This window comes from Nelumbo nucifera, chromosome 6 (genome assembly GCF_055504915.1).
Source record: "Nelumbo nucifera cultivar China Antique chromosome 6, China Antique-T2T, whole genome shotgun sequence".
Classification (NCBI taxonomy): Eukaryota; Viridiplantae; Streptophyta; class Magnoliopsida; order Proteales; family Nelumbonaceae; genus Nelumbo; species Nelumbo nucifera.
Genome location: NC_142654.1, coordinates 58,221,393 through 58,293,481, shown reverse-complemented (window position 1 = coordinate 58,293,481; position 72,089 = coordinate 58,221,393). Strand labels below are relative to the sequence as shown.

The following is a 72,089-nucleotide window of genomic DNA, read 5'->3' as shown; positions in this document are numbered from 1 at the left end:
TTTACCGATTGGGCTTAGTTAGAAAATTTGCGTCTGACTTTAATGTGGGTTGGGCTTCGGTTGAGGCCTTAGGTAGTATATATGAGTCCAATTTGAGCCTGGTCCAATTCAATGGGGGACTATGATACTGGAAAGACATCACATCCAAAAAACTTTGTGACAAACAATCGGTATCATAAACGGGTTAATCGATAAAATTGGTCAAGTTCTTTTGGTACCATGTCTTTTCAGCATCATAGATTTTTCCATATAAAAATATATTTTTTATTCTAATTATATATGCATGTATATATATATATATAATATGTATGTATATATTTTTAAATGAAATTTAAATATAATTTCATCAATTCTATTCTTAAATTAGGCCATAAAACCTAATAAAAGATAACTATACAAAAATGCATCCATAAATTCTTTCAGACTTAACCAACCCAGGTCGGCATTCCAGGACCCCGCCCATGGGGAGAACAAACTATACACCTTTGAATGCTAAGCGAGGAGAGATCTTAATGGCTATTAAGGATTCCTCATTCGTCAAATGGCCTCCCAGGTTAAGGGGAGACCCAACAACAAGAAACCCGAATGTCTACTGCCATTTCCACCGAGGTCATGAACACAGCACGGAGAATTGCAAGAATCTCCACGATGAGATCGAGGAACTTATCTGTCGCGGGTACCGAAAGAATTACATACTACAAGAAGAGATGGGACAAGCAGACCGACAGGCAAATCGACAAGGGGACCAAAGGAGAAAAGACCCCGAGACCAACAGGCAGAATGAGCAGCCACCTCGAACGCTGCTAGAGGAAAGGCCAGTCCGTGGAGTGACCAATATGATCACCGGCGGGTCCATAATTGTCGGATGTACATCAGCAACTGGGAGGATCTTGGTACGCGAATTGGAGAACGAAGGCGACAACCCACCAAAGCAACCTTGGCTCAAAGAACCGATCTACTTCACAAAGGATGATGCGCACGGGATCCAGTACCTATACGATGATGCTTTAGTAGTGAAGCTAAGGATCGACGACTTCGAGGTGAAACGCATCTTAGTAGACTCAAGCAACTCAGCAGACATACTCTTCAAGGAGACCTTTGACAAATTACAGTTACAGCAAAGCGACTTGAAATCAACAGATACATCTTTGGTAGGGTTCAACGGCGAGGAGGTTAGGCCTTTTGGTCGAATCATAGTACCGTGGAATCCGGCACGTGGCCAAACATTGTGCAATTTGAGCACACGTTCTTGGTAGTCACGACTCCCTCCCCCTACAATGCGATTGTAGGTCGGCCTATCACGCACATTTTGCGTGTCATAGTGTCCACTTACTACTTAGCAATGAAGTTCCTAACTGACTACGAGGTGGGAGTCGTGTGAGGTGACCAGCTCAAATCCTGCAAGTGCTACGTGGCCACTTTGAAAGGAAAAGCAAAACTGGCAAAGGATGTCGGACTCAAGCAACCAGCGAAGTATACCGATGAGCGAACTGCCCCAAAAGAAGAAACGGTCCACATACCACTATTTGCCTCGATCAACGAACCACTTCGAACCCAGCTAATAAGTTTCTTACTTGAAAATTTAGATATTTTTTCTTGGTCTGCGGTAGAGATGCTTAGGATTGATCCAAAAATTATAACTCACAAGTTTAATGTCGATCCTTTAATCATGCCAGTAAGACAAAAGAAATGCAACATCGCCCCGGAACGTTGGAGGGTAGTTGATGACGAGGTTGGGAAGCTCGTCGTGGCAGACTTCATTAGGGAAGTCCATTACCCAAGTTGGGTGGCCAACCCAGTTCTGGTGAAGAAGGCCAATGGCAAGTGGAACATGTGCATCGACTACACCAACCTGAACAGAGTCTGATCGAAAGACTACTTCCTACTACCCAAGATCGACCGCCTAGTGGACGCGACCTTAGGTCATGAGTTGCTGAGTTTTTTGGACGCCTATTCCAGTTACAACCAAATTAGGATAGATCCCGCTGACGAAGACAAGACCGCTTTCATAACTGAGCTCAGGCTATATTGTTACAAGGTCATGACCTTTGGATTGAAAAATGCTAGGGCAGCATTCCAGCACCTTGTAAACAAAGTTTTTGAGCCGTTGATCGGCAATAAAGTAGAATGTTATGTTGATTACATGGTCGTGAAGACCCATCTTTCAAATTCTTTGTTGAATGATTTAAATGATGTTTTTCAAAATTTAAGAAGATATAACATGAAATTAAATCCAAATAAATGCGTCTTCGGAGTCACTTCGGGTAAATTCCTAGGCTATATAGTCAACCGATGTGGCATCGAGGCCAACCCAGAAAAAATAAAGGCGATCCTAGATATGAAACCACCCCGGAAAATAAAAAATAGTCCAGAGGCTGACTGGCCAGATGGCTGCCCTGAGCCGCTTCATGTCTAAATCGGCAGACCGATGCCTACCCTTTTTTAAAGATATAAAAAAAGAGCAAGAACTTCAAATGGATCGAAGAGTGTCAGCTCACTTTTGACAAGCTAAAAAGGTATTTAAGTACTGCTCCAGTTTTAACTCGGCCTGAAGAAGGGGACGTGTTAAAGCTATACCTCTCTGCAAGCAACAAAGTAGTTAGTTCGGTACTAATCAAAGAAGTAGATCAGGTTCAACGACCCATCTACTATGTTAGTGAAATTTTGCAGGATGCAGAGACTAGGTATCTGGAGATCGAGAAACTAGCGTATGCGCTGGTCATAGCAACCCAGAAACTTTGCCCATACTTCCAGGCCCATACTATCATTGTTCTCACCAACAAACCCCTGAGGTAGATTCTGCTTAAGCCTGGGGTGTATGGAAGATTAACGAAGTGGTCCATCAAATTGAGTGAATATGATATCCGGTATGAGCCACGACCAACAGTCAAAGCCTAGGTCTTGAAGAACTTCGTAGCAAAGTGCACGTTCGGCGCAGCGACCCCCGAATTGACCGAGCTCCCTCACACGACGGGAGCGTCAACCAGTGCGGCACCAGCCCAATCATAGTGGTACCGATCTGGGACGAGGAGCCCTGGATCCTCCATGTCGATGGCTCATCCAACCAGTAGGGAATTAGTGTAGGACCGAAACTATACGACCCAAGCAAGGTGAAGCTGGAGTATGCTCTCCGGTTCGAATTTGAGGCATCGAACAACGAGGTAAAGTACGAAGCGTTGATTGCCAGGCTGACCTTAGCAAGGGAAATGAAAACAAAGCACCTCATCGTATGCAGCGATTCACAACTAGTGGTCAACCAAGTCACTAGTGAGTACGAAGCCCGTGACCCAACTATGGAAGCTTACTTGGACGAAGTTAGAGAGATCCTATGTAGCTTCATCTTCTGCTTTATTAGGCAAATTTCGAGGTCCAAGAACGCTGAGGCCGATGCCTTGTCCCGTCTAGCGAGCACGAGCAACAACACTATGCGAACTGTGTACATAGAGGACTTACCTCGGCCCAGCATTCTCGGGGGCAGAAGAGGTCGCTCCCGTGTCGCAAGCGAAACCGAGCTGGATCAACCCGCTTGCTGGTTATCTGCTCCACGGGACCCTACCCGCAGAATGCAATGTGGCTCAGAGGGTAAAGCATCAGTCAGCCAAGTACGTCCTCATAGACGGAAAGCTGTACAGAAGATCCTTCACGCTCCCTTACCTGCACTGCCTGTGACCCTCACAAGCTGAGCACGTACTTCGTGACACCCATGAAGGCTTGTGCGGTGGACACTTGGGGGGTAGAGCCCTTGCATAGAAAGTATTAAGGCAAGGCTATTATTGGCCCACAATGAAGGCAGATGCACTCGAGCTTATCAAAAAGTGTGACAAATGTCAGAGGCATGCCAATATCCACAACCAACCTGCTGCTGATTTGAAATACCTCACCAGCCTGTGGGCCTTCGTGTAGTGGGGAATCGACATCCTTGGTCCTTTTCCGCCAGCAACAGGGTAGAGGAGGTTCTTGGTTGTAGCAGTAGATTATTTTACGAAGTGGGTGGAAGCCAAACCCCTGGTAACAATCACAACACATAACATACTAAATTTCTTCTGGAAAAGCATAGTATGTTGTTTCGGACTACCCCAGGTGCTGATATTCGACAATGCGAAGCAGTTCGAAGATGTTAAGTTTCAAAATTGGTGTGTCGAGATGAGGATTCATCAAAACTTCACCTCGGTGGAACACCCCCAAGAAAACGGACAAGCAGAAGTAACTAACAAGGTGATACTTCGCGGATTGAAAGCTCGCTTAGCTCGAGAAAAGGAGTTGTGGGTGGATGAACTGCCCATTGTCCTTTGGGCCTACCAAACTACTATCAAGACTGCGATGGGTGAAACCCCCTTCAACCTCATGTACGACACATAGGCAGTGATCCCAGCAAAAATTGAGGTACTCACATTGCGATTTGAGGCTTATAATGATGAAACAAACGATGACGGGCTCAGTACCAACCTGGACCTAGTAGAGGAGGTGTGAGACCTGGCTTACATTCGGACTACAGCCTACCAGTAGAAAGTAGCTCGGTACTATAACGCCCGGGTCAGGAAACGACAGTTTCGTGTCGGCAACCTGGTTCTCCGGAAAGTTATGGTACCTGAGCCCGGCGTAGGTAAGCTCGGACCAAACTAGAAAGGTCCATATCGTGTAAGGCGGGTGTTCGGGGAAGGCACATATGAGCTCGAGACATTGGAAGGGAAGCAGGTACCTTGAGCATGGAACATCGATAACCTAAAAGGGTACTACTAATGAGCCCATAACTCCAAGGTAAAATTCCTCTAAGTCTATGGGACCACCGAATTGGTCAAAAAAGATGATAACTGGTCAAAAAAGACAACAGACTGGAGAGAGGACTGTGAGTCACTCCCAGAAGCGTAAGGGCTACGGTGTCGAGTTGACAAAAGACCTCGGCACTACAATAAGTCCTAGTCGCCTCCTCGGCATAGGCGTAACGATTCCCAATCGCCTCTTCAGCTTGGGCAAGTAAGTAGCCCATTCATAGACAGGTCGGGTATATACCCTACAGTGTCTATCCACCTCGATGAACAACAACACAAGGTTATTCCTACCTGGAGTCCAACTCGCTAGCTAGGCACTGCGAGATAATCGACACTTAGAAAAATTTTTTACTTAGAAAGATTTTTGCACACATAAGACTTTTTGAATCATTATGCTTCATTAACAAAAAGTTCCGAGTACATGGCAACTATTACTATAACCGAGCTCAAAGGCCCGGGACATACACTATATAGGGGGGTCTAAGAAAAGAGGTATGTTCAAACATCAGATTTTCTAGAATCTCCTCCAACAGGTAGGTCGGTCTCCATGTGGTCCTCCATGGAGTCATTATGCTCTCCTTCGCTGAGGGAGGCTGAGGTTCAGGCACTGAAGTACCTTTGGGCTCGCAAGGCGGGGTCTCCTCATCCTGATCCTCTTCCAGGTCAACAACCGGAGGTTGGGGGCAAACCTCCTCCCCTGGGAACTCAACAGAAGATGGCTTTGGTGCTGCGACCTTGGGTTCGGCAGAAATTGAAGAGGTAGCCTCCTCTCAACAGGACCTTTTTGAGGCCTTTCTCTTCTTCTCCTTCTGAACGCTCTTTAATAGGTTAGCGGCGTCGACACCCATCATAGCTTCTACAAAAGAGAAGAAAAAGAGAATTTTTCCAATCAGCTACGAACTGAAGTAAGTGCAAAAAGAAAAAAGGGAGAAGTAATGTGTGTAACGAGGTAGAGGTCTAATAGGAGGACTCATCCCAGCTCGCACAAGCTTCTCCTCGGCAAAGAAATCTTCCATCTCAAGGCCAAGGTCCCTCTAAGAATGGATGACTGCCCTGGTCTCTACATCCAGCCTCACCCTAGGGTCCTTAATGGCCACTTGCCAGTGAGTTGGGAATGGCCATCCTTTAGGATTCCGAACAAAAAGGTACCTTCTCTTCCAGGCTGATACCTTGTTTGGGTTACCAAACAGGACCTTAAATCCGGGGCAAGGTGAGATATAGTAGCTCTGTCGGGTGTCGCCGAACTGGCAAGAAGAATTTTTCTTAATGGAACAAATTGTGCTAAAGATGTCTAGAGTGAGAGGTCGATTATACTCGTGGAAGAGCGAGATCAAAGCAACAATAGTACAGATGGAGTTCGGGTGTAGTTGATCGATAGTGACGTTAAAAAACTTAATAATTTCTATGATGAAGGGGTGGAGCAGGAAGCGCAGCCCAGCTACGAGCTACTCCTTGAAAACCACGACTTCGTAATGGTCGTGGACCAAGGGTACTGACCCGAAGGAATGCTGAAGACGAGAGTATCGGGGAGATGGTAACGAGCAATTAAGGACAGCAACCTGTCCGAGGTCATCGTGGAAGGGCCGAAGTTGTTCGGATCCTGACCTCGAATAGAAGACGAGACCCCCTCTCCGAAGGTCAGCCGCTCTACCTGAGGTTCGGGTCCCTCAAGCCGAGAAGGCCCGACATCAGATAAAGGCATTTCTCCTAAAAGGTTCAAAGAGGAGCTCTCTAGCAAAGAGCTAGCCTCCCCGGTGGGAGCTGAGGACCGCACCTCGGCACCCCCGGGCTCACTAGAATCACTAAGTAACCTATCTATGCTAGCACTAGACATATTGGACAGGAAAAGGAAAAGGGAACAACCAGTGAAAGAAGACAAACTCACCAAAGAAGGCGATAACGACCTCGGACACAAGGGGAGAGAATGGCGAGCTGAAGGACTTCGATGCGATCTCAAGAAAGCTCAGTTACACGATTTATGGCGAGGATAATGGACTCTTCGGCCCCTATTTATAATCCACCACATCCGACAATCGACGGTTGAGATCTGTGTGATCCAACAACTCCCATGAAAATCGGTTGCACGCTACCCAAGGATAAAATCGGTTGAGAGCGCCCTTTGATGTCCACGGAATTTATAAACAGTATGACGTCCGCGCATGACCGGGACATGATCTGGGTAATTTCATGGTTGAGCCAGATGATTGAACAGGTCCGACCAACAGCCCGCCCTCCAAGTCACCTAGACTTCGTGCCAAATCCACCTGGACTCGTCATGAACTCCCCGCACCGGGTCAAGACCCCTAGCATGAGAAGTGGGGGGCAATTGATGAAGGGTGATTTGGCATGACTTAGTAAGAAGGGGTCACATGGACGTGATCTACTCGAGGGGTGACAACTCAGCCAAAGGAACCCAGTCTGCAACAATCGGAGCTCAGGTATTTAGTCACCTTGGCCCAAAAACCACCTCAACGCAAAGACACATCGACCCCCAATCCAGTTCGGGGCTAAAGAACTGAGGTTCCAGTTCGGAGCTAAAGAGCCGAAATGCCACATAATCGACTTCAGAAGCCTCCCTAATGGACCCCGAATTTCTTGGGATCACGATGGGATTCATCCTCACTTCGCCTGAATCGGAGGAAAACGATAAACCTTATCAACGGACACATTGCTCTCCTTCAAAAGCGGAACAAATCTTATCTACGCAGCCCGGAGATCCCGGAGCTTTTTCGTATTGTCCACGACTACTCCACTATATAAGGACATCAAACCCCAAGGCAAAGGTACGCGCGATTATTTACTCACTAGCACTAAAGCATTCAAGTATTCAGCTTGCATCCATAATATTGTACTGACTTAAGCATTGGAGCGACCTCACTGGGTTAGCCACCTCGAGTTCTCTAATCTATTATTTTGCAGCTTGGTCCAGCTCGCCGTGCAACTGGTGTTCGGATCATCTTCCAACTAGGAGTATCCAGATCGCGCACCATCACCAACCCTACAAATTAACCCTACTATTTTTATTTTTTATTTTTACTATTTATACTTAGGTTAGATAAGATACCAAAAACTTTATAGAAGAAAAAAATAAATAATAATAATGATGGTTATTAGGGTCGTTTGGTTTATGGGAATAAGGGTCTGGAATTGGAATCGATCATTCTGCTTTCAACTGTTTTGTTGAGCAGAATTGGAATCTCATTTCCATTCCTGCTGGAATGGCATTCTCCTATTTGAGATGGTCATTCTCTCCCCTTCCTTTAAGAATCAAATCCCATTCCAATTTATTCTAATTCTAATTTTATAGGATTTTGATTTCAATTCCAATTGCAAACCAAACAACCCCTTAATTATGTTTGTTGTGTGAAGCCTGTGGTCCACACTACATGGTGCACTCAAACTCGAATTAGTTAACCTATTCGAAAGTTACAATGCCATTTTTTTCTGTTTTCATCCCAATCCAAAATACACCCTAATTCTCTTGTTAAATCATTCATAGGTCTTTCAATGGCTTGCATGTAATGCTGTCAATGAAGAGCTAGTTAGCTGTTGGTAGAGGTGTTCATCAAAAACCGAAATACGATAAATCAAACAAAAAATCTGATTAATTGAGTCGGTGGCTTCTGTTTTGGTTAATCAATATGTATCTATATATGTATGTATGTATTTGTTTATAACAAAGTTTTAAAAACCGACTCGGAAACAGAACCATTCTGGGCACCGTTTTTCAGTTCGGCGGTTCAACCATCCGAGTCGAACAGTTCGACCCATGACGTCATAAATAAATTAAAAAACAAAAAAATATATATATATATATATAATAAAAAATAACATAAAATTTAAATGAAATACAGAAAATACACAGAAAAATATAAGAAAAGAACAACATATGAAAAAAATAAAATATCTAAATATAAAAATAATAAAATATAAAAATACAAAAATACAAAAATACAAAAAAATACGAATGGCCAATGCCCAACAGAGTTCACGAATATCATGCAATCTCTTCCACTCAATCATCCTAGAAGCCCAGCACTTGGTTGTCCAGTCAATAGTCTTCTTTGACCAAAACCTTCCGATAGCATCCTTCTCCATTGAGCCAACTTGTTCACCATCCTTGTCAATGAACATCTATTTCTTGAGTGGTTCCATGAAAGCAGTTGCAGCTAGCAAATTCGATTGCAAATGAATAGGGGTTCTCTACGAAGCTTCATGAGAAACTATCAGAAGATCTACAACTAACACACACCCACCGACTAAGACACAACCTCAGATTCTACAGTGGCTCAACCTCAAAATTGAAAAACCGGGGATGCCTCAACCTTAGATTTTGTAGTGGCTTTCGACTCCAATGGAGTGATCACCAGTGCAAATGGTAATTCGGTTCCTTGAAAAATCATAATCATAGTATTGCAAAAAAAAAAAGAGTTAATATTAGCGTAGCTTTATCCTTCTTACTGTATGAGTCCTATCTGGTGTATGAATCTTAGTTGTTATCTTAGTTGTTCTTTGTTTTGGCTTTCATTGTTCATGTAGGAGTTTGTATCCTAATCGCAAGAGGGAGCTAACTCTACCTCTATATATATCTTGTAATGTTCGGTTGAAAGGATACACAGAGAAATAAAATCTTTCCCTTCAAACTCGAGTGTCTCAGTTTATCAGTTAATTAAAAATCATTAAAATGGCTAAATGAGAGATAAAAACTGAAATTTAAAGTTCTGAACTAAATAATGGTGGTTCTGAACTGAACAGTAGTTGCCGGGTCACTTAGTTACCTAAAAAATCATAGTGGTTGTCAGAGCCATTCCTTTCAAGATGTGCTTGAGAAAGAGTGAAAGACTCGAAAGTTGAATCTTTAGTCGCCAGCTACCGCTGCAACTTTGGTCGCCGACGGGTGCTTGCTCGGATTCTAGGAAGGGCGGTGCCGGTGTATCACCGCCGTCGTCTTTGGTGAATGCCTAAAGGCTTTTGGTTTTGGGTTTGGCAAAACAAAACCCTAAGAGGCTAAGACTTTCGAAGGTAAGAAGCTTAGATATTTAGGATATATTTGGTGTTTTATTTTTATTTTAAAATAAATAAAAAAAACAAAATTTATAAAATACTGAACCGCTAACTGTTGACTGGGTTGAATGGGTCGATAGTTCAACCGGCTGGGTCGACTGTTTTTTGACTTTTTCAATGTTTTTTCACTAAATGACAGTTCAAGGTAAACCCGAAACCATTCAAGTGACCGGTTTCCGGCCTGAATGGTCTGACCATCCGAGTCAACGTTGGTTCAAAAATGTTGATTTATAATATATCTTATAAGTTTACAATTAAGTTTCGATTTTTCATTTTCCAAGAACCAAAAGATCGGTTCGATTTAGAGAAAAGCTCAATTATTTGATTATCCGAACCATGAACACCCCTAGTTGTGGCTCACCTAGTTCCAAGTTTCCAAATGGTTGAGATTAAGTTCAACTTGGGGTCTCAAGGCCTACCAACCTGCCACCCAAGTTGGAGCCCAAACTGAGTCCATTTTGGCTTTCTCATACAAGCAAAAATTTTGCGGAGAACTACGGGTACACCCGATGCAGAACTCTGAATTCCAGCCCCCCCACCCTACTATTAGCCCTCTCCCCCCTATCAATCACATCCTGCCCGTGAATTTGGCATCAATTTACGGTCAAGATGCATTCCCCTGGTACTATAGGGCTATAAAATTCTGATCTGGGCTGATTGGTTATTCTCCAAAAATTTTGTTCACATAGCATTCAACTGTGAAGCGGCACATTAGGAATATATCCCATACATATATCTACAATTTATAGGGAGATATTCTCAATGTATGACTGGATGCCCTTGCTTTCAGAGTGTTTTATAGAGTTTTTGTTTGTAGGAGATCCATCGTACAACAATTAGGATTGATCTTTGTAGTTTTTCAGACTCCAACCTTCGTGGAGTAAAAGTTAAATCAAAGAAACTGATTTGAGCCAGACTCTAGCAAGCTAAAGAAAAAATAGAACCCAGTAGGCAGTAGGTTAGTATCAAGGTTCAAAGTATCGATACGATATAAATCCGATACACTGATTTTCAGGTATTTTCGAGAACCTTTACCAGTACACAGAAGTGTATCGATACACTGAACCATGCTGGGCCGGTACCTAATATGGGTCTGATACACCTATAGGATCAAGATTTAGATCTTTTATACATGCTTAATAAATCTCCGAAAATATTTAATTATCTATTAACGAAAGACTGAACACCTCATTCACATGGGGCTGAAGCTCTGTATATTCACTTGAGGATTTATGCTAGTAGGTAAACCTGGTGGAAAAACTTTTGCTCCTCAATCCTTCAAAACACCCCACTCCATTGATGGGCATATAACAAATATTGCATTTAAGGCTTGAAGATCTTTTCTTCCTTCATTTTTTGTCTGTCAGTTGTGTGTTTTGAAGGAGCTTGCATCCTTAATTTAAGAGCCAAAATAAACTCGATCAGAGTAGTGCCAATGACCACAGTTTAGGTGGTAGATTGTATAGGTGCAAATAGGGCTGCAACTTGGGTGGGCTTGGGCTGAAATAGACCCTGCCCAGGGGACCTGGGCTTGATATGAAGAGGTTCAACTAAATTGGGTTGGAAGAAGTAAATCCAATTCCAACCCTAATATATTGGGTTGGAAGAAAGGAATCTCTTCTCTCGAAAGAAATGGATTGAAAGGAATTCACATTTCCCTGATTATTACTAAATACTAAACTTCTCTTAATATTTAAATGTTTGTATATTGTAAATAATGCTTCACATCAAGGAGCTAGATGATAACTCAGTAATGCTTCACGTTCCAAATTCCAATATACAATATCATTGGGATGGGATGTGCTGTAACTGGTTACTTATTACACGCACTTACTCTGATTCTTGAATTGTCAGTTTTGTCACGACTCACGAATTCCAATATACAATATCCGATGCATTACCATTAAGCAAATGGAACAAATGTTAGCAAGCACGATTTCTTTGTCTTAATCGCTGACGTGGCAACTTTGTGTTATAGAATTGCCTTACACTACCACCGCCCAAATTATACAAAAGTATATACACATTCGATGTCAAATCAACTTATCAACCTACCCACCCTGACGTGGCAACTCTATATCAAAGATGACATGTATTCGTATTGACATTCTGACTCAGAAAAAAATACTTTGTTGGTCCTTTGGTCGACAAGAATAGACAGAGAGAACAAGGTAAAAAAAAACATGATAATAGAGTAAAAAATTAATGCTGAGGGGGTAGAATACTTTCCAAAGAAAACAACACTGGATAAAGTGGCATTTGCCATCTAAATACTTCAAAAAATCCAACCATACATTCCAGAAATCGGACAGAAAAAATGGAGCCATCCACGATTTCGACCTAAAAAAGACAAAAAACTAAGTGCGTATTACAGTTGCAGCGCAGTGCTTCTGAGTTCTGATTCCTCATTAGTCCATGAGCAGAGCACAGGCTGCACAGCCAATATCTTGTTTTATTTTGATTAATTGCATTGTATAGTTATTACCTTACACACTTTGGGCCAGCCCCAATTTATTACAAACGTGCCTTAATCGACGTTAGATACAAATAGTTTTGAGTTTTGAATAGGTAAGAGAAGTGTAATTTTGAAATTAATAATCAAAATAGCCTATTTAAATCCCTTTTCCTTGTGATTGGACATCATTGTTCACTTTATGACAGAAATAGTTCCTGCCATCCGGTTTCCGGAAAAGGGGGATTTAGAAACAGTCATTATAATCCTTTTCTTAGTTATTCAATTCATAACAAAGAGGGGTTTAGACTAATTTTTAAATTATATATATTGTCAAGTGATATAAATAACTAAAGAATTGATAATGATGCTACTAAATTGACAATTTTTCAAGAATTTAGAAACCATATATTTTAAAGTTTGGAGAACTCATCTTAACCCTAAACGGCAAAGAACAATATCTATCATCTTTGTAGAACACTTTTAATCCAAGATCAAGCCCTGGTGAACAACAAGATTGCGAGGCTTTCTAGTCGCAGTTATATCAGGGAGTATTTTGGGAACTAGTTTGCTTTCCTAGTGATTTTTTAGTTGGTAGTATTTGTTGTTTTCTTAGTGTACCGGTTTTAGTGAGATTTTAGTTTAACTTCTTGTTAGTCTAGTCGGGTATGCCCTGTCCATGTCTTTTCTAATCCAGTGATATGACCTTTATTTTTTGAAATCTGCTTTGGTTTGGGGTGTCGTCCGCCACCTATTTTGGACGGGAGTCTCAAAAAACTTACTAATTATTTAGAATTGAAGAAACTTTAAAATGTAAATCAGTTCTCTAAACTTAGAAAAATTAGAGAAAAAAGAGGAAGAGAAGAAGAGAATAACAGTACCAAAGAAAGATGATGGAGAAAAGAAGAGGAAGAATAAGAAGAGGAAGAGTTTCTCTTCCCTCCCTTCTCTAATCCTTTTACTAACTTCAATCTTAGCATACTTACAACTATACCCTTAAGTGGGTGGCTAGTTATGTAGTAACATAAAGAGAACCAACAAAGAAGAAATAACAGGCCCATTAAGATAGGCTCATTAGCCATTAACTAACAGATAAATAAAAAACATACTATAAGAAAAGATACTAGGGCCCATTCGGCCCAGTCTCTTTACACTCCCCTTCAAGCTGAGCATAGATGTCAATCATGCCCAGCTTGTTTATATAATGTGTTAGCTTCCCTTTCGGAACTCTCTTGGTCAAAATATCAACCAACTATTCTTCTGAGATGATGAATGGCAAACAAATTTCTCTTGAGGAAATTCTTTCCCGTATAAAATGTCTATCAACCTCAATGTGCTTAGTCCTATCATGTTCAACAGGATTATGTGCAATATTGATAGCTACTTGGTTGCTACAAAAAAAAACATCATTGGCTTCTCATAGTCAACCCCCAATTCTTCTAAAAGATATCATAGCCATAGTAATTCTGACACACCATGTGTCATTGCCTTGTATTCTGCTTCAGCAGAGGATCTCACAACTACAAACTGTTTCTTACTCCATGAAACAAAGTTCCTTGCCACCAAAGCACAATAACTCATGGTGGATCTCCTACCACCAAAGCCCAATCAGCACCAGTGTATGCTTCTAGCTGCATGTGTCCATGTTTGGCAAATAAAATACATTTCCCTAGAGTACCTTTCAAGTAACACAGAACTCTTTCTACAACAACTAAATGAGTATCTCTAGGAGAATGAATAAATTGACTAATAACATTCACGGCATAGGAAATGTCTGGCCGAATCATGCAAAGATATAACAACTTACCGAGCAGTCTCTAAAACACTCCCCTATCAGATAAAAGTTCACCATCTATAGCAGAAAGCTTATGATTGGGATCAATAGGAGTGGAGGCTGGTTTAGCACCAAGTTTAACAGTCTCAACAAGGAGGTCAAGGACATATTTACGCTGAGAAATGAAGATGTCTTCCTTAGATCTAGCAACTTCAATGCCCAAAAAATATCGGAGATCTCCTAAATCCTTGATCTCAAATTCAGAGTTAAGAAATCTTTTGATTTTATTGACCTCTTGGGTGTCATTACCCGTGACCACAATATCATCAACATAAACTATCAGAAATGTCACTAGAGAGCCACTTCTTTTCAAGAACAAGGTATGGTCAGATTGAGTTTGTGTGTAACCAAATGAAACAAGAGCAGTCTTGAACCTCTCAAACCAAGCCCGATGAGACTATTTAAGACCATAAATGAATTTCTGTAGTTTACACACATTCCCTTGCATTTCCTTTCCATACACCCCCGGAGGCAAAGACATATAGGCCTCTTCATATAGATCTCCATTCAAAAAAACATTTTTAACACCAAACTGGTAGAGGCCAATCAAAAGTAGTAGCTAGAGATAACAAAACCCGGACTGAGGTCATCTTAGCCACAAGAGCAAATGTCTCAAGATAGTCAATACCATACATCTAAGTGTAGCCTTTAGCAATCAGCCTGGCCTTAAACCTCTTAATAGAGCCATCAAAATGATATTTAATAGCAAATACCCATTTACAACCCACTGGTTCCTTCCCTTCTAGCAAGTCAACAATATCCCAGGTATGGTTCTTATGCAAAGCATCTAGTTCAGCCATCATAGCATCCTTATAATCAGGTTTAGATAGGACTTCTAGTACAGACCTGGGTATCACATGGGAAGAAACAAAAGCGAAAAAAGAATAGTAGGTAGGAGATAAAAGGTTATAAGACAAGTGTTCGGAGATACAATGGGTTGTACACTTCCACTTGCCCTTGCGAAGAGCAATAGGAAGATCAAGGTCTGGGAAAGAAGTAGATGGGTCAAAGGAAGGCTAACCTGTTACCTCATTAATGATGGGAGGAGCAAGAGGCTCTTCTATAGGAGTGAAAATCACTTTCCCATGCCTGAATCTATGCCTTTGGTACCACCTTTGGAGAACAGGATGAGGAGGAATTATAGGAGGATGAGGTGGAGGAGGAGCAGGAATACTGGAGGTATGTCTAGTGGGAGAAGTGGAAACCTCATTAAATAACTCAAAAGGAATAAGAAGAGGAACTGCTAGAAACATAGCAAAGGGTTCCTCAGATTTCTCCCCCTCAGGAGGAATATTAAAAAAGGAAGTAGACTCAGCAAATGTGACATCTCGAGATACAAAGCAAGTGCCACTAACTGGATCAAAACAGCAATATCCCTTCTGTATGGGGGCATATCCCAAAAAAACACAATTACGAGCCTTAGGTTCAAATTTGGGCTTTTGATGGCTGTGAACATGTACATAGCAGGTGCACCTAAAAACACGGAAAGGAAGAGAGAAGAGATCCTCATCCAGAAAGAGAAGGCTAAAGGGGGTTCTGAATCAAAGAACTCGAGAAGGCATACGGTTAATCAAAAAGTTAGTTGTAAGGACAGCATCTCCCCAAAATTTATAGGAACATGGGATGCAAAAAGGAGGGATGTAGCAACTTCAATCACATGCCGATTCTTCCTTTCCACCATTCCATTCTGTTGTGGAGTGTAGGAACAAGAACTTTGATGAATAACCCCAAATGTTTCAAGATAGGCTGAAAGAGTTTTTTCTCAAAATATTCCTTAGCATTATCAGAACGAAATATTTTGATTCAAGTGTTAAACTAGATAAGAATGAGTTCATGAAATTTTTGCATAATAGTTGGTACTTCATCCTGGGATTTCATGAGATAAATCCAAGTGTAATGAGAGTAATCATCAATAAAAATGATAAAGTACCTGTAACCATGGTTTAAAGTATCAATACGATACACTCCATATCGGGCGTATTGTATCGGATCTTTTGAAAAACATACAGTCCAAAATGCCTATTTCTAGGTATTTCAAAACCCCAATTTTTTTAATAATAAAAAACATGTTTTTAGCTTCCCAAAAAACCAAAATTTGAAAAAAAAAACTAAAACAAAAGTGTTTTGGCCATTTCTAAGTACCGATACGATATGACCAATATGCGTATTGTATCGATACTTTGAACCTTACTTGTAACCCCCCATAAGAGGCAAATGATATGGCCCCCACACATTAGACTGAATAATATGAAAATGAGAAATAGATCTTTTATTGCTTACTGAATAAGACTATCTACAATGCTTAACCAGTTCACACGATTCACAATGAAGAGTTGATAAAAACACTCCCTTAAACATATCTGGAAACAAATGACTCAAAGTAGAAAAAGACAAATGACCAAACTGAAAGTGACATAACATGACTTTGTCAAAAGACTGACAAAACTAACTCCAAGGCAACTCCATAAAGTGGTCCAAGAGCTCTATCAGGTATATCCAGCATGTATATTCCATTCGTCTCATGGCCACTCCTAATCATCCTTTGAGATTGCAGGTCTTGAAAAACACAAGGAGCGGGAAACAAGGTTATGCTACAGTTCATGGATTTAGTTAAGTTGCTAATAGATAAAAGATTTATATTAAGTTTAGGGACATGAAGGACAGAGAATAAATAAGGGGTGTCAGAGGTCTTTATATCCCCTTTGCCAGAAATGGGAGCAAGAGACCCTTCAGCAAGGGAAATTTTCTCTTTACTAGAGAGAAAGTGGTATGAACAGAAAAGATTAGACAAGCTGGTCATATGGTCTAATGCACCAGAATCAATGATCCAAGGGATTTTATGATTACCTGAAACTAAAGCATGGTTTGTAGATGCACGAATACCTGAGTGAGCAAATGTTGATGATGATGATGTGTTTCTTGAAGAGTGAGATGTAGAAACAGTAGCCTCCAAGTGATTTAACAACTTTCCATACTTTTCAAAATCCGCCTTCATTGCTACCAACTGTTCAATGGTTGATTTCTCTTCACTCTCCTTACTTCCTCCTTCCGGTACTATGGCAACATTAGCTATCTTAGGCTTTCTTGTCTGACTACCCTTCTTAAAATTATTGTTATTCTTAAATCAGTTAGGTAGAAGATCAAGATACAACTTCCAGAAAATGTCATTCGTATGCCTCGGTTTTTGCAATATTCACATACCTGCTCTTTCTTCTCAGTTGGAACCTTCGGCTTTATTCTAGCATCTGCAAAGTGTTTTATAGGTAGACTCTGTAACTGAACTTGCCGCCTACCCTTCCCACTACTTACCATAAAATATGCCTAGGCGAGAGTAACCTCATCTTTGGCTAGAATATTCTGCATAATGATGTCAAACTCAGGGTTGAGTCTAGTAAGAAATTCAAAAACCCTATTTCATTCCACCAACTTCCTAAACATTTCTGCATCATTCTTACTCTCCCATACAACTATCTCCATAACATCAATTTCCTGTCATAGGGATTTTAGTATAGAATAGTAGATTGCCACACTCTTCTCCCCCTGTCTTAGGTTCTTCACATCACATTTCAGCTTGTAGACTCTAGTCGCATTCAACTTTTGTGAAACACTGTCCCAGATCTCTTTGGCCAATGACATCTAGAGATAGTGCTGATTTGTATGAGGCTGCATAGAGTTGACCAACCATCCTATGACTATATAGTTCTCCTGCATCCATTTGTTAAACTCAGGGTTAGTCTCTTCGGGTTTCACTTTACCACCTGTGAGGTACCCTGATTTTCCTCTATTACAGACATAAATCCTTATAGACTATGCCCAAGCAAGACAATTTGTCCCATCTATCTTAATTATGGTCACACCAGTCAAAACGGAATCATTGAGCCAAGCCCAGAAATCGATACCTACTTGAAATCACTTCCGTATTGCTCCATTAATCAAACAAAAATAAAAAAATCAGAAACTTAGTCTTTGTAAACTTACTTGAAGTCAAACTAGTACCCAGATGCTTGAAAACTAGGGTTTCACTATGTCTGGCTATTGGGGAGGAAGAGAAAAGACGCAACCTCTCCTACCAGAGCTTCCCAACCTCTTCCAAAACTAAATCGCACTCTTTTAGAAGTCAAAAGGCACCTCCCAAGCATAGAGCACCACACCCAAAGCTTCACTTTTACCTGTAACTTTGAAAATCTCTAATCGACTAGGGTTTTGGGCAGAAATAGTACAACATCACTTCTTGGCAATTTCCAGCGAGATTTAAACTCTCCAAACCCTCTACCAAGTAGGCAAAAGATCATTTGAACTATAGAAAACATATCTCTCCATACACTTTCTTAATCAAAGGGTGTATAGGAAAAGAGAAAGAAGAAAAGAATGAAGAAAGAAACCTGCTCTAATACCAAGATGTAAATTAATCCTCTAAAACTAATGCAAACTTGGAAAAATTAGAGAGAAAAGAGGAAAAGAAGAAGAGAGCAACAACACAAAAGAAAGAAGATGGAGAAAAGAAGAGGAAGAAGAAGAGTTCGAATATCTCTTCCTCCCCTTCTCTAATCCTTTTACTAAAGTTCAATCTTAGCATAATTACAAGTATACCCTTAAGTGGGCAACCAATTAGGTAGTAATATAAAGAGAACTAGCAAAAAAGAAACAACATGCCCATTAAGATAAGCCCATTAGCCATTAGCTAATAGATAAATAAAAAACATACTACAAGAAGAGATACTAGGTCCCATTCGGTCCAGTCTCTTTACACTTTAATTCCTCTATTCTTTAGAGTTGTGTTCTATTGTTTCTCTATTGGTTGCTCTCCCAATCTCCCTACTGTGTCGTCTTTCTCCTATCCTTTTCCACTCTTTTTTCTCCTTTCTTCTCAGTTATGTCAATTATGGGTGGTCTTGAAGCTCTGAATGAGGCTTTTCAAAATATGTTTAACGAAACCAAGTAACCCAACAAGTGTAGAGTTGGTGAATCTATAGCCTCATATTCCCCCGAACCTCTACAAACAATGGCAGTTTTCTTTTATATGTAGGTTATTTCCTCGCCTTATTGATCAATTTGCTAAATTAGAACAAGGTCTCTATAACTTGTGAAATCTAAGTTCTAATAGCCTACTAATTACTCATTTCCAATGATGACACTTTCGTCTTAGATTTAGATATGAAAATGATTTTATTTAGGTTAGGGATAATGGGCCCTAATAGTTAAATAGCTAATGAATCATTCTGAAACCTTGGATTCCAGGGAGACCCCAATATGAATGAACCCTTCATGAGATAGAAATATGGTGCAATTTCATGACCTTCCTTTTGAGATGTTTTTCTAAGGATATAGGTTGACCCATATTTGAGAGAACCAGACCTACGCATTCCTTTTCTATAGTTCAAAATTATATCTGAGCAAAAGTCCATATCTCGGTTGAGGAACCCCATAAAATAGGTTGTTTCTTTAGTATTCAAAACTAGATCATGTTTTGTTATGAAGATCTTCCTTGGATTTGTTATCTTTGTGGAAAATTGGTCATCTCTTTCGTTGTTGTTCTCGCCCCCTTCCCCATACCAATGGTTGGCCATTTGATTACTTTTTAATAAAAGAAGCATGAATCTTCCATGTCCATGGTTGAGCTGAACTTAACATGAGGTGTGTTTGGAAATGCCCACAATTTAGGGAGTATGTCCACCTTCGTAATGAACCTGTGACCTTCCACTATATCTCAATCCTAGGAATCAACTTATCAATGTCAAGATGATTTTCTAAATGATTCTAATAATACTCTAGCTTTAGTATTATCCCCTTAGTCAAACCCAAAACCTTTGTCTAACCCTAATCATGCTTCTAGCAAATTCTCTCTGGAAATGTACCAATTGGCTCCTTAGATCCAATCTACTCTAAATCGACTTTTATTCCATGATACCCTTAGTTCTTCCTCTTCTACTCAATGCAAAAGACCTTGCTTGGATACCCCTAGTTCACCAATTAAAATCAATGGGTGGTTTTAATAAAGCTGCTTCTATATAAATACCAGACCCGAATACCTCATCATATTCTTCTAAATCCACCTCAAGAAAATATAGAAATCTTATTTTTTATCTTAATTATCTCTTGGAAATTGGAATTAGAGGTGATAGTTTGTCGAGATCCAATAAAAGGACAACTGAACATTGCCTAAAAAGAACCTTTGATAGAGCCTTAGTCTCTTTGGGGTTAGATCATCGTCCTCTTATTCTTGATATTAATCTTATAAAGTATCAATATCCAAAGCTGATTAGGTTTTATGGAATGTGGTTGTCCAATAATTATTGTAAAAAGGTTATTAAAGATGGTTGGAGACTCCAAATTAATGGGCATGCAACTTATAGATTAGCCTTGAAGATGGATCTAGTTAAAAGTTATCTAATTAAATGGAACAAATCCCATTTTAATGATCCCAACTTGAGACTTAAGGATTTGGAGAATCAAATTATTCTAGCAAAACAATCTTCTCCATGGGATAATGGTAGTATTAATAATCTCTATAGAAAATTTGAGGAAATATCAACCCAAGTGGAAAGTTTTTGGAGACAAAAACCCAGACAATTGTGGTTGCATTTAGGAGATAGAAATAACAATTGTTTTCTTAAAAGTACTAATTTTAGGCAAAAAAGGAATTCTATAGAAGGAATAAAAAATGATTAAGGTACTTGGGTAACAAAGCATAAGGAAGTTGATGTACTTGTTAGCATTGAAATTGGTAACAATGGCGAAGATGAAAATTTGCTAGAATACGGTGTCACCTCGGCTCAGCACCTTACCTACTAAGGGAGACATGCAACCAAAAGAGACGTTTAAGGCACTAGGGTGATATCCTAGGGGCATGGACTTTGACGGGTAATTTAGTAACACCATGGAAAGAAATTGTGAGCTGGACAGCTTAGTGAGAGAGTTGGGGAGCTCCGTGATATGAGCTGGAGAGCTTAGTGAGAGCTAGAGAGCTCAATGAGAAAGCTAGAGAGATTGTGAGATGATGTGAGACGTATGTTAAGGTATCCAGTGTGTCTTGTGCATAGTAATGTAATGTATCATTATGTTGTGTCCAAATGAATGAGGGGCTCACCTATTTATTGGAGAGTGGCTTCATCCAATAACCAACACGTCTCTTACACGTGATTGGAGCTCAGTCCACTTGTCATGCCCTTGTTAACACGTTGTATGCACGTGATAGGCAATGAGCCAACATGTAATGTGCTGGTGTTGATGCTTTGATCAACTTGGCCATGTGTTGCTTGTGCATGTTATGAGATGGCAGGGGAGGAGCCAAGAATTTTTTATGGGGGGGGGGAGGGGGGATAAATTTGGATGGGCCCATATGGGGGGCAACCATTGGGATAGGGAGTGGGGGGAAGGGGGAAATTTTCATAGAATACTGTACAAAAGTGAGAATTTTTGGACCATAGGGGGGCCATGGCTCCCCTGGGTCCCCCTTAGCTCTGCCCCTATGAGATGGTACCATGTCAACTCTTCAAAATCAAGTTAGCTCGGCCAAGTCAGGTCAGGTTAGTTCGGCCAAGTTAGGTCAGGTCATCCAAGTCAGATCAGCTCGCCCAAGTTAAGTCAGGTCAGCCTGCCCTAGGTGAGCTTGGTCAGTTAACAACTTTGCCTCTCGCATGTTGCCACTTGGCAGTTTCTGACTAGTGGTCAGCTTTGCCTGTATTAGTACTAAAGTTCAAGATTATAGACCCACTAGTCTTTTTAATGTCCTATATAAGAACCTTGCAAAAATTTTAGCGAATCATCTCCATATTGTTTTAGATAAATGTATTGCCCCAACCCAAACTGCTTTTGTTCTTGACCATCAGATGCTGAATAATTCTATCATCACTCATGAAATATTCCATTTTTTGTAACATCAGAAAAGGGGTACATGCTATGTTTCTATGAAGATAGATATGTCTAAAGCCTATGATAGACTAGAATGGCCCTACTTATTAAATACCTTACAAGCTTTAGGATTTTCTATGGATTTGTGTCGAATCATTCATCAATGTATCTCGTCTATCTCTTTCTCAGTCTTAATCAATGAAACTTCTTAAGGACATTTTACATCTACTAAAGGTCTAAGATAGGGAGATCCTCTCTCTCCTTATATTTTTTATTATTGCAACGAAAGGTCTTTTCGAGAATGCTTCTTAAAGTTGAACAGGAAGGTAGTTTAAAAGGAATTTAAATTTCCCCAAACTCTCTTCCTATATCCCATCTTTTCTTTGCAGATAATATCATGCTTTTCCTCAGAGCTCATTTGAGAGGATCTTGATAATTTGAAAAATATTTTACTCTAGTTTCAAGGCTGTTCTAGTCAATTGATCAACTTTGATAAATCAAGCATTTATTTCAGTAAAAATATACACCTGAGACCTCGAAGAATGATCGGACATCTGTTACAAATCAATACTCTAAATCCTCAATCCAAGTATTTAGGTAATCCTCTGTGTTGGTCTAGAAATAAGCATTACAATCTCAACTATGTTTTGGATAATATCAAAATCAAGTTGAATAAGTGGAAAGCTTCTGCAATCAGTTAGCCAGGGAAACATATTCTTATCCAATCAGTTCTCCAATTTTATACCTCTCCATTCCATGAGTGTCATTCAATTTCCTCAAAATACTCTTAATGAAATTGAGAAAACAATAAAAGACTTTTGGTGGGCCAATTAATCCGAGTCTAATCCCAATCCTTTTTGGTGATATGCTTGGCATAGAATTGCATAACTTAAAAGCAATGGAGGTTTGGGATTAAAGAATATGAAATTGGTAAATTTAGTCTTGTTAAAAAGTTAGCCTAGAGGTTTATTAATAAGCAAAACAAACTATGGGCTCAATTGTGGAAATCAAAATATCTAAAGAACAATGTGTTTTCCTTTTTCGGGAAACTAACTGCTCCTAAACTTCAAGATATGTAAAAAAAAAATTGGTTATCTAGTTAATAAGGATTCTTCTATTCCTTTGGACCAGGTTCCTTTGATTAAATTAAATAATAGCTTCAGAATGCTACCTCAACATGTGTCTTTTGTCTTCAAAAATCTTCCCATTTCAGCTATAATTTCTATTGAATCCTAGAATCAACAATTTCTCAATCTTCATTTGAATTAGGAATAAGTCTTTGAAATTTTAAATACGCCAATTTTTCCTGAGGAAACTACTCTGGCTTGGATTTGGATTCATCATCCATTGGGTAAATTTTCAGCCAAACAAATTTATGCCCAACTTCAACAATTTGGTCTTACAATTCTTAATAATGATAAAAAAAAAGTGTATTAAATGGATTTGGAAGCTCCCTATACCCTCTAGATACCAATTGTTTATGTGGAGAGCCGTTAAGGATTTTATTCCAGTTATAATCACCTATTTTTGAATGCCCCCTTGCTCAAGCTATTCTTTTTGCCGCTCTATGGAATATCAATTTGCAAAACTTGTTTCAGAGATCTTGGATGGCTTGTATTAATGCTTAATTGCTTCCTTGTCTGATAAAAAAAAAAACAATTTCGGAGGTATTAAGCTGATATTCTATTGCACTTTTGCAAGAAATGAAAAATGTTTTAAGAATAAACAAATTTCATTGCGATGGATTTTGGTGCTAACCAATAGTATCTTTATTAGGATAATGCACACTCCTACTGAATTGATTTCTTACAGTTGGGGGTAGGTATCAGTTCGGAATTGATGCCAATTCATGGGCTGGTATGGGTGTTATAGGTGGAATTGTTCATAAATTTGAATTGTTTTAGGTTTGCAGTTCAAATCTGAATTCTGAGGCGGAGTGCAAGCTAAAAATTCCAAAAAAAAAACAATTCTCTTTTAGGCTATGTTTGGCTTGAAGGAAAAGGTAGAGAAAAGAATGGAAAGATTGAGAAACCTATACAAACCTTCAAACCAAAAACAATCTTATCCTCTGCTTCAATCCTAGCCGTTGAATTGAAACTTCTCATCAGAAAGGTTAATAAGAAGCCTAAGGACCCAGAGCCGTGAGATTATCCATCATTGGCGGGTCTACCTTGGGCTGTAGGCCTGTATCTGTATTTTCTGGGTACCATTGGGAACAGTGCTTATATCTTCTCGGTCGAGAGGGAAGTCAGGAACACACGAATACTTTGAGTTGACGTAGATTAATGAATAATGAATTGCCGCGGTCTGATCTGACACGTTACGCAACACTCAAATCTGATGTCAATGGTTCAATTAAAATTTAAAAATCATTCACAGCTGGAGAACTATTTTCCATGACCGATATTGACTTCGAGGCTCAGGCCAGTTCTTCTCAACCGGAACAAGGAACATTGATTGCTCCTTCCCTCAGCTCAATTTTCTCGATCATTTTTTAGGGTTTCATGACTTCTCATGTCTTCATCTGGTAAGTTGCTGCTGCCTTTCTTGGGTTATTTCTTCAACTGGATTCGATTTTGCAGGTTTATTCGGTGCACGACATCATGAACTGCGAGGTCTGTCACCTTAAAGAACTGGTGAGGCTCTGAAGCTTTTATTATCTTACTTCAATTATATCCACTATTGCGTATGAAAATTTGTTTTCATGTTTTTTTTTTTTTCTTTTTGGTTCTTCATCATTCTTCTTTGATTGTATGAAGTTCAGATTTCAGATTGCTAAATCTGCATATTGATATTATCCGGTGTTCATTCAGTTAAATGTTTCTACTGATTGACGATGCTGTTGCCTGATTACGTTTTTATGTATTTACGTGACTGTAGGAAGTGGAGGAGCATTCTGAGATACGGGAAGTGCTGCGCTGTAAGATACCTTGTTACTTCTAATTCTTCGCAGAACTAGGTGGAGTTTGACCTAGGAGTCAGTGATTATGCGGATTGATGTAATACGGACTAGTTTTTTGTTTTTGTTTTTTGTGTTCACGTTCCTGTTATGCAATGGATGAGTGTTTAAGGACATTTAGTTTCTGTCAATGCACTTCTGTCTGTAAGTCTTATACATGCTCGAGTTCGGGAAAACAATTTGCTTCTTTGCTTAATCTATGACTTTACCTGTTGAAATTACTTTCCTTTTATGTGCTAAAGGTTCCTCCAGATATATGTGGGAGGCTAAGTGAGAAGGGAATTGAATAAAACACATTAACAAATGGAATTCCTTTCATCCATCAATTCATGATATTGCATTTTTCTCCTTTCTCAGAAAGTTTTCTTTTTTTTTTTTTTTTAATATTTTTAGCAATTCTATCATGACACTAAGTTCTTGATCATTGTCTAAGTGCTGGAACTTAATATCCCAAATCCTCTCGAATTTTAAATACTGGGTCCAGTATGTTTAAATACAGGGAAAAGTACAGAGTGGTGCTTGGCTTGTCCATTACACGGTTCTCATCATGGGTCTATATAAATGGCTTCTAATCATTTCCGTACCTTTTCAGTTTTCATCTTAACTGCACTGGTTATTCCATATCAATCATTTTCTAATCCAGACACCAAGGACTTGACTGTACCTCCACTAGAATGTGACTGAGCTTCCTGCTTTATTTCCAAGCATTCTTTTAGTAGCATGTATTGGCCACGTCCTATTCAAAAGCCAAAGTTTGGGAATGGTCAAAAAGAAAATGAGTGCTACAGTTTGGGAAAGAAATGGAAAATCTATTAGAAGGCAATTTACATACAGTTATGTGGGCAGTCTAGCAAGAAAAGAAACACCCCAATCTTTGAAAACAAAAGGAACATCTATACATGGACCTTAGCTTCTAAGGAACTCTATGGTGTCCTGCTGGATGACCTAAGGAGATACTTACCAAAAATCATTTTTTTCCAGCTCCTAAGGCCTCCCTTGCCCTCAGTTTTATGGAATTCTCGGGGTTGCTTTCTTGAAGCCCTGCGGGCTGCAGGGGCTGGAGGCACTGTTTGAGATTGAATTGATATATCTTTTGGGAATTTAACAATTATCTGGTCATTTGGGATAATGATTCCACCAAATCCAAGGTCATGGTTCTTCTCCCAGTGTTGACTGTTGAGTATGACTAAACAGTGTAGGTTTTCTCATCTATTTTTATAAGGTCTCCATCAACACAAATAGGTGGAGCTAAAAAATGGGAGCAGGACCTTGGAGACTGGGCCATTTCTCAAATGAAATAAAAGAACTAAAAGCTTTATTATGACTTCAAACCATGTTGACTCTAAGACATTTTAACTTTAATTGCTAATGGACTCACTAGATCAGTGGTGAATAGGGCTTTTTTATATAGTGATAGCCACCTTATCTTCATAACTTTTCATAGGAAAGAAGGCTGTCTTCCCCTTCTTTATTACATTTTATTCCTTTTCATGTGCATATCTTGCTTTTCTTAATATAATGTGCTTTATCTTTTCTCTCATTTCATCTCTTTCATTTTAACCTTTTTTTATCAATAATCATTTTCCTCTTAATTTTTTGTGTTTGTGTTAGCCTTGCACCTATTCCCCTCATGTTTACCTGAACTGCCAGCTGATGTAAAAATGATTGCAGGTATTCTACACACTATTGTGTTTCATAGAGCTTTAGGTCTTGTACGGCCCAAAGACAAAGATTCAGAACTTTTTGAAATTACATATGTAAGTCTCAAAATCCTTGTTACAATTTATATTATGTTATGTCAAGTTTGAATACTATTTAATCTTTTTTCATGATGTATTCACATTTAATTTTCTTTAGTGCTTAATTGTACTAGTTCAAACTAAATGAATAATACAAGGAATTGAAAATAAAAGCAAAAAACAAAAAAAAGGCAAAACATTTTAACCATTCTTTAGAATCTTGTAAATTGCACTGCTTGCTTAAACAATGGAATCATGGACTTGCCATTTTCTATCTTGCTTTTTAGGAAGTTTTTACATTCATTGTTATCACCATAGCTAGTGGTAGCTCCCCCAGAAAGTTTATGGTGTCCAAAGAAATAATATCACAGGTCTCATATATTGATTGGGAATCTTTTCCACTTTAGTTGCCCGTTTTATTTGACCTATGGCAACATTTGGAGATAAGATTGTTCATCAGCATATCATACAGCTTGTTGGGGCTACAGGGATCTGTTAAAGAAAGTTAAATGGCTGACAAGGAATATGTCAGTCAGGTTTCAGTGGGTCAGCAGATCAACAAATGCAATGGCTGATTCTCTGGCCAAACAAGGGTTGTCAAGGGGAGATCTGTTTTGGGCCACTTTGTAACTGTGCTTCAGGCTTGTGTTTGTTTAGTGTTTATAACTCAGTCCTAGGGGAAGGTAGCACCTCATGCCTCTTCCTAGGCTGAATGTACTGCTATTTTTTTGAATTAATAAAACTATTCTCATTTATCAAAAAAAAAAAAAAAACATTCATAACACTGCTTCCTTAAGGGACACTCTCTATAAATGGATTATTTATAAAATTCTATCTGATGGTCCTGCTGTTTTCTTCTTGATATGGACCCATAAGCTTTATATGCTCATATTTGTGGATATTTATACATCATATTTTGTTTTGCAATCACTTTTTTTGGATAGCATATAGGTTATGATTTCAATGGCATCCATGCTGTTGTTCACTACCACTCCTTAGTCCATTGAAGGTATCATGTGGTGGTTGCTTGGATGCGATTCCCCACTTTTGTTTCCTAGTCTAGATGGTGACTTATATTATTGGGTTAAGTTGAGGTTTGAAATCATCCCATATTGATTTTGTAGTCCCATATTGAGGACTTCTGAATGGTGGTTGATTCAGGTAGCATATTCAGCTTTAATTTCAACACTTAACTCAACATAGAAAGTTTTAAGTCAATTTTTTTTTTCTGGTTTCTTTATCTATTGAAATGTTTCTGTTAAGACTCTTATCCATGTTAAACTCAGGAAATCAAGGTTCTACAGTCACTTATTTTCACTAAACAACCTCTAATTATCCTTTTAGGTCTTGCTGTATATGTGTATCTTACAGTGGATTGAGTTTGCATAACCCATGCTCTATCCAGTTGACTTGGCATACACTTCTATATTTACTTTTTCTTTATTTTTTTTGAAAAAAAAATAGTGGTTTGTTTTGTATTAAGAATAATAAAAGTGGATGTTAGTGGATGTATAAAGCTACACAAAAGGAGAGAGAGTTTTCCTTCTGAACAAATATTTTAGTAGCTAACAAGGTGTGAACTTGAGTGGTGCATGACCTGCGGTATAATAAATTTACCCAGAACAAGGAGATGGAATGTGAGCTTTGCATCAATTCAATAAGTAATACAATAACTCTACTTGTGATGCATATGTTATTTGAGATTCAAGATATTAGCAGTAACATTTTTTGTGCTCAAGCTGCCATAACAGTGGTTCAGTTAACCTTTACTTTCTGTGTAGGTGCAATGTGAGGATTCTGAACTTGAAAAGAAAATAGAGGAGAAGATTGACCTGTTCATATTTTGGGTAGAGAAACACCCAAACAAGAAAAGTCAGGTTAACATAGTGCTGCTGCCTTTCAGTTAGAACTTCTTGTGGAGCCTGCTCTTTATGCAAATCTCTGGGTTTCTATATGTTTTGACACAAGTAGTAGTTGGTTCTGTCATTATCATAACATAAGAAGAACCACATGAAAAAACTAATAATTTCTTTTTTGAAGAAAGTAAAGTAATTTATTTGATTTCTCTTTAATCAAGATACAACAAGCCCCCTAGAGACAAGCTCCCATCCAGGCAAAAAGGCGATAATACTTACAACTTCTACAAGCTTCTAGCTCTTAGCAGGGAGCCCAGAATGTTTGGCTGAAAGCCTTTAGCAGCTGCAACCAAAGACACCAGCTTTCCAAAAGAAAGGGACACTAATTCCACCCCCTTTGACTCTTTGACACCCTTCCATTCCTTTCAGCCCAAACAGTGCTGTCACTTCAACAGGGATGAATAGCCAGACACACTGAGCTAACTTTGAGAGAGCAGGAAGGCTCCAGCCCCACAGAAGATCCAAGAGAGAACTAGGCAAAAGCCAGGAAACACAACTGCAGAGAGGTAGTGCCACCATAGCCAAAAAGTCACAGGGCAATGCAAGAAGAGATGATCTGAATCTTCCAGCCCCTGTCCACAGAGCAAACAGGTTGGCACATGCAAACCCCCTCTAACAAGATTCACCTTAGTGAGGCATCTATTTAGAGCTGCAGCCCAAACTAAGGCGTTAACTTTAGAAGGGGAAACAGGGTTCCAAATCTTAGACACAGGGACTTTATCAAGAGTATAGTCAGCCAGGGAAAAGGCAAAAGACTTCACAGAGAACAGCCCATCAGCAGTCCCATTCCAGATCTAAGAGTCCTCCACACTAGTGTCTATAACCTGACCAGATAGCAACTGAAGAAGCTGAACAAAATTCTCCATCTCCCAGTCCTGAAAGTTCCTTCTAAACAAAAGATTCCAGACCACACTACCCCCCAGGACATCATAACAGTCTGCCACCCAAGCCTGGTTCAAAGCTAACTGAAATAGCTGCAAGAAAAGCTCAGCTAAAGGATGGTCAGAGCACCAAGGATCCTTCCAGAACGTCAGCCTACAACCATTTCAAACCCTTGACTTGATTCCTCTGCAAAAAACTAGGGAGAAGGTATAATTTTCAACCAAATCAAACAGCCAAAAGAGGAGAGGGAATCAGTAGTTATCCAGTCTCCCCTATCCAAGCTATATTTAGCAGAAATTAACCTTCTCCACCAAGTGCCTCTCTCAGTCCCGAACCTCCAAATCCATTTGCCTAGTAAGGCATGATTGAAAACCTTTATCCTCCTAATCCCCAGGACCCCATGGTCTTTAGGAGGGCAGACCTGATTCCAATTTACCAAATGATTTTTTTTTATCCTCCTCTCAACCTCTCCAAAGAAAGTCCCTCTGCAACTTCTCAATTCTTTGAGCCACCTTCGGGGAGATTAGGAAAAGGGAAAGGAAATAAGAAGGGAGATTTGACAAGGAACTCATCAGGAGTGTAATTCTTCCTCCAAGGGAGAGATACTTTGATTTTTAAGAGGAAATTTTCTTCTCTAACCGTTCCAAAACAGGTTCCCAAATCAAGGAAGAGGTGCATTTAGCTCTTAAAGACAGACCCAGATACACCATAGGCAAGTGACCAACTTGACAAGCAAGCACATCAGCCAAGGAATCAATATTCTCCACACTGCCCACTGGGATGATAAGACTTTTGTTCCAATTCACCTTCAGACCAGCCACTACTTCAAGCCAGCAGAGCACATAAGAGAACTTCCAGTTGATCCACCTTACAATCAATAAAACACAAAGTATCACCAACAAACTGCAATACTTGGAATTTTTCTTCTCCTGGCACCACCAAGAAACCCTCCCACAAACCAGCCTCCCCCACTTGAAGGATGAGTTGGGTCTGAATCTCCATCAAGCAAATAAATAGGAGGGGAGAGAGGGGGTCCCCCTGAAAGAGACCCCTTGAACTTTTGAAGAAGCCCGCTCATTCCCTATTTACCAGTATTGAAAATTTAGGTGAAGTGATATAGACCTTGGTCCAATTTATCCACTTCTTCCCAAAGTTCATTTTTTCCAGAGTGAAATCCAAACAACTCCAATTAACATGATTGTAGGCTTTTTCTAAGTCCAATTTACAGATCAGGCCCGGTCTTTTTTCTCTCCTCCTCAAATCAATCAACTCTTTTGCCACCAACATACTGTCTAGCATCTGCCTCCTAAGAACAAAAGCACATTGGTTTTCAGACACTACACTGCTTAGCACATTTTTAAGCCTTTCCGCCAACTCCTTACCCAAGATTTTATAGAAACTATAGAGTAAGTTGATTGGCCTGAAGTCTTTTCGATTTACTGCCCTTCTAGCTTCAGGATGAGAGAAATGAAAGTCACACTTATCTCCTTTCCAGGGAAATATTTCTATGGAAGTCCTGAAACACTTTTGACGGGAATGATACTATTGCTTAAATCAATATCAAAACAACATTCAATTACCCACTCAAAACTAAGAAAAAGAAAAAAGAAAAAAGAAAAAAAGGAACAAATTCACCATTAAGGTATTGGCTTTTGATTGGTATAGTATATCTCTACTGTTTAGTTTTGGGCAGGGTTAGTCAATTTTTTAATTTGATGTCTTAAAGCCACTGATGATAACTTTGCGATTGCCACTACTAGTGTAACTTTTTTGCTTCTAGTCATGGCAGTGGTTGAGGTGCATGTTCTTAGGAAATGATATGGAAATTTAATTTTTGATCTGAGAGAGAAGTATAACTTGAGATATAAAGAAGGATTAGACTATGACTGGGAAATGTAGAGTGAAAGTGACTATGATTGGAATATTGAGCTAGTTTCTCTTACTAAAACTTGACATGTAGAGTCACTACACCCATGAAATCTACAGAGTAACTATGACTTGAAATATAGAAAGTGGCATACCAATGAAATCTACAGAAATTAACTAGGAAAGCATTGAGAAAATGTAGCAGGAATGTAAAATTTCATTGGGGAGAGAGCCTTGACTTCTACAGACTATGGGGGTTATGGAAAGGAGAGAAAGATATTATGATTATGAAATGTAGAAAGAGAGAGTGGCTATAACTTGAAATGTATGAGTAGCTTGGAAATGTTTTCGAAACAATGTGGAATGTAAATTTTAGTTAGGGAAATGACTATAACTTGAAATGTATGGAAAAAGGGAGATGATAAGTATTAGGTGTGAGCAAGGGTTGGTTTGGTCCGGTTCCAAGGCAGAACTTGGAACAACCTACCTTGTAGGGGTTGGTTCCAGGTTTTCGTAACCAGAATGTACCATGTCAAATCGGTTTTAAGGTTGGTTCTCTAGCCTAGGCAGTTTCAAGGTCTACCCATGGAACCTTTTTTTTTTCCTTTTTAAATAACAATATGCTGTTTTTTTTTTTAATTTTTTCCTTTTCAAAGCTTTGACTTTGGATAATAATCTAACATAAACATTCCACATTTCAAGTCCATATTAGTCATTCAATCTCAAAGAAAATAAAGCATAATCCATGAACAACCTAAATAATATCACATAATCATTAGTAATCTATAATCCAATTTCACAGACATTCCACAATTTAGTTAAATGCAATTTCAATGCAAATATAATAAAGTCCACAATTAACCCAAACAATATAACATAATATATAATTCATCATTCAAACCCATATGCTAAGTTCAAATTACACCTAGGCCAGTTCCACCAAGATCAGTTCTCTGGGTTGGTCAGGGTAGGATAAACCTCCAGACCCAAGCAACCTGGGTGGGGGGTTGATTCCAAGGATTTGGAACTGGACCCTACCTGAGAACCAATTGGAACTGGCCTTACTAAGGCCATTTCAAGGTCAGGTCCAATTGGTTCTTGGTAGAACTGACCCATTTGCTCACCCCTAGCAGTATAAGGACTTCGCTCCTTAACCCTTTTAACCAAGCTTTAGCTCTTTTGTGCTAACAAGTGGCATCTTGAGCTTGAGATTGGTTTTGGCTTCCCTACCATCCAACCAAACCCTAACTCTTCTAATTCCACCTGGAAAAAATGCTTGAAATTGGGATTGGTTGTCAGCTGTTCCGCCCATTTCAACCAAGCCCCTTTTTTTTGTCCCAACAAGCAATACACTTGTAATTCTCTAAACCCTAATGATTTCTGAGGCTTGATTATCACTTATCAGTTCTTGCTTTAGGTTCTGCCCTGGTAAATATGGCTACATGCCACCCACTGTCCAAATTTTACCATCAAATGAAAGTGGGCGTTGAGTATTTGGATTATGCAATTCATGAGCAACTTATTATGATTTTTTATACTTTAACTACTAAAAATTATAATGCAGGTATGTTTATCTTTCTATGAGGTAAAAAACAATAAGGCAACTTGGTTCACTAACAAAACAGAACGCCTGTATTGGGAACAATGGTATATCAATTTGAATATCACAAAACACCCAAAAGCACATCGTAGAAAGTCTCATCATTCCGAAGTGATCATAGGTCCTGGAGGTACACGTACCATTCTGAAACCAATCTGATTGATCGTTCATATTTACACTCTTTTGTGATGCAGTAACTAATAGGGTTTTTGCTTTTGATTCATTATAGATTGTGTGATGGAGGAGAAAAGTGGTCGACAAGCAGCCTTGGAAACATCTCTTCATGAAGTTTTGTTTCAAATCATAAAATTTGTCAATGAGAAAAGAGATCATATTCCTCCTGTTCCAAATGTTGAGGGTGTCTCATTTCCCTATGAAATCACAATCCCGAGGTTGGTGTCTTTTGGGTTTCCAAACTTATCTTAATTGGATTTGAGTTCTATTCAGTTATTTTAACCTTGAAGGTGCCTGTTTTAAGTTGTAGTAGGCTAGTAGCTTAACCTTCATTTATATCTTTTATATTATGCAGCAGAAATAGCTTAACCTTTAACATACTCACTTATGATGGGCATCATCTGTGTCTCTTGTGCAGCAAAGACCCCATCAATTTTTTGATAGAGAAGAATATTTTTTGATAATCGATGTCATTCTTTTTGATAACTGACCAAAATGAAAAATAATATATGTTACATCAAACAAATGGATTAAGTACAAAAAGAACCAAATGGAAGAGATTTCCCCAAACAGGATATTTGTATCGCTTTCTACATCCTAAACTTGTTCCAGTTAGAATCAAATTCTAGTCTTTTTCTTGGGACACTTCTCTGTGTGTGTGTTTTGGTTGTTGTCAGTGGTCCAACATCCCTCTTTACTTGTATATGGCTCTTATTTTCACCAATAAATTTTCTTAAGTTGCTATTACAAGAAAAAGGAAAAAAAATAATCCAAGCTCTAGATGCCACCTAGGGTTGCAGAAGAAGATGAACTATCCTAAATTATCTTGACACATGATACATCTGTGAGGATAAATGTGCCATATAAATGAATGATCAATTATAAAAATCTTAACGAAGAAGACTAATAGAAAGATCTTCACTGAGGTTGGGAAGAAGGAGCATAGACATGAATGATCCTCAACGTTCCTTCCAAAACATCCTTGATGCAGGAATTTTCAATGCTCTAAGAGACTGAGTGCTATTTCAGTTCTCAAATGCTGATTATTATTTTTTTGAAGATAAATAAAGAAAAGATTTTATTGCTAAAATAAAAGATTACAACTTAAATATGGTGACAAGAGGTCACCCCCACTGTAACAATACAAAAACAAGGCAAACTTCAAAGCAAACAATACAGAAACACCGAGAATTTTTAAATTCAGAGAACAGAAAAAATCTTCCCCGAAGTCTTCTTTTTTTAAGCCTTGAAATTCTGGCAGTATCAACACCCAACCAATCACTGAAGAGCTGATCCGTGCCACCACCTCTTTGACACTTTTCTTCTTATTCTCGAAAATTCTTCTGTTTACTTTCCTTCCATACTTCCCAACACAAAGACAATGGAATGCAACTCCACAGCATTTTGACCTTAGTACCACCTTGAATTCTTGGCCAGCAACCAAAGATTTCAGACTGATCTGAAATTGACCACAAATCCACTTTAAACAGCTTCAAGAAGTAGGATCATATTGGGAATATGAAGCTGCAATGGTAGAACAGATGAAAAATGTTTTCCTTACCAGACAAGCATAGAGCGCATCTGCTTGGAAATTGATTTCCTCTACTATTTAGGATGTCCTGAGTTAATAAGCACCCTCTGGCTATTAGCCAGGTAAAAGCTTCCACCCTTGGGGGCACTGGTTTCTCAATGCTCTATATTGATGAGTATAGAAGCATTTCATCTACTGAGTACTGACTTGAGATAAAACTAGTTTTTTCCTCCAATATTCTCCTGTAGATTGTCTGGAAGAGTTTCCAAACCCCCAGGTGTGGAAAGATTAGTCAAACTACTTGAGATAAAACTAGTTGTCTCCTCCAATAGTCTCCTGTAGAATGTCTAGAACAATTTCCAAACTCCCAAATGTGAGATTGGTCAAACCTCAACTTGATGGGTGCTAAAAAGGGACCCTGGGGCTAGGTATAAGGAAGCTGAAACAATTTAACTCTGCCCTTCTATGTAAATGGATTTGGAGATTTGCTGTAGAATCTGATGCTTGGTGGAGGTCTCTTTGATTGGGAGGTGGATGAGGTAGTGAATCTCCTGACCTGTCTCCAGTTTCAAGAGTTGGATTATAGCTCGGAGGATAAGTGGCTTTGGAAGTGGAATTCTGATGGGATGTTTTCAGTTAAATCTTTGGCTGCTATGCTTTGTAGGAGGGGTGTTCCTGATTTCCCAGTTCAGCAAGTGTGGAATCCCATTAGTCTGACTAAAGCCAGTTTCCTGGTTTGGACTATGGCTCTTAACAAATGCCCTTCCAAGGAGAACCTTGTGAGCAGGGGAATTCAGATTTCGGACCTATCTTGCAGCTTTTGTGGGTGCAGTGCTGAATCTACTGATCATTTGTGTATTCACTGGCCATTCTCTGCTCAGCTGTGGAACCACTTCCTCAGCTCCTTGAATGCTTGTTGGGTGATGCCGAGGTCGGTAAAAGAGCTGTTATGTGGCTGGCATATTGTGGGCTTGAGCAAGAAAAAGAATACTTTATGGAAGATGATTCCAAGTGCTGTAATTTGGTGTATCTGGACCGAGAGGAATAGAAGGGTGTTCAGTAATAAGTTTCTAAGTCTGGAGGACTTAACTCAGAAGTTAGTGGGCAAGCTGATTTCTTGGTTGTCTGTGACGGAAGATTTTAGAAACTGTAATGTGTCAGATGTATTTTTTATTTGTCTTAATGGCATATGTAATTTCTGAATAGATCAGTCTGCCTGTTCAGGGACTGATCTCAGCCTCTGGTGTGTATTTCTTTCTCAATAAATATTACTTTTCCTTTTCCAAAAAAAAAAAAAGAGACCCTGGGGTGTTAGCAAGGACAGGAGGTGTCTTGGCTAGGGAAAATGGTATCTTTTAGGATTATCTGGCATCTGAATTATCAAGCAGTTGCATCTTTCATCATCGGCTATTGAGGGTGACTAGGCAAATCCCATCCAATATTGTCAGAGTGGCCAGTGGCCACAGTGACTAGCTCACCTATTAAACCCGATTAGAGAGATCCTAGTATGCTTAGAGAAATGGATACAATAGATATATTTAGTACAGCTGATTGTTCATGTATAAATAACATAGCCTACCGGGTCCATTCATCTTCCCAGAAACATTAAAGCCGAAATGCCCAAGCGAGGATGAAAGTTATTATGAGCTTCAAAATGCCTTTCCATATACCAAAAGAGGGCACACTCCTAGGCACTAAAACTCTTGAAGCTCCATATTTTGGGTTCTGGTTGTGCTCTCTTTTGTCATTAGCTTTTACTGTTGTATTGAGTGGCTTCAGATCTGAATTTTTTGAGGAATAGGTAATGCTTCTAAAAGCTTGGAATGGGTTTTCTTGGGCATAGTGATCTCACAGTTGTTTGGAATTTCTATGAAGTCAGACCTTCATGGCACCTTTTTCACTCATCATCTCCATGTCTTTTGTGAGATGTATATTTGGGAACTCTACTGTGTTCTATGCAATACCATTAATGTGGACATTAGCACATTGCTAGGAAGTATACAACACATCAATTTGGTAAACTTATAAGTTTGTTTTTGTAGAAAAGTTGGAAATGTGAGCATGGCATGGTCTCCAAAACTGCCAATCTTCCTCGTGCCCCCACCTTTTTCTAAAGCGGTGAACTAGAGATGGTATTTCACTCAAAACTATTAAAACTAATATAAAATAACTCCTATGTACAATAAGAAGGTTCACAACAGGGCCTCTGTGCTGCCCAGAACAAAAGACAAGGATGACTAGCTATAAACCATGTGACCCAGATTTGGCAAGGTCAGGACTGAACAAGGTGCAAATCATGAAATTTCTACTTCATATTGTTGTGCTGGACATGATATGGTACCCACCCATGTAAATCTGGCTATTGTAAGTCTGTAAAGCATGTGAATCTGGCTATTGATAGCCATGAAAGCACCATATACCCTTTCTTAGTGAAGGCATGATTAAAAAACCACATGCATTTCTTTCAAGCTAAATTAAGTAAATAATAGCAAAAGGAAAGACGTTCAACATAATTTTGCCAATCTTGTTGTTACCCTTCAAATTCTATAGACACTTTCCAACATGATCATCCTTGAGAAAATGGAGCTTATTTCCTACACACGTTATGACAATTTGTGGGACTTGGGCACAAGCATGTGGCTCAATTGATTAAATACTAAATAGCATTATGGCCATAAGTTTAGTCCTCATTGAAACCACTGAAGCATTAGAAGAATATGTATACTTCATCTTAGCTCCTTTAATATATTCCACTTTCCTATTTTCTTGTCATTGTATAAATTTTAATTGATCTTAAGTTCTCAACTATTGATTGGCTACTGACGTTTTCATGGGTGCTGCTTTGAACAGTTCATCAGATTCTACATTTGGCATGGACATGTTCAAGAGGATGCTCCAGACTGGGCACCCAACAATGCTTAGCTGATTGTCTGAGAGCGAACCAACTCTCTTCTTCATGGCTAGCTACTTCCTGATGTTAAAGTGTAAACTGGTTTTCCATTCCCTTTTATTCTCATGAGTGTTGAATAGAACAACACTACATGAGAAGAGGTTCACAAAAGTTCTGTATAGGGGTCTCTTTCTTGAGGAAGGAAGAGCGGGGAGGATTTTGTCTAGTGACTGCAGCAATGGCGTCAGTTTGGAGTTGTCATGCATATATCATATCTGGTAGGTAATTAGAACTTTAAACCTGTAACTGGAAAACCTTCTGTGGTCCAAAGAAAATCTCAATATTTGGTATCTGTAATCGTCACATCCTCTCTGTGGAAATAAATCTATAAAATCTATAAAATTAATTAATCGTCACATCCTCAATATTTAGACCTGTAACTGACCACCAGGGATCCAAGCATCATTTGGTATATAAATCTGTAAAATTAATTAATTAGTCGGGTCTAGTATCATTTTTAAATCCGATCTGATTCCATTATGGATAAACGGATAGATAACTGATGAGTTCTAGAATCTAATGCCCATGTGGTATGATGCTGATGCAACCTGTTCAAATTCCAGTTTTACCAACTCTTAATTTTTTTGTTTTTTAAATGTCAAATCTGATGGATGATATGGTTCATGGTTGGACAACTTGGTTAGAACTTAGAACCAAACACGCGCACTAGAACAGTTATTAAACCAAGCCATAATCTATACGTGGGACTCTGGGGGGCTTATTTCTCATTTGGCCAACAGCATCTATATTAACATCCATTTAAGATTTAATTTTCTCTAGAAATTTAATAAAAGCTAAAAATTATAAAAATGATCTATTTTATCTATCTTAAAGTATTTATATATTTTATTTCACATATAAATTATATGTTAAAAATAAAATCATATTTATTATTTGAAAAATCGAGTTATTGTTTATATAAAAATACTAAATAAATAAAAAATTTTAAAAATTAATAAAAATTGAAAATTGAAATAGAGTGATAATTATTGTGAGATGTGTACGCGTTCTAGAGTCTTGGTATTGTTAATTGTAATGCTTCTTTTCATATATCTATTAAAATGTGCATTTTTCATGTGTTTATACCTTATTTATAAATAATTCTACTATAGATAATTAAAAAATACTGAAAATTAATAATATTTTATATTAAAGTTAATATAAATTAATGGTTAAACAATTTATTCATATTAAATTGGACGGATATTCAATATAAATATCAATTTACTATTATGAATTTTTTACCTCAACCTATTTATGGCTTGGATGGTTATTAAAATAATACCCAAGTCAGAAATTATTGAAAAATATTGAAAATTACTTGTATTTTTTATTAACTATGGTATTTATTTTTACTGAAAGCAAACGCAAATTAATTTTGTAGTGACTAATATGCAAAAAAAAAAAATGATGAAAATACAGAAAGTTATTGAAAAATACTCATATGCAAAAATTAATGAAAAACATAAAAAATTAATTAAAAATCTGAAAAACCTAAAGCTTAATTAAAAAATTAAATTAATTGTATGCAAACCCCTAATGGGGTAAGTTTTCTAAAATTTTAAATAGTGATGGGAAGAAACAAAGTGGGACGGGGAAAATATTTTTGCTCCAAATCAAGGACGGGGTTTGCATATCATTCCCCAAACCCGATGGTAAATTAGTAAATATCAATAGATTCAATATTGATTTTTTAAAATATCTCTAATTTTTCCTCATATTCTTATAATCCTAGGATCCTACAATGGCATTTATAAAATACCCTTAAATTGTCATAATCTAATCCTAAAATACCCCCAAATTCTCATATTCCTATTTGTTAAAATATCAATAAATTAAATTAGATTATTTTTAGGTGGTTGCCTCAAGTGGGGAAAATTTGGGGATTCCCCATCCCTAACAGGGAATGGGTGCCTCACCTTGAACCTGCCCCACCACCAGCGATGGGGTGGGGATGGGGTAGAATGTCCTGACAACGGGGGTGAGGGACAGGGAGTGATCCCATGCATCGCACGGGGCCCCACTAGTTTAGCTTAATATATTCAAAGATTAGTTGGTTAAGACCAGATGGGTTTACCATTCATGCACTGGAACAATCAACGACATGTGATATTTATCAAATTTCACCAGCACAAGTTGATTGGTCAAAGCTCTTTTGGTATCATGTTTTTTTTAGTAGCATACATTTTTTCTAAATAATATATATATTAGCTAAGAGGGCCTCGTGTGGTGTATGGGTTTTACTAAATGAAATTGATTTTAACTTAACTGAAAAATTTATAAAAGCTAATAAAATTTTAATCAAATGTAAGATTTTTATTTTAATTAAATTCAATTAAAATAAGAAATTAATCTTAATTTAATTATTTTTAAAATGTATATACTTTTTTTAAATGGAATTCAAAATTAAAATGATTAATTTATTTTTAAAATATTTAATATTTAATTTTAAAATTAATAATTAATGAATTTTTTATTTTAAAATAGATGCTATTTTCTTATTAAGTAATTAATTTTAAAATTTATTAATGCAAATATTTTTAATGGATTTGAAATTGATTCAGAATTAATAAATATTAAATTTAATTTTAAAGTGTTAAAATTTTAATTCAAGGCCCAAAAAATGATAATAAAATATTAACAGAAAATACTAAAATGATAATAAAATTGATGGGTCTGAATAATTGGTGGATCTAAGTAATAAAAGTAGTAAAAAAATGTCGTTAGCAGAAAAATAAGAATTACAACAATCCATCCTTTATGAAATTGATGGGTCGGAATTGGTGGATCTAAGTAATAAAAGTAGTACGAGTTAATGTGGTAACCACATGGGACCATATAAATCATGGATCAACTTTAATGGGTTCCCATTGATCCATCTTATTTGGGTTATATTAAACCCCGAAGGAATCACCCTAATTTCAGAAAGGGTTATGTCATATGTAAACACATTTTTGCAAATTTCCACCCTCTGTCTCCTTGCATTCTCAAACAAAAGGACGAAAACCATTCATGGACTGATAATGTCTTTTGCCTTTTAAGTCTCGTTCATTTTTCGGTAAATTAATTATTCGAATAAAATTTTCTTGGAAATATTTATCAGGTAAATGTATTTATTCATATTCTTTTTATTTATTAAATAAATAAGGTAAAAACTATTTCAATCATAAAAATCTTATCTTATATATATTTAAAGCGAAAGGAATGTATTTGCCCATTCCTCTTTCGCAAAACAATAGTATTATATCAATGATTTCCACGTGTAAACAATGCATGAAAGACAAGTCTCTCTCCCTCCATTTTGCATGCATAGCGCGTGTCACTATTTCTCCACTTCTCTCCTTAGTCCTCACCCCGCGTTCTCTCTCTACTGATTTCAAAACTGAAGTCAATTCGCCGCTACTTCTGCTCTTCGACTACTCGCCATCATCAACACTGCCATATTGAAACCCTAGCCCCAACCTGAACTGCTCGAGGACGAGGACTCGCTTTCGCCATGGTGAGATCGAGAGATCGATCCCAGCTGTTTCTCATCCTCCTCTCTGCCATGATTTTCGCCTCCATCTCTTGAGCTCGTCGATTGCAAGCTTCTCAATAGTCTTAAACTTGCCAACAATCGTCTCTCCGATTCAATCCCTTATGAACTCTCCCGTCTTACTCGTCTCAAGAAGTTCTCGGTTGCTAATAACCATCTCTCTGGTACGATTCCCTCCTTCTTTTTCGATTTCGATGCTGCTGGCTTCGACGGCAACAACGGGCTCTGCGGTAGTTCTCGGTTGATAATAACCATCTCTCTGGTACGATTCCCTCCTTCTTTTTCGATTTCGATGCTGCTGGCTTCGACGGCAACAACGGGCTCTGCGGTAGTTCTCTTGAGTCCAACTGTGGGGGTTTGAGCAAGAGGTCAAGTACCACATAAAGCAGACGAAAAAACCGGTACCTGAAGATAGGCCCCTCAAGAAACCGACTCTTCTGGCAATCGGTATATATTTAATTCTGTACACGTCTATGCATATATTTAAAAATGGATGAGGTTTATAGCATTTAGAAACTGTCTGTCATAAATATATATCTTGTAGGCTTATTATTTCCTTGCCGTTACCGTACTATCATTCGAATTGTTTGAAACTTCTGGTAGAAACCAAATGCATTCTAATGGTGGAGTTGGATTGCTATCAAATAAGCTATTTGCACACAAACATACATTTATTATTTTTCCTTCTCTTTATTCAAGCCATGGATGAATTCTTGTTTATCGGTGGAAGCTATGTCTCGACTATGAAAAACAACACCCTTCTCTACATTATTCTGTTTTATTTGCAGGTATGGAGGGTGGTTTCGACAACCATGAACCTGAATATGAAGAATCCCATAACATTGTCATATTGCCAGAAATTGTCTAGCTTTCGTTTCCTTCCGTAGAGTTGCCAGAAAAGGTAATTGTAGTTTCTCATTATTTATTATATCAAAAGAGAATATGTTTGGTTGTAATTGCCAAGACATGCCTATGCTTCGAAATTGCAGGTCATAGTGGCAGTTGATGTTATCTTAATGGCTGAAAGTGCTGAGCGAAAAGAGCAAGTAGCAGCATGGACAGCTGATAAGAAGCAAGTCAGTGCTTATGCCATGAATCTTTCAACAGATTGACAATGGGGTCATTGTCCCTCCATCTGGGTGGAAATGTGCTAAGTGTGACAAGACTGAAAACCTATGGTTGAATCTAACTGATGGGATGATCCTTTGTGGGAGGAGAAATTGGGATGGTAGTGGTGGAAACAACCATGCTATTGAACACTACAAAGAAACTAATTACCCCCTTGCAGTAAAGCTTGGCACTATAACTGCTGATTTGGAAGGAGCAGGTAATACCTACATGTTTCTTTAGCAACGGCACTTTATCTAGCCCAACCTATAGTGTTAGAATAACTTTTCTAAATGTGTTTCCATCCATTTTGCTTTAAAAGGAGTCAGTATGAATTTCCAGTAGACACATTACAAGAGAATGCAAAGCTATAAACCAAAAGCTCTTCTATTGTTGACTGTTGCTAATTCTTTTTGAGCATCTCATTTATCTCAATCCATGGATAAGTAGTTATGTTTTATCAATAAATTTTCTTATAGCCCTGTTTTCTGTTGGTTTTGCAAAGAAAATTATCTCTACGTCTCTCATGTTTTGATGGAAACCATCTCTTTTCTTTCTTTCAATTTTATTAAGGTCTAGGCATCTAAATATTAATCTACACAAGTTTGCTGCTGCTATTTGAAGCAAATGCCTTTTCTTTCTGTATTTCAGCCTAAATTTGACAGTAATTTTTTTGATTGGAAAAGTAGTTTTATTTATTAAACTTAAAACAGGTTACAAGTGTTTTAGGCTTTTAGCTACTTTGTATTCCAGAGTACTAAATGAAGAATTTATCAAGAAGAATAAACAAGGTAGACAAGAGGATCAGCCCTCAAAGTACAACTTGGCATAGATGCCGAGCTAGAACTGTGACAAAGAGATACAACAGTTAATCCCCATTAATGTCTCCATGAAGAGAAAGTCATCCATCTATTATCTGATGTGATCATTAGAATATTCATAAAAGTCTTTAGAAATAAGTGACCACCTAATCAATGGTTCTTAAATCTCCCAATTAAAACCTCTATGGTGCTGCTTTTAAGATCAAAGATAATACTGTTCCTGTTCTTCCAGATTCATGAGCATATTGTGAAAAGCAGAAGGTTCCAAAGGATTGTACTTATTTTAAAATATCCTTTTGAAAGCCATGAAAGCAACAGTATTTGATTTCCTGGGATCAGCCAAGTAAAGAGCCAGCTGAAGTGACACTAAACCTCATAAGTCACCTTGCAATGAATCAGAAACTATGGAACTTATTCACTATCTTACTGATGTAGGCAACACATCTTGGTCAGCATCATGCCTTTAGAGATCAAGTGATTGAACTTAGCAAAAAAAGATCAGGTGATTGATTGTTAGCATTCTGTCCAAAACTGCAGTATACAAGAAGAATGGTACCTTGGACGGGACATGGGCATTCCAGATAACCTTCAAGGGAAGAGTCCTGAAGGGGGGCAATTATGGAATTCTAGAAGGAACTCAATGAAGAAACCTTCATCTTTAGTAAGCTTCCAGATTCTTGTGTCATGCTTCTTTTCACAAGGAGAGCAGGGTGGTTACCTCTCAATCATTTATGTTCCATCTCAGCCTTGGGTCCACACCACCTGGCCAGCCTCTACTTCATAACAGTCACCATTGGAAATTTTTCTGCACCAATATGGAGCAGATTCTTGTAGGCTTCAACAAGAGGTCCATCACCGTACCAAGAATCTGTCCAGAACAGAATGTGAGAGCCTTCACCAGCTTTAGATGTCATGTGTTTGAGGAACTGTCCCTAAACTTGCATTGTTCCTTTCCACAAATTGCTGCCATGGGGGATTGTTGCCTGGCATGAGTAACACCTAAACTGAGGAAAACCATATTTACCACAGATAACTTTCCTCCGTAGATGCTCTTGTTCTTCACTAAAACACCAAAACCATTTAGGAGGGCTTTATTCGTAGCACTTAATGGCCTGGTGCCCATCTCTTCGCTTGCTTTCTTCTTGCCTGTGACCATGCCACAAGGTGGAACTTCTGATTGCCAGGACCATTCCACGGAAAATCATTTTCCATCTCTAAAACAATCACTACAGAGACAAGCATGTAGAAACCATCCATGTTTCTCCATGCTTTTCAACAAGGTTATCTTCCTGCATTTGAAAATATAACCATCAATGGGAATTGGGAAGAAGGTGGTCCCAATTAGAAGTACTTGAATGAATGGGGAATATGCTATTGCTTAATGCCCTGAAGAACACCTTGAAATTTATGTTGGATAATAGAACTGCCCAAGAATAACCCATCCATATTTAGGAGCCACACCTGCAGGGCCTTTTTTTTCCTTGGGGGAGGGGGTGGTGCTCCCATCTACATGATCTTAATGGAAGATGGATTAATTTGATGTGGAGGATCCAAGAGCTAAAAAAGTTGCTATTGGAAACTATATAAGTTCTTCACCAGAGAACAAATGGTCTCAACCGTTGATATCTTGATTACCCAACACTGCTAGAACATGGAGAAGAGACTCATGTTGAATGAGGTAAACAAGGAGGAGACCAAATGCGTTCACCAATATCAATAAAATTGTTTCTTAGCTATTTAGTTGCAAAAAGACTCATGTTGTTTCCTCTAAGAAGACTTTGTTATCTTTATAATAGGGTTGAGGAAGAGAGATAGGGAATGCCTTTTATGCATATAAGAGAGAGAGAGAGAGACCCTTGAAGAGGCTTTCGGGCATACTCAAATACAAAATAAATATAGGTAACCTATTTTTAAACTATGGATCTCAATTGCCATTTGTTAATCTAAATATTTGGACCATTTTTTGTACATAGGAGGCAATTGTTGTTAGCAACAGATTGGTGGAGCCACGACTGGTATTCCATATCTCAAAAAATGCACATTGTCCTACAAAAATTATATAGGGATTCACTTCTCTTTTGAATCATGGCAACATGAGGATATCTGATTGAAATGTTCAAATGACAAGTAAGCATGTTTTAGATTGTTGTGTTCTTTACCCTCTTTGAGAACCATTTTGGAATTTTTGTGAGTTATATTGTTAATATCTTCTTTTATGGAAATATTAGGTTGCAGTTGTTTCAATGTCATAGGGGTGAGGATGAGACCTACACAAATGGAAATATTAGGCTGCAATTCTTTCTTTTTCCGATGAATAATCTTCTTTATCCTTCAGAAATTTGTATTGATCTTATTTAAAGAAACACCTCTTTATATATAAACTATTTTTTCTTTATTCTATATTATTTCTATTACGAAGAATCAAGAACTTGGACTGCCAATATAATTGCTATCAATTTTCTTCATTTTTTATTCTCCCAATTATTCAGTATTATTCACCCGTGCTTAGCATGGGCGCCCCTCGCTAGTATATATATATATATATATTAAAGCGAAAGGGGTGCTCTCCCCTTTCGCAAAACGGAATCTTACTATTCAACACCGTAGTTGAACAGCTTCTCCATTGCATGAGAGGCAAATGCCTTTCTGTTGGAAAACGTGGGGTTACTAGTGTAGATCTATATTTGGTAGTTGTGTAAAAATAGAATTGTATATATTCCTAGGATTGTGGAAGGATTGATTAGAAAGTTTTTCTTTCTATTTCTTTCTTTCTATTCTTGTACTTTCTATTTTCTTTTCTTTCTATTTTTCTACTTTCTATTTTCTTTTCTTTCTATTTTTTTCTTCTTTCTATTTATTGCAGTAACTTACTGTATAAATATGCCGATTGGCAATAGAATGAAATACATCAGTATTCTACCATTCCAAAACATGGTATCAGAGCTCTAGGTTTGTCAACCTTGAGTTTTTTTTTGGCCTTAATTGCCAGTTTTTCGTGTTTTTCTCTTCTGGCCTTCAGTGTTGATCTGTAACCAGAAGTGTTCCTTTATTCTCCTTTATTCCGGCCAATTCTTCCTTCCTTTATTCTCCTTTCCTGCTGGCCTTATTTTTTCTCCATTAACAATGGCCGACATGACTGCAACAAGTGCTCCCGTCCAAACCGATGAAGGAGCAACAAATTCTCATCCTCACACTGGTGATTTGCAGAATATTCAGACAACATATAGACTGAATGGATAGAACTACTTGAAGTGGTCACAACTAGTGCGTTCCTATTTGAAGGGAAAAGGAAAAATTAGTCACCTTCTTGGAACAGGGCCAAAGTTGGGCGAGCCAAATTTTGATGCTTGGGATGAAGAGGACTCCATGATTATGTCATGGTTGTGGAGTTCAATGACACCCGAGATCAGTGATACTTGTATGTTTCTTCCCTTTGCAAAGGCTATTTGGGATGCTGTCCGACAAACCTATTCCAAATCCCATGACGTTGCTCGTGTCTGTGAGGTCAAAGTGAAGACAATGGCGGCCAAACAAGGGAGCAGAAGTGTTGCAGAGTATGCAAATCTGCTGCAAAATTTGTGGCATGAGCTTGATCATTATCGGGTCCTTGAGACAAAGTGCCCCAATGATGCTATGATCTTGAAGAATTTTATTGAAAGAGATAGGGTGTATGATTTTTTGGTCGGACTGAATGCTGAATTTGATCAGGTCTGAATACAAATTCTTGGCAAAGAAGAAGTGCCTCCATTGAATGAAGTCGTAGCCCTTGTTAGAGCTGAGGAAAGCCGCCGTGGAATCATGCTTGAGCCTAAAGATCCCGAAGGCTCAGCCATGGTGGCAAGGGGAGGAAGTTACAATGGTTCAAAGGGTGAGAACAATCACAACTTGGCTCGTGACACAACTACCCGTGACTCTAACGATAACCTCTGGTGCACCTATTGCAAGAAGTCCAAACACAAAAGATCGGTGCTGGAAACTTCATGGGAAACCTCCCACATCCAACAAGGAATGGGGAAATCGAGGAGTTTCAAAAGGAGTTCAACAGGCCCATAATGTCTCCACAACCCCGCAGCAAGAACACTCAAGTCAGGGACCATTTAATGATGAAGAAATTGAAAGGCTAAGGAGCTTCCTGAAATCCTTGAAACCAGGAAGTGGTTCTACCTCTCTTGCTCTCTCAGGTGAGTCTTTATCTCTAGGATTACATGCCTCGGTTAGTGTTTTTCCATGGATTCTTGATTTTGGAGCTACTGACCACATGACACCCTCTTCACTACATTTTCTCACCTATACACCATATCCTAGTAATAGAAAAATTTGTGTTGTTGATGGTTCTTTCACCACAGTGGCAGGGATTGGGAATATTCAAATTACTCCATCCCTATTGCTTAAAAATGTGCTTCATGTTCCTAAGTTATCCACTAGCCTTATCTCTATACATAAACTCACCAGGATGTGAACTGCAATGTTGTGTTCTTTCCTTCTTACTGTGTATTTCAGGACCAGGTTTCGGGGAAGAAGATTGGACTTGCTAAGGAAAGGGATGGACTCTACTACCTTGAAGCAACCAGCAAACCATCTCACGCTGTTATGCATGTCACACACGAGTCATTCTTATCTACCTCCAATAAAGATTTAATTTGGCGTCATCACTTCCGCTTTGGTCATCCTTCATTTCCTATTTTAAAAACAATGCTTCCTTCCTTGTTTAAAGGAATTAATGTTGAAACCTTTCATTGTGATGTTTTTGAACTTGCTAAGCACAAAAGGGTTTCTTTCCCAATCAACAATAATAGATCTTCAACTCCTTTTTATTTGATTTATTCGGATATATAGGGCCCTTCTCAAATTCCCAACATTACTGGTTTTAGATGGTTTGTCACATTTATTGACGACTGCACTAGGGTCACATGGATCTTTCTTCTTAAGTCTAAATCTGATGTGGGTACCATTCTTCCCAACTTTCATAACATGGTCCAAACTCAATTTGGTGTGAGAATTAAAAGGTTTCGATATGATAATGCTACAGATTATTTTAATTAGAATTTGTCCCCATTTTTTCAGAAAGAAGGCATTGTGCATGAATCCTCCTGTGTTAACACTCCCCAATAGAATTGGATAGCTGAGAGGAAAAATGGCCATCTTTTGCAAACCACCCGAACCTTTTTCTTTCAAAACCGTGTGCCAAAACAATATTGGGGGGAAGTTGTCCTTACTGCTGCATACACCATAAATAAACTACCATCTAATGTTCTTGACAACCGAAGCCCAATACAAGTCCTTTCTCAATTCTACCCTGATATTCGAACCTCAAATAATCTCACACCAAGAATTTTTGGCTGCACTGCCTTTGTTCATGTCCATAATAAGGGAAAATTGGATCCACGAGCAATCAAGTGTGTCTTCTTGGGATATTCCCCAACTCAGAAAGGTTATAAATGTTATCATCCAACCACCAGAAAATTCTTCACCTCCATCGATGTCACATTTGAGGAGGGACAATCCTTTTTCACTCAACCTTATCTTCAGCGGGGGCCCTCATTAATGGAAGATAAGGCCTCGGATCTACTCTCCTTAGATGTATTACCCTCCTCACAGTCATCCAATCGTCCAGAATCACATCCCTCTGAGTCACAATCCTTTGAGCCCCACATTCCCGAGTCTCAACAAGAGTCAAACAACCCGATCATTGAACCAAATTCAGACACTGTTAACCCCACCAATGATGTGCATGATGATGTGAGATATATGCAGGTTTACTCTAGGAGAAGAAATCCAGATCCTCAACTTGTGCAAGTCCAAGATTCAACTCCTAATCTTGGAACTGAGGGATATGCAGAACCTGAACCTGCACCTTCACAGTCTGAGTAGGACCTACCTATTGCACTAAGAAAAGGAACCAGAGAATGTACCAAACACCCATTGTACCCTTTAGCCAAATCTGTGTCGTTCCAAAGATTCTCTAAATCCCATAAAAGTTTTCTAGCCAGCCTTAACACCATTCCAATTCCTAATACTCTAGTCGAGGCACTTTCTAATAAGGAGTGGAGAAAAGCCATGAGAGTGGAAATGGAGGCACTAGAAAAGAACAACACATGGGAAGTTGTGGATCTACCAAGAAACAAGAAGATTGTAGGTTGTAAATGGGTGTTCACAATTAAGTACAAATCTGATGGGTCGTTAGAAAGGTACAAAGCACGACTGGTAGCCAAGGTATATACACAAACTTATGGGGTAGATTATCAGGAAACTTTTGCCCTAGTAGCTAAAATGAATACAATAAGGGTGTTGCTGTCTTTGGCTACTAACTATAATTGGGATTTGCAACAGTTTGATGTAAAGAATGCATTTCTCCATGGTGATCTAGAAGAGGAGATATACATGGACATTCCATCGGGTTTTGGAGAAGGCATTAAGGGGAACATAGTTTGTAGGTTGAAGAAAGCACTATACGGCCTCAAACAATCTCCGAGAGCATGGTTTGGAAGGTTTACAAAGGTGATGCTTAGTACAGGTTACAAGCAAAGTCAAGGTGACCACACATTGTTTATCAAACACACAACCTCAGGGGGAGTCATTGCACTATTAGTCTATGTGGACGATATAATCGTTACTGGGAATGATAAAAATGAGAATGAAGCATTGAAAAACTGCCTTTCCAGAGAATTTGAGATAAAAGACTTGGGGAGACTAAAGTATTTTCTCGGAATTGAAGTTGCACATTCTAAACAAGGCATCTTTATCTCTCAACAAAAGTATGTTGTTGATCTTTTGAGAGAAACAGGAAATATGGCACATAAACCAGCTTCCACGCCTATAGATCCCAATCATAAACTTGGAGAAGCCAGCGAGAATGCAAGTGTAGACAAGGAGATGTTCCCAAGACTGGTTGGAAAACTCATTTATCTTGCACATACACGGCCAGATATTGCATACGCTGTAAGTGTAATAAGTCAGTTTATGCATAATCCTAAAGAAGTTCATCTGCAGGCTGCTCATCGATTTCTGCATTATTTGAAAGCCAATTCAGGGAAAGGAATTTTATTAAGAAGAAATGGGGGACTGGCTCTTGAAGCATATACAAATGCCGATTATGCAGGGTCTCCAGTAGATAGACGGTCCACTTCTGGTTACTGTACCTTCTTGGAAGGAAACTTAGTAACTTGGAGGAGTAAGAAGCAAAATGTAGTGGCTCGGTCAAGTGTAGAGGCAGAATTCAGGGCTATGGCACAAGGAGTGTGTGAATTACTCTGGTTGAAGATAATTTTAGAAGACCTGAAGATTCCACGAGAAGAGCCTATGAAACTATATTGTGACAACAAGTCAACCATCAATATTGCTCACAATCCTGTTCAACATGACAGGACGAAGCACATCGAAATTGACTGACACTTTATAAAAGAGAAACTGGACAACAAGTTGATTTGCACTCCCTATGTATCTACAAAAGGACAACTGGCAGATGTACTTACTAAAGGGCTCAATAGTACAGACTTTAGAAGAATTATAGCCAAGCTGGGAATGGAGGATCTCTATTCACCAACTTGAGGGGGAGTGTTGGAAAACGTGGGATTACTGGTGTAGATGTATATTTGGTAGTTAGCATTTATATTTGGTAATTGTGTAAAAATAGAAATATGTGAATATGTTTTCCTAGGATTGTGGAAAAATATAATTCCTTAAATATAAGGATTGATTCCTTTAATTATAGGGATTGATTTAGAAAGTTTTTTTCTATTTATTGCTTCAACTTACTGTATAAATATGCTGATTGGCAATGGAATGAAGCAGATCAGTTTTCTACCATTTCAAACGCAAACAAGAGGATCACCCAAGAAAACTTACCATCCTGTTGTAGACCTTTGAGTGCCTAGGCACTCTGCCTACTCAACATCGGTATAAGCAAATAAGTCCAAGGAAGATGATGATGAGGAAAACATGCATTCAGACAAAGTACCACAAATGTATCTAATAATCCTAAGGATAACGGATATATGTGGTTGTCAAGTTGATGGGCTAACCACTTGGACAACATAGGAAGGGACAAGTCATGGTAAGATAAATAAGACTACCCACAAGCTGCTGATATAATGTAGCATCTGTAAGAGGTTCACCATCATCTTTAGAGAGCTTCAGATTGATTTCAAGAGGGGTGTCAACCTGCTTTTCATTTGTCAGATGAGCCAATGTGACTTAATCTATAGTGCACTTCTATTGGTTGACAAAATTGCCCTGAGAAGACCAAGTTACCATAAAGCCCAAAAAATAGGTAAAAAGACCAAGATCCTTCATCTTGAAGGTCTTACTAAGAAGACCCTTCACATGAGTAATACCCTTGAGATCTCCAATAATAAAGATGCCATCCACGTATAAAAGCAAAAGAGTAATACCCTATGGCTGAGTATAGAGATCTCTTTACATGGCATCCAAAGGATGCCATCCACATATAAAAGCAAAAGAGTAATACCCTTCACATGTGTAAGACCCTTAAGATCTCTAATAAGGACTCTTAAAACTGACATCTGTAATAACAGAAGGAAATCTCTCAAACCAAGCTCTAGGAATTTGTTTGAGTCCATATGGAGATCTCTTTAGTTGATAGACCATGGTAAGATCATCACGATATCCTAGAGGGGGTTTCATAAATACCATCTCCTTCAAATGTCCATGTAGAAAAACATTCTTAACATCCATTTGATAAATGTCCCATTGTTTGACAATAGAGATGTCAAGCACAATGCGAACTATGGACAACTTGGCAACAGGAGCAAATTTCTCCTCATAATCAATGCCATACTCCTGTTTATATCCTTATACCACCAAACGAGCCTTGGACCTATCAATTTCACATAGTAGATCCATCTACTGCTAATGATGGAGGCAGCAGGAAGAGGAACCAAATCCCATGTAACATTTCTAGGAGGGCCTGAATTTCAGTGTTCAAAGCTTCTTTCCAATGCAGAATAGACAGCCTGCCAGTAAATCTTAGGAATCTCTGTAGATGACAAAATATCGGAAAAGGAGATATAGGGTGGAGAGAAACCATAGCGGTTAGGAGACTTAGAAATGCAAGTAGAGAGACATAAAGGTGGAGGAGAAGAGGGTAAGGCATCAGAATAACAAGTAGGAAGAGAACTTACAGTGTCATCATTGGAGGAGTTACCTTGAACTGATAGTGTTGGAGCTAGGGCAATAGGTTCTTGACCAGTTGTCCACCTTCTTGCATACTGAATAAGAGATGGAGCAAGACCTGATGAGCAGTCCAAAGAACTTGTAGTATCAAAGGAGCACAGAACCGAAAAAGGAGTAGGACACTTTGCAATATGACTAAAAAAGGAGATATTTTCAAGAATCACTACATTTCTAGAAATCTTGATTCGACAAACTTGAGGATCATAACAAATAAATCCTTTGTGGTCGGAGTTATATCCTATAAAGGCACACATGATAGACTAAGGATGAGCTTAGTCTGTTCATGGGGAAGAGGTGGACAAAGCACATACACCCAAAAACATGAAGAGAAGAGAAGTCTGGTGGCTAATGAAACAATGTTTGGAATGGAGAAGTATTACCAAGAACTAAGGAATCAAATTAATAAGATGACTACCTCCACCCAAAAGGAAGTAGGACCATGGGAATCCTACAACAAGGTTCTCACCAGTTTTTGCGTTCTGCAACCCCATTCTGTTGTAGAGTGCCACGGCATGACTTTGGTGAATGTATACCAACAAATAAATCCTTTGTGGTCGGAGTTATATCCCATAAAGGCACACATGATAGACTAAGGATGAGCTTAGTCTGTTCATGGGGAGGAGGTGGACAAAGCACATACACCCAAAAACATGAAGAGAAGAGAAGTCTGGTGGTTAATGAAACAATGTTTGGAATGGAGAAGTATTACCAAGAACTAAGGAATCAAATTAATAAGATGAACAACTGTACAAGCTACCTCCACCCAAAAGGAAGTAGGACCATGGGAATCCTACAACAAGGTTCTCGTTCTGCAACCCCATTCTGTTGTAGAGTGCCACGGCATGACTTTTGTGAATGTATACCTTGTTCCCTTAGAAAAAAAATTGGAAGTCTCCGTCAATGTATTGCCCCCCTAAATCTAAATGGAATATTCCCACAGTTGTGTCAAATTGGTTCTTCAGCAGAGCAAGAAAAAGTTTAAACATAGAAAAGCTTCTAATTTCTATGTAATGAAGTATATCCAAATATAGCAAGTACAATCATCAACAAAAATCACAAAATATTTGTAGCCCAACCGTGAAGTCATGGGTGACAACTAAACATTACTCTAAATCAACTTAGAAAGGAACGCAATAATGCACATCATAAATAGAAAAAAGGCAAAATATGACTTTTACTCAAACTACAAGAAATGCATGATTTATTTTTTTAGTAGTCAATAAAAAAGGAAGTTTATTAATAGAAAAAGTACATTTGATAGTGATACTAATGAGATATCACTAGAAAAAAAAATGCATGATTTATTAACATGAGCAAAATGTGAATAAACTCACCGATGTACCATATTACTGTAGTTCATATTGTATTGTATCTCTTATTTTATTATTTTCTCTTCAGCCCTGCAAAGGACTTTCTATAAATATTTTATTTGTTGCCCTACAAGGGCCACTCTGTAAATTCTCTAATTCCATTATCTATATAAAGGCCCATTGGGGTAGTGATACAGGAGCTAAAGAGGCAAAATTGGAATTTTATGAAATTTTATGTATTTCTGTATTTTCTTGGATAGTAGGGGTATTTTTGTGATCAATTATTTAACTGAACAGGAGTTGATGAGAAAAGAGATTAGCAAAAATCATTCCAGTGGCTTCTCCTTCCTATTTGTGGTACTGATTGGTCTTGTCAGTTATGTCATAAATAGAGGATGTTGAAGTCCAAAGACCAAATATCATTCATCTTTTGAGAATGTTGAATGATCTTCTTGGTCAAAGTCATTGGCTTCGATGGCTGTAATGGCTTCTTGGAAGAATTAGAGATAAAATAGGGAGAAGAAGAGAGAAAATACTTTGAATCACTCACAGGGTGCCTAGAATCACTCTAGAGCATGGGAATCACTCACCATAGCTTGCATAAGCTGAAGAAACTCAATATAATTTATAGACTCTAAACTCATAATAATCCTAGGAGTCAAACTGTTAAACTCATAATAGTCTTAGGAGTCAAACTGTTAGACTCAATAATCCTAGTAGGACTCAGACTAAGCCATCATATCCTATTTCAATTCAAAGAACACTCAATAACTCTAATCCTACTTATGCAATGACTCTAAAATTTTAAACTTAAACAAACTATAACTAAAAAAATGAAACCCTATCAATGGATCCCACATAAAATTGCTAAATGACAAAAATACCCCTACTATCCAAAAATACAGAAATGCATAAATTTTCATAAAATTCTAATTTTGCCTCTTAAGCTCTTGTAGGGTCAAAGTATCCATTTCTTCACCCTAGAATTCTGTATTCTTTGGGTTTGTTGACATGGTATCAGAGCAGGCTGCTCTATAATTTCTGTTCTTTCCTTGCTCACTTGTTGGCCATATTAGGGGTATTGTTCTCTGGGTGTTTCAACTTGTGTTAGGGCTGTTCTCTTCAACCCTAATCCTAGTTCTCTTTGGAGGCTTTTATTTGGGAGGATACCTGACTAGTTGTGTCACCCATATCTGTTTTTCTTCTCACTCAGAAAATCTTTCGGTTCTGACAAGTCTTGGAGGAGTTCTGGTCTTCTCTACTGGGTGGGAGCTGTCAACAAACCCAGAGCAGAATACAGAATTCTGGGGATGAAGAATGTATGATTCGACCCTACCCCAAGGGTCCTTTATATAGAAAGTGAAATTAAAGAAATTACAAAGAGGCCCGTAGGGCAACACAATTTAGAGAATTTATAGAGAGGCCCTTGCAGGGCTGAAGTGAAAATAATAATAAATAAGAAAACAATACAAAAAGGACTACAATAAAATGGTACATCAAGGAGTTTCTTCACACTCCCCCCCAAACTGATGTAGAGGCATGAGCATCAGTTTGCTTACTAGAAATAAGTGTCTGGATCTCGTCATGGCCTTTGTGAAGATGTTAGCAACTTGCATATCAAAGGCAACATGAGGGAGAGAGATAGAGTTTGCAAGAAAACAGGTCACGGATAAAGTGGTAGTCCACCTCAATATGTTTTGTCCTTTCATGAAAGACAAGATTAGAAGCAATCTTAATGGCACTAGTGTTATCCGCATACAGAGGAATGGGCATAGGAGAGGAATGTCCTAACTCCTGAAATAAAGATTGAAGCCAAACAACTTCACTACAAACAGATGACATTGTCCTCTACTCTGCTTCCGTAGAGGACTTGGAAACAATCAGTTGTTTCTTGCACTTCCATGATATTAGAGAGTCACCCATGAGGACACACCACCCTGAAGATTCCACGAGAAGAGCCTATGAAACTTTATTGTGATAACAAGTCAGCCATCAATATTGCTCACAATCCTGTTCAACATGACAGCGAAGCACATCAAAATTGACCGACACTTTATAAAAGAGAAACTGGACAGCAAGTTGATTTGCACTCCCTATGTGTCTACAAAAGGACAACTGGCCGGTGTACTTACTAAAGGGCTCAATAGTATAGACTTTCGAAGAATTATAGCCAAGCTGGGAATGGAGGATCTCTATTCACCAGCTTGAGGGGGAGTGTTGGAAAATGTGGGGTTACTAGTGCAGATCTATATTTGGTAGTTGTGTAAAAATAGAATTGTATATATTCCTTGGATTGTGGAAGGATTGATTTAGAAAGTTTTTCTTTCTATTCTTGTACTTTCTATTTTTTTTTCTTTCTATTTATTGCAGTAGCTTACTGTATAAATATGCCGATTGGCAATAGAATGAAATACATCAGTATTCTACCATTCCAAAACACTTTCTCCTCTCACCACTTATCTCTCCCTCCATTTTGCATGTAATAGCACGTGTCTATTCTTTTTTTCTTGTCCATTCCAAAACACTTTCTCTTGTTCTCACTTTCTTCTTCTGCTCCGTCCACTCCCATTCTTCTTCTCTGTCTCTCATCCTATTTCTCTCTTCCATATGCCTGAAACTTCACAGAATTACATTTGGTTTATTTACAGAGAACGTCGCAAGTCATCTCTAGAAGTACTGGCTTTACCTGAAGAGGATGCAAGGACTTTTCGGTAGTGGCGGTGGTGGTGTTGGGGCGGCGGGATTACCTCCTGCTGATCCTGCGATGGATCATTTGTTTACCAGTGAACTTCTGGGTTCAGAAAAAAATTGATATAGACGGGTTTTCAGTTCAAAGGACAGATCAGTGGAACAAGGAAAGAGGAGAGCAGACAAAATAGAAACACACAGAGAAAGAGAGGAAGTGAAAAGCAATGAAGAAGAAGAAGAATGAAGTTTTTTCAGAGCTTGAACTTTCTCCACTTTCTTTAGTTCCTACGCTAACGTAATCCACTCAGACATCAGAGTAGCTCTATGGCTGGTCCCGTCACTATCTTTCTTCAACTTCTTTCCGTTATACATTTATATTCCAAAAACTTGTATGGAGTGGTTGGGATTACACTGTTAAGCTAAAGTGGCATAACATTTTGGCTATACATGCTTCCAAGTTTACAGATGAATAGTTGAAACGACCAGTGAAAACCTATTTTTGCTTAAATGCTCTCTCTGAGTTCCATGTACAGAAATCTAATAGCATCCTTGGCTTCAGGTGGAAGTTCTTCATGTACAGAAAAAAAATCTCCTTCTAAGAGTGAAAATCTTCATGTGGAAGTTCTTATGGGAAGGGCTGTTAACCAAAGACAGGTGTTCTTCGTGGCTGCAACCAGAAGAATTAACTTGCTCCTTAAGCAAACCAAAGAAACATTTGAACACCTCTTCTTCACATGGCCTTACGCGCGAGCAATATGGCTTCAAAATCTCTCGGGCCTCAATCCAGATAAAATCAAAGAAAAACCACCCCATGAAATCATTCTGAATTGGTTAAGGGCGAGAAAATTTACTGTCTTCTGTACAGTAAGCATAACTCTATATCTGATTTGGAAGGCTCGAAACAACCTAATGTTTAAGATTATTCTGATGAGCCCCCTTGAACTGCTGAACAGCTTGCGAAGCTATCAGCTTGACACTTCCATGCAAAACAACAATACATGTATTGCTGCTCCCTAGCTTGAATCTCACGCAAAATGTGTTACAGGTTGATGGATCTTTTGACCCTTTAACAGGAACTACAGGAAGAAGTTTCATCTTCAAACGTGCAACAGGTGAAACCATTGCTGAAGGGAGGCCATACTGGGCGGTTTCATGCTACGATTCAGAGATAAGAGCTTTAATAGCGGATCTTGAAGCAGTTTCTACCTTAACTGATCAAGACATATATATATATACAGTGACTCCGAGAAGTTAGTACGTTTTCTGAGTAGCAAAGAAGCACCTGGATCGAGCAGCTCCATTAGCCAAAGCTCAGAAAGCTTATATAACTTTTTGCTAAGACACTTTTTGTTCATGTAAATAGAAGTCTAAACAGAGCTGCTCAAGCATTGACTTATTCTGCTTGTAAAGGACAAATGGTCATAAAAATCAGCGTGCCTGCTTTTTTTTTGTGTTTGATAAACATTAGGATGGACATTCTATGAAATTAGAAGGCATACAAAAGACATACGGACAATAAAAGAGATTAATAATAAAAAATAGTGATCATGGAGACATATTAGATTAGACAAATCTAGTCCAAAATATTTATTAAATTAGATTTGACCTGATTCATTTGTAATAAATTTATATTGGATTAAGCCAATTCATGGTGTGGTGTATAGATAAAAGATAAGAATATAGGTGTCAATGTACTAGGTTAGGTTTGGGCTGAAACTAATCCTAAAAGTTGAAGGGTGTATAGAAGGCTCTTCTTAGCTTGCAAAATGGAATTTTTAATTCATAAATTAAAATCTGAGTCTTGTATAAAGTGAGATTGCGAGAATTATGGTTTTTAAAACTGAACCGGTCAGGGATCTGGTTACCGGTTTGAATGGTCTAACCATTTGACTTGAACAACTGACCTGTTTTAACAAAAAAATTAAAAATTTTGAAAAATGGTCAAAACTGTTTGGATGGTTAATCGGCCGGTTCAGCAATTTGTTGATCAAAATCAATGATTTTGAGGAAAAATGGAACCGGTCAGGTTTCGGTTTTTCTGATCCGACCATCCCATCCGGTCTGGTTTTGAAAACCATGGCAAGAATGACGAGTTTAACGGATAGATATACAAAAAGTTCTTTGTATCCAATGTGTAATATGAGAAGTTTTCTTTTAACCGATGGGATACCCAAAAATCACTTGTGCCCAATGTGTAATTACCAGGTTGAGAGGTTTTCTTTTAACCAGCAGGATAACTTCTTTTAACCAGCAGGATAACTGAAAATCTCTTGGGACCAATGTGTAATGTCATGCCGAGAGATTTACATTTAACGATGCTCTAGTTAAAATCTCTTGGGACCAATGTGTAATGCTGAGAGGTGGGTGGTAATTTTTCACCCAATATCTAATCCACCTAACCCGCCCATTTACTTGGTGGGTTCTGTGACTCAACCCGTACATTTAAATGGGTTGGGTTGGGTTGGGTTGTGGATAACCATTGGGTTAACTATTATAGACATAAGTATTAATTTCTTAGTTTTTTTTTTCTTCATTTGAATTAAATAATTTATAATTGATGTATTATTTTTTATTAATTATTAACTAAATTTAGTTGTCTTGAATCAACACACTTCACCCATAAATTCAAATCAATTTGACCTGAGTTTGGACTAGTTCAACGTGGACTGACCCAATCTAGCATATACCGATCAGGGTTCACCCGAATTCGAAATAGACCCCGGGTGGGATGGTTCGGTGCTGCTTGCTCTGCCCGGTTTGGGCCATCCAATTCAACCAATATTTACACAGCTCGACCCGACCTGAACCTAAAATGGTTTCGGGCATAATGGTTCGGTGTTCATGCACTTTGCCCAGTCTAGACCGCCCGATTAACCAATATCCACACATCCCGATCCAAATTCAGATCGATCCGATTTACTTACATTGACCCGCTTCGGGTCCGTTGGTTCGATCCCAAACCCATGCACAAACTTGATATGGTTCGGTCCAAGTCAATCCACTATTGATTGAACCGGTTCGGTCCAATTTGACTGGATTGATCCAAATCTAAACGGTTCAACCACCATTGATGTGATTAGTTCAAAGATAATCCAATTAGATAGTTCAAGTTGGTTTGACCGGTTTAAACCTAAGTGGTTTAGTCAAACCCGAAATTCGAACATAGTCAAATGGCTTCGCCGCTTGCGTAAAAATAATATGCATGTAATGTGATTTGAACCTTTATCACTTATGTAAATAGTAACTATAGTTACTACCAAACTATGACCAACTTATTTGTTAAGAGAGAGTTAGTTTGGTTTTTAAGTCAATAAATATAAGATTAATGGGTTTGGGCGGAGTTGGATTGGGTTAAAGCGGGTTTGGGTTGAATCCAACCCATTTAATTTTATATAACTGGGTCATTAATGGGTTGGCGGGTTAGATAGGTTGGGCAAGCCGTCCAATTTCCATCGCTACTAAGAGGTTTACATTTAACGATGCTCTCTTTCTCCCAAAGGATTCCTCAGTACATGTACGTAAGAGGGTATATGGAAGCATCTTTTTGTCTTTGTTTCGTGTTGCTACCAAGGATGGGCCGATGACAACAAGAAAACTCTACTTCTTTGGTCGAGGGCTGATAGGCAAGGACCTCGACTAGGTTAGAGAGAGTGTCATCCTAGAAGTGTGGAGGCATCAGCCTCGGCTACTGAGGACTTCCCTTTGTTGTCTAGTAGCAGCTGCCTTAGAGTTGACTCCACCTTTTAGGAGGATCATGCAAGGTTCAAAGTATCGACACAGGCCGATACACCGATATCGGTACTTTTTTTAGGTTTTATTTATTTTTTTCGAAATTGGATCAGAGGGGTCGATTTAAGGCCCGAATACCCTCTGAACTAGTGTTTGACCCGATACAACCCCTAGAGGGGCATATCGGGAAGCCATTGGCATGAAACGTATTAGCCGATACAACCAATACATCTCGATACTTTGAACCTTGGGATCATGGAGGGCCGAGGGCTAGGTACTGTTGGGGGTGTCAACAGTATTCAAAAATCCGATTTCAAATTCGATATTTGATATAATTAAATCGAATTCGGATAATTTGAATATCTAATCGGTCGAATTCGGATAACCTATTCTTACCGAATAGTTAATCGGATTCGAATTCAACCGATTATTTAATTCTTATATATAATATATAAAACATTTTATATAATTTATATATAATAATTAAGTTATATAAATAATTTATATATTTGTATACTTTATATCAATAAAATATTTATTTTATATATTTATTAATTATCTAAAATAATTAATTAATCAAATTCAAATATTTGAATATTTAATTGGATTTGAATTCAGATATTAATTTTCAATATCCGTCGGATATTGAATCAAATTCGGATATTGCCTTATCCGATTCGAATTCGATTCATTTACACCCCTAGGTACCGTGCCTTGTACGGGTATGAGGTGATTGTGCCCCTTAGCCATGTGCTTCACAAAAGTCATGGTCGACCCATGCACAGGATAGGCGTTGGTATCAGCTGATCGTTGCCATGTATGGGACGAGAGATGGATCAATCTTTCATAGCCATGTGCGAGATGGGTGTTGGCATCGACTAGTAATGACCGTACATGGGATGGGTCTCAATGTAGATTGGTCATGGCTGTACGTGAGAAAGGCGTCGAGTCATGGTCATATGTGTGGCGGGTCTCGGCATTGACTGGTTGTGACCATACGTGAGACGGGCATTGGGTCGCCTGAGTTGGGTCACTTCTGGCCCGTAGTCGGAGGGTGAATCGACTGACCCTCTCGGTGTTGTTTCGCATTCCTAAAGTCAACGATACGTGTCACGCATCGATTCGGAATATCAAGTCAGTTGCTTTGTGTTCATTGGATTAAAGCGATCCAAGCCGTTCATTTCTCTTTAAATAGGGCGCTGGTTGAGGCTGTTGCTACCATTTGCCTTCTTCAACTTGAGCTTCCAGAGACCTCGACCACATTCTTAGTTGATCCCTTAACTTCTATCTTGACTCCAACTACTAGGTAAAGGACTGCACCCTTAGCCATGTCATACTCCGATTCTGGTCCCAAGTGTTATGACCTCCCTGACCTGTCATGCGCAAGTTCACCTTGTCATACCACATCCATAAGTAGTAGTGAGAGTTTTGGTAGTGAGTCCGAGGGCTTGCCTCAAAGGCTCGAGGTCTGGGTACTGAGGGAGAGGACTGCTCTAGGAGACGCCAAGTGCAGTTGGTGGGGCAATGAATCTCCCAATGAAAGTATTGGCTTTACGAGGCCGAGGGGTGACATTGCTACTGATGTCCTAGTGTCACCCTAAGTGGTGGAGGGCGGTGAAGGTGAAGACCCAACCCTAAGGACATAGCCAAGGCTGAGGCCCGAGGCATCACAATAATGTGCTATTCACACTCCGACATGGATAGTGAACTTAACATAGAGAAAGTGAAGACTCTTGCTAAGATGCACCATATTCTGAGGGGATATAGGCTTAGAGTCCCCGACGTAGGTGATAGGCCCTGGTTGTCGAAGGAGGGGGAGGTGTGCGTACATGAGCACTACCTCCAATTCAGCCTTAGGTTCCCCATACCCCCCTCGTCTTTGAGTTGTTGAACTCCCTCAATCAGCTTGCCACCAATGTCATTAGGACAATCATTACCGTGATGGTAATGGCTCGGCTCTAAGGGGTGAACATGACCGAGAAGATATTTCGGTGTATGTTCGTCCCGAGGCAGCACTCTACTAGGGAAGTTTGTACTACTTCCAAGGCCAACGAGGTAGAGTGGTGGACAACCCGTCGCCCGTTCATAACTAGAAGAAGTACTCTCTTATATCTTATCCAGAGGTTGGTCATTCAGGTTTGACTGGGGGGAGCCGGACCTCATGGCCGAGAGGATAATTCCCTAGCATAAGGATGAGGAGCACAAGGTGATAACTCGGATTCAGGTATTGGGATGATCCAAGCCGAGCCCTTGGTATCAGAGGAAGCCTTGGTGTGGGTTAGTCTCAGCCCCACTTGCCTCGGTAGGGGAACTCCTGCTATCGGCTTTATATGTCACATTTCTTCCTTTACGTCTCATACTAACAGGCTCGCGTTTTTCTCTGCAGAGATGCAGGGCAACACAAAGGAAATGTTGCTGGAGATGGTGAAGTACCGAAAGAGGACTTCAGGCGAGGGACCTCCGAGGAAGAAGCCGCCGAAGAACGTCAATGCTGAGAGGGAACCTCAGTCGAAGGCTTTTGCTGGGGCCAAGAAGACAAAAGGGCTTGTTGAGGCTGGGAAAGGGAAGGAGCCTGTAGAGGCTGAGCTGAGAAAGGAGCCTGCCGCAAAGAGGCCCACTGAGCCCCTCTAGCCTCCAAGGGGGAAGAGACTAACCATGAAGGATAGCCCAACCGAGGGTGGTGAAGGAGGCGCTCGTACGTCGAGGGGGTGCCCGACCAAAGGTGCTGCTGGGGGTTCTCGCTAGTCGAGGCACCGTACCTCATCAGAACATCATGACGAGCTACCCTTGGCGATGCGACGGATTTTCCACCCTCAATGGAGTGTTCAAGAGGGCGACACCTTGAGCACCCCGGGGGTCGGTCGGGCCCTACTAACTGGGATGCTCTCAGCTGGGGACAAGCACTGCTAGACCCAAGTGAGTGTGCAGGGTGTCCGAGACACTTTCAAGGATTGACTGGCCGACGTGAGTTCCTCTTCCTCTAGTAATTAGGCCCATTTCCTCTTTTTCTTGCTTTCCCTAGCTGATGGTTGTTTATCTTTTGCAGGTGTCTTCCACTACCATCGGCCTTTGTGACAAGGTCGAGGTCCTTTTGGAGCAGCTAAGGACCTTAGAGGAGAAGAGAGAGCAGCTAGAGATCCACGTCGCCAAGGCTGAGAGTGGCCAAGTGGCGTCTGCTTATGCATTGTGGGAAGAGTTCCTTCACCGCAAAGACCTGGAGGCCAAGGTTGTTGCTGAGAGGGAGCAGTAGGGGGCTGCCCGGGCTTCCCTCGGTGAGGCAGAGGGGAAGCGGAAGGAGATGCAGGAGAAGCTGCAGGCGGCCGAGGCGAAATTGTGATCCACTAAGGAGAGGCTCAAGGCAGCTGATAGGAGATCATAGGAGGCCTCGGTCTGGACCACGGATGAATGGAAGACCACCCCAGCCTACCATAAGGAGTTGGCGGCCTTCAGTGTTACTTCATACTTAGAGGGCATCAAAGACACCAAAGCTAAAGTGTTGGCCTCGCTGCCTAACTTTGATGTTAGCCAGCTAGGGATTCAGCCCGATCCAGTGGCCGAGGGGTCCTTGCCAACCAACGGGGTGCAGTCGTCCGAGGGCTAGGCTAACAAAGAACAACCTACACAAATTGGAGCAACTAAGGAGAACGTCGACGATGAAGCCTGAAGAGCTATGAAGTCTTCTTTTGTTCATTCTTCCCCACCTCCCTTTTTCTTTACCTTGTCAATCTTTTAAGGGGCTCAACCTTCTCCATCCAAGGCCATTTTTTCTAAAGCTTGAAAGAATACATCAATGAAATACTATTTGTCTAACTTGTGCCATGTTATTCTTTCTTTCTTTGCGTTTTTCTTTTTGGTGTGCTAGGGGCCAATGCCCCCCTTCGAGAGGTCACAAGTAGCAAAAATTAGTTGCCTGTTACTTAGCTATTCACTTAGGAAATTAGGATAGGGGAGTCAAGCCGAGGTCGAGCTGTGCCGCCAAGGGCTCAGGTTCCCTTTCATTCGAGAAGAAAAGGGAGGCAAATTTCTTAGCTCTCTTGGCTTATACTTCATCCCCATCAAGGTGGCTAGGCTGAGGTCAAGCTATGCCGCTGAGGGCTCGGGGCCCCTTTCCTTAGCGAGAAGGAAAGGGAGGTGAATGTTAGACAGTCTTGTATGCCCTTAGCTTCAATCCGATTTGATGTACTTTTGACATTTAGTATAAATAAATAAAGTGCATGTTTGATTCATGTTGTTTGGTATAATTCTGTGTAAAACCCTAAAACTGGACACTTATAGTGACTCCTGTTAGTTTTAAATGTTCACAGCCATTGGATAAGTCTGGGGAGATTTATCCTACCAAGGCTGATACTGGTGTGCCACCAAGTGTTGGGATGGCCTGTCTCGGCCACCAGGGTAAGACCCAAGGCACATGCAGTATGAGATTACTCGAATTCTTGAACTGGACCAGATTTCTAGTATTGCCCTGGACCTTGGAGACAGATGGGCAAAAACTGAAAAGTTACACCTGACCCCTAGAGTCGATTATGATACTTCACTAGGTGTCAGATCAGGCTGCCTTTGATATGCCAATCAGGGAGATCCTTGGTGGGGATCAAAACCTGGGTATGTTAGGACTGTCTGAGAATTCATCTGAGTGGATGATCATAGTGATAGGATCAGCCCCTTTGTCGGACAAAGGTAATGATCGGGAATGCACTCTCTCTAATGGAAACCAAACTGTCGACAGTTGATTTCAATCGTTGGAATTTTGTTTTGAAAAATTAACATATTTATATATATATATATATATATGTATGGTTTCGAAATGTTTGCAAATGGTTTTAATTCCCGGGATCCATGTGAGTAGAGAGCGGCACTATTCCTTGCAGCCGAGGGAGAGGTCATCTCTTGTCGGGCAGTGCTTGATCATTAAGGGCTGAGAGGTTAAGTGTAAGACCATTTAGGATAATACCTGATGGGCTAATCTTGCACCTGCCCACAGTCCCTGGGTTTTTATAAGAAGGCTTGGCCCAGGGACCATTTAATGTAAGTGTTGGGCCCATAGGGTCCATGTGTTGGACTCAAGGGTTCACTGAGTTTTTTAATGAATTCGGCTAGGCCTTGTAATAAAGGCTGGGCCGAACCCATGTGGCTGGTGTGTAGATCAATGCTTGGGTCCCACGCCATACAAAGAAGCTCAACTGGGCAGCAGATTGGAAATTAGTTAAACACTGAACATATAATGGGCCAAAAGCCCATTTCGAGCTGGGCTGATATGACCACCCATCTATGGGGCGAATCTGAGGTTAATGTTAGTAAAAGGATTGGGCCTTTAACCTTATCCACTCCAGGACACCAAATTCAAATTAGATTTGAATCTGGTAAACTCCTGATAAGATCAAGAGTAAGCTAACCTAATCTGCAGATAGGATTAAGATAATCCCCTATCCAAATACTGATTTGGATTGGGATAACTCCTAATTAGGAGGTTTTCTTAATCAAGAAGAAAGGAGGAGAAACCCAAGAGAAAGATATCAGATTTCGAACCAAGGGTTTTTTGGCAAGAAATCATCCTGCGAACAGAGATTGGATCTCATACAAAACTTCAAAGAGAAGAGAAGCAGTTCAGCCATCTTCGTCCCAGGAGTTCTCCTCCAGCCGCCGCCATTCCCTCTTGCAAGATTTGGTCTTTGCAGCAATAGGAAGTCAAGAAATCAGTTCTTGACATCAGTCTTGCGAAAAGAATGAAAAAGATTCAGTGTTCAGAGTTTCCAGAGGGTTCTTGCGAAAGATCCAGTGTGTAGGACGCACTCTGCTGGTTCCGTTCCACCTACGGCTGTGTCATCTTCAGCAGGAGCGGATCTTGGTGTCTTCTTTGGGCGTGAACACCAACTTTGGGAGATACTGTTTCTCCGGATCAGGTATAATCCTCCCTTTTTCTTTTTGGTTCAGATCTGGTTCGATTATGGTTCAAGTAGAATCCTTGAATATTGTATTCTAAATTTAGGGAATGCGATTCCCAGTTGGCAGAAGGTAGGAAAATTTTTTAAATTCGCCCACCCATTCCGCAACCTTTATGGCATCCATTAGATGGATCCTACCATTCTTTCAGTGGTATCAGAGCCACATGTTCGAATCTTGAACCAAAAGAAAATCATATCTGAACTTGCACAGATGGACAGAAGATGTTCTGCCAAGATTTGCGCAGATTGTTTTCATTATTTCAAGAAACTGTTTCTTGTTAAGGGTGATTGATCTAAAATTAATTTTATTAAATCCAAAATTTATTTAGAATTGTTTTTTTTTATTTTTGATTTAATGGGATGTTCAAACCTGGAGATCGCAGTGCAATTTTGGCGCAGATGGTCTGCGCACCCTCTTTCTTTATTCTATTCAATTCGATCTGCAAATATTTTTTTATTTTTCTAGACTGAATGTATAGGATTTGATCAAGAATGTAATAAATTAATAGAAATAGGATTTCTGTTTTTTATTTTTTTTTATTAAAGAAGAAGGAAAAAGAAGGCGGCGCTGGAGATTTGCAAATGGAGAAATCGCTTTCTACGATTTGCAGTTTGTGAAACTGCAACCCTAGTGATTAACCTCTGTTTTGCAGGTGGTGCGAACAATCCATATTTGATTTGTGATTGCTTAAAATCAAAATTATTAATTTCAGATCTTTCATGAATTAATTCTTGAATTGAAAATCAGTTTCGGACCATTTCAGACTAGATTGGACCAAAACTGTTTGGACCGAATCAGGGGTTCGAAGGGGACTGTTTTTCAGTCCATTTTTCTCACACTTGCTATTCCAAATCTGATGTTCAATTACAGGGATTAATTCGGCCCACTTGTAAAGCCTAGTTTTAAATGGTTAAAACTGCAAAAGCCCACTCTTGTGAGAAAAGCTGTATGGGCCGAACTGCTAACTGCGATTCAGCCCATACACCTAGTAGACATTAATTGTTAATGTTATGAATTTTAAATGGGTTGTTTAATGGGCTTTACAACAGTTAATTGATTGGATCAATTTCTCCTTTACATGTGATGATTGGATGTTTGATGTGTTGCGACCATGGCCATAAGCACTTGGCCCATGATGACTCGTTAGTGGCTCTTGCGCACACCATGGCTGAATGCACATCATTGCCATGGTGTCCCTTAAGGTCATTGGATGACCCCTCCTTTCATTGTGGGCCCTACAACCCTAAAAAGGGTTGCGTACAGAACCCCTAGCCGATTAAGGCCCACCAGAAATCTGATTTTATGAAAGTCAGTGGGAGCCACTTTGGTTTGACCTAAAATTAGAATTAGGGCGTAATTTTGTTCCCTCCAACAAATATGAATGCGTCTGATAGGGAGATCCATATGATGGACTCTCTAAAGGCCTTCCATCATTAGCACAATGATGGGTCCTTCAGTAATGAGGAAACGCACCATAAAATTGGGCTATCAATTTACTGTTGGATCTGTTAAAGTGTTTCATAAGATGATAGGGGCGTCATAGACCGATGTGGGAGGGGCTTCACCAGAAAATGGGAACTCTCTCACGGTACCTTAGTGTAACCTGAATATGATGGGTGTGCACTCACTGGACAGACAGGTTTACCTGAAAACGACTCTGAACCTTGTCTGACAGAGGCCAAAGGGAAACTCATTTGATGAGTGGATATGATCCGTCACAGAAAGGTGGTGGGGTTATGCAGCTGAAACAGTTGGCTTCACGCACCCCATGTGATTTCCCACATTTCCAGAGACATCTTCGTCGTCTCCGTCACTGAGAAAGGAGGGGAATCTCAAAGATGAACAAATGGGAATGGAACATAGATTAAAAACCATATCTATGTAGGATGAATCAAAGTAAGGTTGTGGACTAACGTCTTTGTTGTTTATTAAAAAATGGCAAACGGTCAATTCGCAAAGCTTCTAGATGATAACAAGCTTAAGGGCCCAAACTATGCCGACTGGTACAGAAATCTTATGCTGGTCCTAACTTCCGAAAAGTTAGATAAAGTGGTGAAAAATCTTGCCCCAGAGCGTCCGGGTGATAGGGCTTCTTAGGCCCGTAGGAGGGACTACCAAGATTGGGAGGACAAGAACTCCCTAGCCCGCTGCTTTGTCATTGCATCACTGGACAACTCAATACAGAGGCAGTTCGATCAGATCGAACTAGCCAAGGACATATTGGACAGTCTAAGGATGATGTATGAAGAGCAGAACTGTTCTACTTGACTGAAGGTCCTGAAATTGTTCATGACCGCACAGATGACCAAAGGGTAGAAAGTTCATGACCATTGTCTTCGGATGATGGGCTACATTAACGAACTAGAAGCTCTTGGATCCGGGCTAGATCTTGGCACGTAAGTGGATGCCATCCTGAATTCTTTGCCCTCTTCCTTCAATGCGTTCACAATGAACTACAACATGAATAAACCGAATGTCAGCGTCTAGGAACTCAGCAATTTGTTGCAGAGGGCCGAGGATCTACTCAATAAAGATGAGACTGTGGTTATGCTTGCTGAAGTTAACAAATCGGGCAAGAAAAAGAGAAAGGCAAAGAAGCCCCAGAAGAAAGCTACCAAACCCAAGAAGTAGAAGAAGAACAAGGCATCTGATGTCTGTCACTTCTGCAAACAGACCGACCACTGGAAGAGGAACTGTCCTGCCTACCTGGAGTCTAAGAAAGGTAACGTCGAAACTTGTGTCATAGAAACTAACATGTTAGTTACTTTTGTGTCCTGGTGTGTTGACTCCGGGGATTCAACTCATGCGTGTAACTCACTGCAGGGGTTCAAAATTAGTAGAAGATTGAGTGAAGGCGAAGTGACACTGTTTTTGGGAACGACTACAAGTGTTGCAGTTGCGGCAATAGGAACCGTAGAATTAGTTTTAAGAGAATGAGTGCTTGTACTTAAAGATTGTCTTTATGTACAGAACTTGAGAAGAAATTTGATTTCTGTTTCTAAATTGTGTGTTGATGGATATACTGTTTATTTTAATAATATGATTACTGTTAAATGGAATAACAAATTCATCGCATGCGGGGAACTGGAGAACAGTCTCTATGTTCTACATCCTTCTCTGGAAACTAACTTAACCGAAACTACATCGGTCGAAAATCCCAAGAAAAGGAATCATGATGCAGTAAACCCCACGTGCCTCTGGCATTACCGACTTGGCCATATCGGTGTTGACCAAATCACAATGCTGGTAAAGGATGGTCCTTTGGATTTTCTAACCGTAGAAAATCTTCCCACTTGTGAGCCTTGCCTCCAAGGTAAGATGACTAAGCGGCTATTTGACGGTAAGCCTGAAAGATGTGTAGGCACACTTGACCTCATACATACTGATGTATGTGGTCCCCTGAGTGTTAGGACACGGAATTAACACGTGTATTTTACCACCTTTACAGATGGTTTTCCATGATATGGTTACGTGTACCTAATGAGACACAAGTCTGAATCTTTTGAAAAGTTCAAAGAGTTCAGACAAGAAGTCGGGAAACAGTTAGGGAGAGAAATTAAGGCCCTTCGATCAGATCGAGGTGGCGAGTATCTCTCTAACGAATTCAGGGACTACTTAAAGGTCAACGGGATAGTGTCACAATTAGCTCCACCTGCCACAACTCAACTCAACGGTGTTTTAGAGAGGAGGAATAGGACCTTGTTGGACATGGTCCGGTCACTTCTCGTACGCTCAGAATTACCCACATCCTTTTGGGGATATGCATTAGATACTGCTATCTACGTGCTGAATCAAGTTCCAACCAAATCAGTTCCGAAAACTCCATATGAACTATGGACCGGAAGGAAGCCAAGGGTAAGACACTTGAAGATTTGGGGTTGCCCTGCACACATTAAAAGAACAAGTGCGGACAAGTTGGAATCCAAAACCAGTCGTTGCCTATTTATAGGCTACCCAAAAGGTTCGGTGGGTTATCTATTCTATGACCCAAGTGAGCAGAAAGTGTTCTGCAGTCGAAACGCCCAATTCTTAGAAACCGAATACATCCTGGACACCCATCGTCAGGAAATAGTTCTTGATGAGGAAAGCTCAAGAGCAATGGGAGATGTCCCATAGGTTCCAGGTAGTGACCAACCTAGAAGATCCACTCGGGTATCCAGGCCACCAGTCCGATATGGTTATGACCAGGATAGTTACCTGGTGGAAGCCTTGAATAGTGAGGAGGATCTCGTAACTTATGCGGAGGTTATGTTAGACATAAATTCCCAGAAGTGGGTGGAGGCCATGAGAGTTGAGATGGATTCGATGGAGACCAATGGAGTCTGGACTCTAGTAGATCCGCCCTCCGGCGTAAAAGCAATTGGTTGCAAATGGATCTACAACAGGAAGAAGGGCCCCGATGGCAGAATTGAGACCTACAAAGCTCGTCTGGTGGCGAAAGGGTATATTCAGAAAGAAAGTATCGATTATGAGGAAACCTTTTCTCTTGTGGCCATGCTTAAATCCATTAGGATCCTACTAGATGTAGCAATGTACCACGACTACGAGATTTGGCAGATGGATGTCAAAACCGCGTTCCTGAATGGAGATCTTAGTGAAAATATCTACATGCAGCAGCCGCAAGGCTTCATTGCTGCTGGTTAGGAACACATGGTATGTAAACTCAATAGAACCATATATGGACTTAAGCAGGCTTCTAGGAGTTGGAACATCCGTTTTGATTCTGCCGTCAAAACGTTTGACTTTGAGCAGAATCCGGATGAGCCCTGTGTTTACAGAAAGTCCAGTGGATATAAGATCACCATATTGGTGTTGTACGTGGACGATATCCTACTCATGGGGAATGGTGTAGGAATGTTGATTTCGGTCAAGGTATGGCTGTCACAGCAATTCTCCATGAAAGATTTTCGAGAAGCTTCATATATACTGGGTCTTCGACTCTATAGAGATTGATCGAAGCGGATAATTGGATTATCCCAGGTTGCTTATATTGACAAAATTGTCAAAAGATACAGCATGGAGAACTCCAAGAAAGGAAATGTTCCTTTCAGGCACGGAGTCACTCTCTCCAAGAAAATGTCTCCCAATACTTCTGAGGAGATTAAGGGCATGAGAGACGTTCCCTACGCCTCAGCCGTAGGGAGCAGCATGTATGCCATGTTGTGCACTCGCCTGGACATCGCTTAGGCGGTGAGTGTGGTAAGCAGATTCCAGGCCAACCCAGGGCAGGAGCATTGGACTGCTATGAAAAACATACTTAAATTCCTCCGAAGGACAAAAGAGTTTTGTCTAGTATTTGATGGTAGTTCACTACAAGTTATAGGATAAACTGATGCCGATTTCCAGTCAAATCCAGATTATAGAAAGTCTACATCTGGGTATGTTTTCATGATAGGATCGTGTGTTGTTTGCTGGAAAAGCAGCAAACAGGGGTCCACTGCAGATTCCACAACCGAGGCCGAGTACATTGCCGCAAGTGAACCTACCAACGAAGCCGTGTGGATGAAGAAATTCATACACGAATTGGGAGTGATTCCGTCCAGCACGTCACCCATCCCGTTGTTGTGTGACAACAATGGAGCGATCGCCCAGGCTAAAGAGCCTCGGGCTCACTTGAAGTCAAAGCACATCGAGAGAAAGTACCATGTACTGCGGGAGATCGTTGGTAGAGGGGACGTCCTAATTCAGAAGGTAGCAACAGCGGATAATGTGGCAGACCCATTGACTAAGCCACTGACATAGAAGGTGTTTGAGAAACACGTGGAAAGTATGGGACTCCGGCTTGTACCAGATTGGACCTAAGTGCAAGTGGGAGCTGTTAGACAGTCTTGTATGCCCTTAGCTTCAATCCGATTTGATGTACTTTTGACATTTAGTATAAATAAATAAAGTGCATGTTTGATTCATGTTGTTTGGATAAGTCTGGGGAGATTTGATGTACTGGACACTTATAGAGACTCGTGTTAGTTTTAATTGTTCACAGCCATTGGATAAGTCTGGGGAGATTTATCCTACCAAAGCTGATACTGGTGTGCCACCAAGTGTTGGGATGGCCTGTCTCGGCCACCAGGGTAAGACCCAAGGCACATGCAGTATGGGATTACTCAAATTCTTGAACCGGACCAGATTTCCAGTATTTCCCTAGACCTTGGAGACAGATGGGCAAAAACTAGAAAG

At 39.5% G+C, this 72,089-nt stretch overlaps 2 protein-coding genes and 1 long non-coding RNA gene across 7 annotated transcripts; all 3 read left to right on the top strand.

Annotated features, from left to right (window-relative positions):
• Positions 1–461: 461 nt before the first annotated feature.
• Positions 462–1,256, top strand: LOC104602070 (uncharacterized). Its single transcript, XM_010265639.1, has one exon. The coding sequence runs from the start codon at positions 462–464 to the stop codon at positions 1,254–1,256; it is 795 nt and encodes a 264-aa protein (XP_010263941.1).
• A 22,881-nt stretch (positions 1,257–24,137) lies between these two features.
• Positions 24,138–37,884, top strand: LOC104601950 (autophagy-related protein 101-like). Of its 3 annotated transcripts, none has more exons than XM_010265470.3 (8): positions 24,138–24,393; positions 24,553–24,606; positions 24,851–24,890; positions 26,601–26,686; positions 28,450–28,545; positions 32,897–33,062; positions 33,162–33,324; positions 37,488–37,884. In XM_010265470.3, exons 1-8 carry the CDS (start codon positions 24,367–24,369, stop codon positions 37,561–37,563), a joined length of 708 nt encoding a protein of 235 aa, XP_010263772.1. In that variant the 5' UTR covers positions 24,138–24,366; the 3' UTR covers positions 37,564–37,884. The 3 variants fall into 3 exon arrangements, with proteins under 3 accessions (XP_010263772.1, XP_088746735.1, XP_088746734.1); XM_088890609.1 differs by having other exon boundaries at positions 24,139–24,419; positions 24,554–24,606; XM_088890608.1 differs by having other exon boundaries at positions 24,139–24,469.
• Positions 37,885–40,939: 3,055 nt separating this feature from the next.
• On the top strand, positions 40,940–57,702 carry LOC104602071 (uncharacterized). Of its 3 annotated transcripts, none has more exons than XR_016077593.1 (4): positions 40,940–41,569; positions 41,911–42,023; positions 42,112–42,449; positions 56,800–57,702. It is a non-coding gene; the product is annotated as an uncharacterized LOC104602071 (long non-coding RNA). The 3 variants fall into 3 exon arrangements; XR_016077592.1 differs by having other exon boundaries at positions 40,941–41,569; positions 57,314–57,702; XR_016077591.1 differs by lacking the exon at positions 56,800–57,702 and adding an exon at positions 56,201–56,748 and having other exon boundaries at positions 40,941–41,569.
• The last annotated feature ends 14,387 nt before the right edge of the window (positions 57,703–72,089 follow it).

What these genes read in the sequence shown, in the direction of transcription:
- LOC104602070 (XM_010265639.1), top strand. Translation starts at nt 462, where the DNA reads ATGGGGAGAACAAACTATACACCTTTGAATGCTAAGCGAGGAGAGATC.
- LOC104601950 (XM_010265470.3), top strand. Translation starts at nt 24,367, where the DNA reads ATGACCGATATTGACTTCGAGGCTCAG. An exon ending in ACCCAAACAAGAAAAGTCAG is followed by an intron (nt 28,546 to 32,896) that starts GTTAACATAGTG and finishes ATTATAATGCAG; the next exon opens with GTATGTTTATCTTTCTATGA. An exon ending in AGTGATCATAGGTCCTGGAG is followed by an intron (nt 33,063 to 33,161) that starts GTACACGTACCA and finishes GATTCATTATAG; the next exon opens with ATTGTGTGATGGAGGAGAAA.